General features: G+C 34.5%; 7 protein-coding genes across 12 annotated transcripts in view; 5 read left to right on the top strand and 2 right to left on the bottom strand.

Moving 5' to 3' along the window:
- LOC112697404 (probable inactive receptor kinase At4g23740) overlaps positions 1-2,702 on the top strand; it is a 4,509-nt gene extending 1,807 nt beyond the window's left edge. For 2 of the 5 annotated variants that reach the window (XM_072197543.1, XM_025750562.3), the window contains 3 exons: positions 105-146; positions 452-1,643; positions 1,735-2,702. In XM_072197543.1, the coding sequence (XP_072053644.1) occupies positions 455-1,643; positions 1,735-2,390 (1,845 nt within the window). In that variant the 5' untranslated portion in view covers positions 105-146; positions 452-454 and the 3' untranslated portion in view covers positions 2,391-2,702. Of the gene's footprint in view, positions 1-104; positions 147-447; positions 1,644-1,734 lie in introns of all 5 variants that reach the window. The other 3 variants (XM_072197542.1, XM_025750559.2, XM_072197544.1) reach the window with 2 other exon arrangements.
- A 10,632-nt stretch (positions 2,703-13,334) lies between these two features.
- Positions 13,335-16,808, bottom strand: LOC112697403 (uncharacterized). 2 transcript variants are annotated; one of them, XR_003151212.3, is made up of 5 exons: positions 16,418-16,805; positions 16,014-16,332; positions 14,481-14,547; positions 13,684-13,742; positions 13,335-13,594 (listed from the first exon to the last, which is right to left on the bottom strand). XR_003151212.3 is itself a non-coding variant. In XM_025750558.3 (4 exons), exons 1-4 carry the CDS (start codon positions 16,614-16,616, stop codon positions 13,563-13,565), a joined length of 609 nt encoding a protein of 202 aa, XP_025606343.1. In that variant the 5' UTR covers positions 16,617-16,808; the 3' UTR covers positions 13,335-13,562. The 2 variants fall into 2 exon arrangements, 1 of the variants encoding a protein (XP_025606343.1); XM_025750558.3 differs by lacking the exon at positions 14,481-14,547 and having other exon boundaries at positions 16,418-16,808.
- A 16,582-nt stretch (positions 16,809-33,390) lies between these two features.
- Positions 33,391-34,341, top strand: LOC112698291 (ethylene-responsive transcription factor CRF1-like). The gene has a single exon (XM_025751599.3). The coding sequence runs from the start codon at positions 33,391-33,393 to the stop codon at positions 34,339-34,341; it is 951 nt and encodes a 316-aa protein (XP_025607384.3).
- An 868-nt stretch (positions 34,342-35,209) lies between these two features.
- Positions 35,210-39,183, bottom strand: LOC112697402 (plastid division protein PDV1). Its single transcript, XM_072197541.1, has 3 exons — positions 39,091-39,183; positions 38,476-38,880; positions 35,210-36,299 (listed from the first exon to the last, which is right to left on the bottom strand). The coding sequence occupies exons 2-3, from the start codon at positions 38,809-38,811 to the stop codon at positions 35,796-35,798; spliced, it is 840 nt and encodes a 279-aa protein (XP_072053642.1). The 5' UTR covers positions 38,812-38,880; positions 39,091-39,183; the 3' UTR covers positions 35,210-35,795.
- Positions 39,184-40,391: 1,208 nt separating this feature from the next.
- LOC112697401 (uncharacterized) lies at positions 40,392-41,343 on the top strand. The gene has a single exon (XM_025750555.3). It carries the CDS (start codon positions 40,447-40,449, stop codon positions 41,167-41,169), a length of 723 nt encoding a protein of 240 aa, XP_025606340.1. The 5' UTR covers positions 40,392-40,446; the 3' UTR covers positions 41,170-41,343.
- A 4,297-nt stretch (positions 41,344-45,640) lies between these two features.
- On the top strand, positions 45,641-48,084 carry LOC112697400 (stearoyl-[acyl-carrier-protein] 9-desaturase 6, chloroplastic). The gene is made up of 2 exons (XM_025750554.2): positions 45,641-46,438; positions 47,369-48,084. Exons 1-2 carry the CDS (start codon positions 45,854-45,856, stop codon positions 47,936-47,938), a joined length of 1,155 nt encoding a protein of 384 aa, XP_025606339.1. The 5' UTR covers positions 45,641-45,853; the 3' UTR covers positions 47,939-48,084.
- A 6,995-nt stretch (positions 48,085-55,079) lies between these two features.
- Positions 55,080-55,514, top strand: LOC140173746 (uncharacterized). Its single transcript, XM_072198319.1, has one exon. It carries the CDS (start codon positions 55,080-55,082, stop codon positions 55,512-55,514), a length of 435 nt encoding a protein of 144 aa, XP_072054420.1.
- Positions 55,515-71,894: the final 16,380 nt, after the last annotated feature.

Here is a 71,894-nt window from a genome sequence, read left to right as displayed (position 1 = left end):
TTCTTGTTTCAACAATGTTACTAACTATTTCAACAAAAGTGATGAATCAACTATTTAGTTTCTATGTTTTGGTTCACGTCTTTTTTCTGTTTCTAACTTTTTAGGGAATCAAACACAGTAGGTGACCAGAAAAAGGGGCTAATAAGGTGAATTTCCTTCTCAATCAGTGGCTGCTTATTTTGACCCCAAAAGATACTTTGATCTTATAATTGTATAATATATAGTTTTAGCCTTTTCGGTCCAAATACAATAAGAAATTAACAATCTTTTTTCTTTTTTTTTTCCCTCTCAATTGTCCTTTTTACTGCTTTGTAGAAACATCATTGCTACTGATTAATTTTTCAAATCATTGCTTTGCTCTCTGCATTGAAAAACAAGTGTGAAGAATCTTTACTTTACACAAGCTTCCATCTAAGTGTTGGTGTTTTCCTTTTCCATCTTTTGAAGCCAGAAAATGAGCATGAAGCTGAGCCTCTTCATATTTGCTTTCATGATCATTGGAGCAATGTTCTTTGGTGCTGAGGCTGAACTATTGGAAGATGAACAAGCTTTGCTTGATTTCTTTCACAAAATTGATCACTCAAAGCATCTCAATTGGGGTTACAAGACTTCTCTATGCAAGAGCTGGACAGGAGTAACCTGTGACTCTCACCAATCACGAGTCGTCGGCCTCAGGCTACCGCGAGCCGGATTAATTGGTCCCATACCATCCAACACTCTCAGTCGCCTCTCGGCGCTTCAGACTCTGAATCTTGAATCAAATAGCATAACTGGTCCATTGCCATTGGATTTTTCAGTTTGGAAAAATCTTACCATAGCAGATTTTTCCAACAATTCTTTCATTGGAAGCATCCCTTCCTCAATTTCAAAGTTGACTCATCTCAATTCTTTAGATTTGTCCAACAACTCTCTTTCGGGTGAAATTCCTGACCTCAAAGTTCCTAGCTTGAAAGAGCTGAATTTGGCCAACAATAACCTTAGTGGAATTGTGCCAAAATCCCTTCAGAGATTTCCGAGTTGGGTCTTTTCCGGTAACAAGCTTAATCTTGATCTTACTCTTAATCACACCTCTGAATATGCATCTGCTAATTCTCCTCTTCAACAACCGAATAATTCTCACCCAACAAGGAAAAACAAAAGGCTCAGTGAACCTGCATTGCTTGGTATCATAATAGCTGTTAGTCTGGTGGGATTTGCAGCCATCGCGAGTTTCGCAATTGTGTTGTGTTATAAGAAAGGTAATGGTGGTGGAGGTGGACAGTCAGTTATGAAGTCCCATAAAACAGAATTCTCGTCGAAGACAGAAGCTTCTTTGAGCAGAGACAGGAACAAAATAATCTTCTTTGAAGGCTGCAATCTTGCATTTGACCTGGAGGACTTGTTGAGAGCTTCTGCTGAGGTTCTTGGAAAGGGCACATTTGGAACTGTGTATAAGGCTGCAATAGAAGATGCAACGACGGTGGCGGTGAAGAGGTTGAAAGAGGTAACTGTCGGAAAACGCGAGTTCGAACAGCAGATGGAGGTGGTGGGGAGAATTAGGCATGACAACTTGGCTGCTCTAAGAGCATATTATTACTCAAAGGAGGAGAAACTTATGGTATATGATTATTATGAACAGGGCAGTGTTTCTTCAATGTTACATGGTATGTTTTAAGTTATTTGCATATTTTTCCAAATTCATTTCCCTCTTTTAAGTTATTTTTTTTTGAATTCATTGAAAAACGAATGGTGTAGGCAAAAGAGGGGAAGGCAGGGTTTTGTTAGATTGGGAAAGTCGGCTAAGGATTGCGATGGGCACAGCAAGAGGCATTGCTCATATCCATGCTCAAAACGGAGGGAAACTAATCCACGGTAACATTAAGTCCTCAAATATCTTCCTCAACTCCCAGGGATATGGTTGTATATCGGACACCGGCCTCGCCACATTAATTAGCCCAATACCACCAGCAGCACTAAGGGCAGCAGGATACCGTGCACCAGAAGTAACCGACACGCGGAAGGCGACGGTTGCAGCTGATGTCTACAGTTTCGGAGTCCTCCTTCTAGAGCTCCTAACAAGAAGGTCTCCAATGCACGCCACTGGAGGAGAGGAAGTAGTCCACTTAGTTAGGTGGGTGAACTCTGTTGTTAGAGAGGAGTGGACTGCAGAAGTCTTTGATGTGGAATTACTAAAGTACCCTAACATAGAGGAGGAAATGGTTGAGATGCTACAATTGGGATTGGCATGTGTTGCTAGGGTTCCAGATAAGAGACCAACAATGGTGGAAGTGGTGAAAGTGGTGGAGGAAATTCGATTACATAGTGGGAATAGACCGTCCTCGGAATCTAGGTCAGAGGGTTCTTCTACACCAAATAGAGGACATGCTTCCACATCAATTATTACAGAGTGAGATTCTTCGGTGTAATTTTTCATTGATTTAAAATTTTGTTGTGTTACTGGTTAGCACGGGCAATGATTTTGGATATATATTATTGGTTGCGAAGTTGGTAAGCTACTAGAGTTAGGAATGCCAAGTCAAGTTGGGTCCCCCAGTTTGGTAATTTACTATTTTTGTAGTGATTCATTTGGTTGTCTTCTAGTTTAGCAGTCCGAGGAGTGAGAAATAGCGAATTACTTTCTCGCTTCCTCGGCGGAATTGACGGGCGGGTATAACTCTATAAACTCCAAATGTTATAAAATTTAGTTTAGTTTAAACTCCAAACTTGCTCCACATTTTTTAATGTAGAATTGGAATTAAGGTATGTTTGGTTTGTAGTTTTAATTTTTTCTGAAAATTTTTGTGAATAAAAAATGATAAAAATAAAATGTGATTTTTTAGAGTTAGTGTTGTTCCGGCCAGGAACCGTGTTTCAAGGTATAGCTCGTCAACACTGGGAGATACTATCTTGTCCTTCTATTTCTTGGTCACTGTACTGTATATTTTTCAGAAATTTGATCCGGACGTAAGACCTACAAAAAAGATTCTAGCACTCAAATCAATACTAATTCACAAAATATCCAGTTAAGACTGAATTTTTTGTCCTTTTCTTGTATGGTTTTTTGTGTTGTGTTTTGTAGTTCTGATTAGTTCCTATTTATTATCACTGGTGGTAACCATCCTGTACGCTTAGTGGCTGAGATTCGCACATACCGTGAAGGTCCCCTTCAACGATTACTTGATGAGATTGGGTCGACTAATCGAAAATTAGTTCCAAAGTATATCGTCGTGTATCTAAGTTATTAGGGTAAAGATCATAGCTCCCAAACTTGACTTGCTATTGCGTAAGCAAGTTGAGCTTTATCAGAAAATGGATTTATGATGTTATACCTCGGATTTCAACTTGTCCTATTAGCCCCCAAACTCAACTCGACCATTTGGTTATGGTCAAGCTTGTGTATCATTTATTTGTTTATAGAATTCGAAGCATGTCGTCGTAAATATTCTGTGATGTAGTTATTGTTGCTTTACGGTTATTTCGAGGGAATCAGGACCATTTATTTTGGATAGTAAGTGAACAGTTTTTATTGATCGTAGGGTTGAAAAATTGTAGTGGATATCGTGTGATAGTGCATTTGTTTGTCTTTTATTACCTTCTTCATTTGTGCGTTGGAAAGACATATTTTACTTCAATGACTTTTACTCTAAAAGAAAATGACTTCAAAAGGTTAGTAACTTTTTCCTTACCTGTCACTGTTTGTGTTTTCTTCAATCTTGTCGATTGCTAGGGACAAGATTCTTGAAGTTAAAAAGGATGATATATATGAATGGGTGCATGCGGATGTAAAATTTCGTGTATCCCTTTATCCGAATGCGAAAGCCATGACTGAGCTTAATGCTACTAACCGGGTTAGGAGTGGTTCGTTAGTAGGTGTGGAATTCCTCCCTTGTAATAGTGAGGAGAGGGTGTGCGAGAAGAGGAGTGACTAAGCCTATTTTTACTTTTATAGTTGTGTGCTAACATAACAGAGCTTAATGCTAGGTTTCTGTTTTCATATTTCGAGTGCAAAGTATTGACCTTGTTGAATTGTGCTTTGTCACAGTTTCATCCAAACTCGTGGGTTTTTCTTCGAGCCTATGAGTGTCTTATGGAATATTTGGAAGTACTTTCTTCCCTCAATTTATTTTTTTCGTTATTTCAATCGAAAGGGGGTACAAAGGAGTCTTTAGATAAACCTTAGTAGTTATCCGGGTCATTCACTGTTCATGTTATATAAGTCTTCCTTTAAGAATTTCAAGGAAATGTTTGTGAATCAGAAATAGAATATCCCTTTTTCTTAGATGACGATAGGTGAGAAGTTTCCTCTTTATTGATGTCCAGAACCAATGCAGATATTGAATGCTATGATGAGAAGTAGTGAAGAGGATTTGATTCTAGATTTCTTGATATAGTGCTTTTCTGTTAGGAAATTGCTATCCATTTCTGACATGTTAAAATTGGAGACTAATAAGAAAGCTTTGGGGAAGTATATAGGTAAGATACTAGCATGTAGAATGCCTAGTTCATTTTAGAATATGTTGTTCATGTTGTGTATTTCTGTATTTGTAGATGGGAGGGTTCCGAGCTTATCTTTTGCGCGGATGAGGTCCTTTCTAGATCAGAAGAAGAAAGGTGAAAATGAGGTCTCTGTTGTCAGGAAGGGTGGGGATATTGGCGCAGAGGCTACACAATCTAGTGCGCGTCCCTTTAACGCGAAGAGAAAGAAACTCGATTCGGAAAGTCTCTTGAAGTTTTGTCCACGACAGATTTAGATATTGGTTCTGGTGTTCAGAAAGGGGGTGAAAAGACAGATACGACTTCATGGTTTTGTTGGTGGTGCGAATGCCGAATCTGTCTGGAGCGATCAATTTCCATTCACGACACTGGCTGACAAGGTCGCTCAGTGCCCTAATGATGTTGAGCTTTTGAAGGATATGGGAAAATTTGTTATGGGACAATATATGTAGGTAATAAGAAAGTCGTTGTATATTACTTTATTTTGTTTGTTATTATTGATTGTTTTTTTCTTTTCAGGTGATTGGCACGAGGATGCTCTGTATTGGTCGGACAACAGAGCTGCTAGGAACTGATGAGGAAAAGAAATAGAGAAAGTTTCAACCATGGAAAAGTCTTTGAAGGAAAGAGACGGGGTAATTATTGATGTTGCATAAAAAATGAAGAGCAAAGAAGAAGGGAAAAATTCGTGCTTTGCAAGGTCAGATTAAGGAAGTTGACAATGAGAAGGGAAAAATGACTTCTAGGATCCATGAGCTCGAAAACGAGGTTTTAGAGATATTCTCGACTGGGTTCGATTGTGTAATGAGTTAGGTGACGGTCTTTGCTCCCGACTTTGAAGTCGGCAATCTTGATGTTAACAAGATTGTAGTGGAAAAGCTTGTTGATGATGAGGCTGGGGGGAAGTTGAAGATAAGAATGTGGCAACTGCTGATAAAGACATTTGACTTGTTTACTTATTTTAGCTGTAGATACTGTTTGGATGAATTGATAGATAGTAGACATCCATGATATGTGATCTTGCTTATGTTTCAGTTGTTTTGATAAATGATGATTTGCTTTAGCTATATGCCTTAGTTTCAAGAATTTGTATGCTGGTTAGATATGTAGAAAAAAATATTGCATGTTTATTTGATTAAACCTTCGAATGTTGGAGGTGCGAATTAATCGGCCTCGTGAAAACCCTGATTTAGAAAAAACCTCGGTGGTAGGAAAAAGAGTATCTCTCGATTTCGTCTTATAGGTACAAACTAGCTATAATACGAACATAATGAAGATATGTTCCAAGTATTTGGTAGCTCGGTTCCTGTGACATTTTGCAAAGAGTATGCTCCTTTTCCATGTACTTTTGATATTTTGAAGGGTCCTTCCCAAGTTGCAGCAAATTGCCTTGTTCTGGTGGTTTTCAGACGTCTTCTAGTTTGCGTAGGTCAAGGTCACCTTATTGCAATGTTCGCGGTCATACCCTTTTATTGTGTTTTCCTTGTATTGTGGCTTGCATAGCTGCTTGTCTCAATTTGGCAAAGCCGTGTTCTTCATCTAATGTGTCTAACTTGGCGGACCGTGCTTGTGTGTTAGTTTCGTCATCCAAGAAGTCGATTCACAATGATCCTTGTGAAATTTTCACTGGTATCATCGAATCTCCCCCGTAGACTAGTTGAAATGGTGTTTCCTTTGTTGTGGAATGTGGTGTGGTGTTATAACTCCATAGAATTTAAGGTACTAGTTCGGCCCATTGCCCTTTGGCCTTTGCTAAGTTTTTTGTAAAGACTGCAAAATAATTTTGTTAGCAGCCTCGGCGAGTGACAAACCCCATTTTTAGGGTTTATCTTGTATTGATTTTAGGGGATTTTATCACCTTTCACCCACATTTATTCAATAAAATAGCATGGTTTTGTATATTCTCCTTTAATTGTGCTTAAGAGTGAAAACATGCTTTTTAGATCTTAAAATAGCTAAATGTAATTTACCTTGATTCCATTAGATGCCTTGATATGTTTGTTAAGTGATTTCAGATTTAGGAGGCAAAGATTGGATCAAGGGAATGAAGAAAAAGCATGTAAAGTTGGAGAACTCATGAAGAAATGATGGAACCAAAAAGCTGTCAAGCCTGACCTCTTCGCACTTAATTGACCATAACTTGAGCTACAGAGGTCCAAATGATGCGGTTCCAGTTGGGTTGGAAAGCTAACATCCGGGGCTTCAAAATGATATAAATTTTGCCACATGTTGCTTCGCGTTCAGGGGCGCGCACGCGCACTTTGCGCGCGCGCGCCGATTCTGTCCTTGCCCACTTTAATGAAATCGTCCCCAGCGGTTTTAGGAGCCTTGTGGGCCCAATCCAACTCATTTCTGATGCTATTTAAGTCAAGTATTGAAGGGGAATCAAGGGACTTTAGGTACTTTTGATCATTAGCTTAGTTTTAGGAGTTAGAGTTAGTTTTAGAGAGAGAAGCTCTCACTTCTCTCTAGGATTAGGAATTAGGGTTAGATTAGGATCTCATAGTTCTAGGTTTAATTCAAGTCTCCTTCTACTTCTACCTTCAAGTGGTGATTGCTACACTTTGGTTCTTCTTTCTATCCCTATCCTCTTGTTGTAATTTCTCTTATTTTGTTTCTAGGTTTGTAATTGAGATATTCTTGTTCTTTTGTTTTCTTTTAATAATGCAATTTGAGATAATTCATGTGATTGTGATGTTGTTGATTGTTGTTTTGTTAATTCTTTGTAATTGTTGGTTGTTGATTCCTTTTATTCTTACAAATAAAAATGCTTTCTTTCATTATCCTCCAAGTGTTTGATGAAATGCTTGAGAGGATGTTAGAGTAGGATTTTATGTTCTTGGCTTGAGAAGGTAACTTAGGATTTCTTGAGTCACTAGTGTCCAATTGATTGCTAGTTGATAGCCATTAACTCTAGCCTTCATTAATCCAATTAGTGGAAAGCTAGGACTTATGGACTAGGATTGATATAACTCACTTGACTTTCCTTTGTTAATTGATTTAAGGATGACTAAGTGGGATTAATCCTTGCAACTACCATACTTGTGGCTAGTGATAATGATGAAGACCCTTGACAACCAAATCTTGCCAAGACCATTTTGTTAATAAAGTTTTCTTACCATTTACTATTCATGTTTCTCCTCTAAAACCCCAAATATAACTCACAACCAATAACAAAACACTTTATTGTAAATCCTAGGGAGAACGACCCGAGGTTTAAATACTTCGGTTTATAGATTTTAGGGGTTTGTACTTGTGACAAACAAATTTTTGTATGAGAGGATTATTGTTGGTTTAGAGACTATACTTCGACGAGATTTCATTTGTAAAATTCTAAACCGTCAAAAATCCAATCGTCAGCGAGTCCATTAGTCTATGAGTGCTCTACCAAGGAGAAGTGATGTTTTATCTGTAGGTTTTCTAGAAAGGATGCTATCTTTCTATCAGTAAATTGCCTACCGTTATCAGTAATTATTTTCTTATTAGGTAATCCATATCTACATATAAGAAACTTCCAAATATAAGATTGTACTTTGTCTGAGGTTATTTTGGTAAGCGGTTGTGCCTCTATCCATTTTGTAAAATAATCAACTGCAATGAGTAAGAATTTTACCTGCCCCTGTGATACAGGGAACGATCCGAGGATATCAAGTCCCATTTATGAAAAGGGCATCCTGTTTCTGAGGTGTGCAGTAGCTCGGCATGATTGTGTATTGATGGTGTGCACTTTTGGCAATTGTCACATCGTCGAACTTTTTCCATGCAATCCTTCTTGAGAGAAGGCCAGTAGTATCTTGCTCTTAAAAGCTTCGCAGCTAAACTTTGTCCTCCTATGTGTGTCCCACAGATCCCTTCTTGAACTTTCGACACTGTTAAGTTATGCTGTTCAGCTCCGAGACATTTCAATAATGGCCTAGTGAATCCTTTTTTATATAGGTCGTCTCCAATGAAGGTAAAGTAGCTTTCTCTCTTTCGGAATAGCCTTGGGCTTTCTTCTGATATTGGTATTTGTCCAGTTTTTAAGTAATCTACGTATGGTGTTCTCCAATCTTCTTTTTGTGACAAACTCAAAACATGCATGCTATATATACTCAATTCCCTAAGGGTTAGATGTGATAAGTCTAGTGCTATATCTGGCTTTCTAGAGGTGGCTAGCTTGGATAGGATATCTGCTTTACTATTTTCTTCTCTAGGGACATGTATGATTTCAAAATGTTGAAAGTGTTGTCCAAATTTTTTGCTTTGTTCAAATATTATTCTAAACGAGGATCCCTTACCTAAAAATTGCCATTTACTTGCTTGGCGACCAGTAGTGAATCACAATAGACTTTAAGATGCCGAATATTGGTTTCTCTAGCGAGTCACAATCTGGCTAACAGAACTTCGTATTCAGATTGGTTAATGCTTGCTTGGAATAAAAATTTAATTGTTCGGTGAAAACCCCTTATTTGTCTTTGAGGATGACACCTGCTCCATAACCCTCCTCATTTGAAGCCCCATCTATGTACATTTCCAAGATAGAAAAAGTTTCGTCCATTATGGTGAACTCATCTAGTTAGCTATAAAATCTGCCAGAATTTGGGACTTAAGTGATCCTCTCGGTTAGTATGATATATCATACTCCGAGAGCTCTACCAACCATTTGATTAGTCATCCTACAAGGTTGGGCCGTGTGAGTATTTGGCGTAATGGCTTATTCGTCCAAATTATGATCTCATGGATCTGGAAATAGTGGCGGAGGCAGCGTGATGTAATTATCAGGGCAAATGCCAACTTCTCGATAGTTGGGTACCGAGCTCCTGCATTTTTAAAGATTTTGCTGACGAAGTATACTGAGAGTTGTTCAGTACCTGTTTCTGTTACAAGCATAGAGCTAATTGCATAAGCAGAAATTGAAAGGTATAAATAAAGTGGTTTACCGTGCGTCGGCTTATGTAGTATAAATGGTGAATCAAGGATATTCTTAAAATCCGCAAATGCTCATTCGCAGGCGTCCATCCATATGAAATCCTTAACCTTCCATAGAATATTAAAGAAGTGATAGGACTTTGCTGCTACTGTGGGTAAGAATTGTGGTAGAGCTGCTAGCCGTCTTGCTAGTTGTTGGACTTCTTTTTATTGTTGTCGGTGATTTCATTTGTAAGACAACTCAACACTTCTCGGGATTTGCCTTGATACCTCGTTATGTTAACATAAAATCGAGGAATTTGCATCCCTGAACCCCAAATGTGCATTTTTCGGGGTTTAACCTCATGTTGTATTTTCTTAGTTGCTGGAAGATTTATAGGAGGTTGGATTGATGTGCGTCTTTAGATTATGATTTGATGACCATGTCGTCGATGCATACCTCCATGTTTCTGCCAATTTGAATTTGAAAAACTTTATTCATCAATCTCTGGTATATTACAATTGCATTCTTAAGGCTGAAAGGTATTACTTTGTAACAAAAATTACCGTGATCAATTATAAATGTAGTTTTGTCTTGATCTGTGGGGTGTATTAGTATCTAATTATAGCCTAAATAGGCATCCATAAAACTTAAAACTTTAAAACCTGAGGTGTTGTCCACTAGTTTATCAATGCATGGCAGCGGGTATAAGTCATTCGGGCAAGCTTTGTTCAAATTTGTAAAATCCACAAATTTCTTTGACTGCTGCTTCTTTTCTTTCACTTCTGTGATTACGCTTCTTTTGTCATACTAGGCGAGCTCTCGGATCCAAAGGGAGTTTGTGGCACATGACGTTTGGATCGATCCCGGGCATATCCACGGGTATCCATGCAAATAAATATGCATTTGCTTGTAGTAGGGTGATGAGCTTTTGCGTTTCTTCTGCAGTCAAAGCATATCCAATGTTAGTATACTGTGATTCGTTGTCAGTTAGGCTTACCTGGCAGAAGTCGTCCGTTGGCGTTGGTTGACTATCTCTGTCATGCCGAGGATCAAGATCGGTTAGGGTTGGTATATTGTCGGCATTGTAAACCAAGTTGACTCGCTGAATAGGATCTGACGCTAGTGATCAGGCTGTTAGCCCTGCATTGTAGCATTGCCTTGCTACCTTATGATCCGAATGCACAGTTGCGATTATATCATCTTGTACATGGAACTTAACACACAAGTGAATTGTAGAGACAATAGCACTGAAAGAGTTTAGTGATGATCGCCCTAATATGATATTATAAGGGGCTAACACAATCAACCATTAGATATTGAATATCTAAGGTTTTCGAATATAGGCATTCCCCTAAAGTTTTTCTTAACCAAACATAACCTGTTACTGGAACTCTCTATCCAGAGAAATCGACTAGCTCTCCGGATGAAGCCTGCAACTCTCGTTCAGTTGCATCTTATGGAAAGTTGATAAGAATAATACATCACCACTGCTTCTGGGATTTATAAGGACTTTTCGAACTGTTTCCTCCCCTATAGTTATAGATATTACCACAGGGTCATCCAGGTTTGGACTCTGGGATTGAAAGTCTGATGCGTTGAAGGTGATTTGCAGAATGGGACATATTGGTTCTTGTGATGCTGACCCCTCTCCTGCTAGAGTTAGCATCATCTTGTATCTTTTCTTTCTAGCCGAACTAGTGATTCCTCCACACACAAAGCCCCCTAAGATATAGTTAATGACTTTTCTTATCGTGAGAGGTTGACTCGGGGTGGACAATCTCGCATTGTCCTTTGAAGCTGAGGTTAGGTTCAGTTGTTCCTCCGTTGTTGGTAGGCTTGTTGTATCTCTTTGGATTCGGCTATTGATATATTTGTCTAGCAATCCTTGTCGCGCTAGTCATTCTAAGAGGTCCTTTGCTACCACATATTCGTCGGTTGTGTGTCAGAATTTCTGGTGAAATGCGCAGTGTTTGCTTCTATCAACAAACGTTTGGACCTAGTAGGTTCCTGCCTTGCTAGGAGGTTTGATGATTTTAGCATGTAAGATCTCCATTATTATATCCTCCCTTTTTGTGTTGAACTGTATGTAGGAGTCGAACTTTGGTTTCAACTTGATTGGTCTTTTGCTATCTTGAATATGGCTTATTTTACTTTATTTATCATCGTCCTTGTGGGGTAGTGGTTTCTCTGCTCTCTTGGCTTCTCGTAGTTCCTCGATCTCAATTTGATTTGTTGCCTTATCCCGAAATTCGGCCAGCATTTTCGGTATTGTTATCGCTATCGCCTCTTGAAACTTTCCAGGATGAAGCCCGCGTTTCAAAGCGTGTAAATGGACTTCGGGATTAAGGTCGGGAATTTCCATTGTAGCCTTTGCAAATCTCGTCATATAATCCTTCAAGATCTCATGTTGCCCTTGCTTAATTGTGCTGAGGTAATTTGAGTCTCGTATGTAGATTTTTGATGGCGCAAAGTTGTTCACAAATAAATTGGCAAATTTTTCGAAGCTTGAAATTAAACATGCAGGAAAATTCGAAAACCAAAGTAAAGCAGCTCCGTCCAAAAAGATGGAAAAAGATTGACATAAGATACGGTCAGAGGGACCGTTTAAGAACATCATAGATTCAAACTTAGTGACGTGTATGTTGGGATCACCAATCCCTTCATAAGGTTTCAATGTTGTTGGAAGCATGAAGTTCATCGGCATTTGAACATTCATTATTTCTTCAAAAAAAAGGATTTGTTCTCCGTTCTCCGATCTTGAGAGATGTCCCTCCTATCTTCATGTTTGATTTGGAGTGGTGTTCTTCGTTAGGATTTCTATCGTTAACATTCTTGCGTTCCTCATTCTCTTTGTCGTTATTTGGCTTAGTTGCCAAGAGGTCGGCCATCTTTTGAACCTCTGCCTGTAGGGCAGCGTTCATGGCTAAAAGTTCAGCATTAGTTGGAGCTAAGGTGGTGGTGGAGCTATAGAATTGTCTGTCATGATCTAGAACCCTGCGGAGAAAAGAAAAAAACAACAAAATGTGGCGTTACTTTTAAAGTCGGGCCCACGGTGGGTGCAAAATGTTCTGGCCAGGAACTGTGCTCCAAGGTATAGCTCGTCAACACCGGGAGATGCTATCGCCCTTCTATTTCCTGGGTTACTGTGTTGTATATTCCTTCGAAACTTGACCCAAGCGTAGGACCTGCAAAATGGACTCTGACACTCAAATATTATCACTAGTAGTAACCGTCCTGTATACTTAGTTAGTGGTCGAGATTCGCGCATACCATGAAGGTCTCCCTCAACAATTACTTGATGAGATTGGGTCGACTATTCGGAAATCAGTTTCGAGGTATATAGAAGCAATATTAAAAATTAGAAGCAATAATAAAAAATATTAAAAGTCTTGAAAATAAAAATATTAAAAAATAGAAGCAATAATTAAGAAAAAATCTCGCATTGTTTTTATATCTCTGAGCGCATTACTGATTTATAGGAGATTTTTCCATCCAATATATTTTTGTGATGTTTGATTTTTTTAGGAGTTGGAATTACATAATTGATTATGAGCTCAAAATTATAATATGACTACTTTCTTTCTTCTTTACAAAAACCTTACCCTTGAAAGTTGAAACAACCATAGTCATTGCACCTTCACCTACAGCTAAGCATCCATTATAACTTCAAAGATTGCTGGTACAGTTCATAAAACTTTTAAAAGGGAATATTCCTTCGGACCCACACTTTAAAATAGCCTAAGGGTATATGGCGAAGTGGCATATTTATACTTTACGACGAAGTATGGTTATAAATCATTGACAATGTGACATTGGTAATATTATTTAACTTGAAACAAAATGCGAACATCATCTATCATAAAGCAATATTATTCTACTTTACGAGTGAATCTCTCCATCAAGCTTTATGCCTAGGAACAGAGGTTTTCCACATATGGGAAAAACACTAGCTCATCAAATGGAAAGTAAGTTCCACAATAAATCATCATATCATATTAGCTACAAAAATAAACACAACGGATACAACACAGAATATGGTTTCAAGTTGAAAACTCAGATCACATATACCTTTCACTCATTATATTCTTTTACACATCAAAATTAAGGTGGATCTCAACCTTGACACAAATATCTAATGGCACAACACTCAATCGTACATCTATATTACAGACCGCAAAGTGGAAATACGAACCTCAGTTCACTTCCTCAAAATTCTTGTTTTGACACCCCCTGAAAATGAGAAAGAATCTGAGAAAATGAGACACGGTATTATGAACCATTGAATAACAAAAATGGGAAGATTTTTATTTGTACTGTACCTTGAACTTGCTCAAATTGAATTTCCTTCACCAAATCTGATGCTGCATTATACTCGAACCTACAAATAACTTTATATTATTTGAGACATGCCAAGTTTATGTAATGTGACTGATTTGCGAGCAGTAAATGGTCATGGATATGATGAAGAATGATTACAGAGTTTTACAGAAATTCAGAGATGAACAAGAACTGAGTTGGAGAAGGGAGAGTTCAGAGATGAGAAAAAAATAATCTCAGACAGAAGAGAACTCACTCACAATGCACAACAGTACCTAACCGAGGCATTAAAGAGTATTGTAACACCACCATTAAAAATAAGAGGATTCACTATTTACCCTTTTTAAGTGTGGGTGCATGTATGCAACTTTAGAGTAACCTGCATTGTAAAGAATTCCAGTGTTTGACCAGTATGTTATAATTTATTTAAAAGCCCATAGATTTTATATACATGATAACATGACCTAGCTCTCTAGCTCCATGAGATGAGGGAAAAATTTGAAAAAACTTCATTCTGCAAACTATGGCCGGTCTCAACAATTTCCACCTTTCCAGTGCTGCACCAAGGAAGTGTTCTTTCAGGAATGATACGCTTAGTTACATGTATCAGTTAGGCAGTAGTTGGGCATACACAGCTATAAGAGAGTAGGCAGTCTTGTAATTGCGTGATTGGGAGTTTTGGAAAGTTGATGGAACCGTTGAATCACTCTTCACCATTGTGAGGATTTAGGTTTGTTGGCCACATTGACTGAGAGTTTGACAGCAATATAGTATTCTTGTAAATAAGTGGCCCATTTACCTTAAGAAAATCCAATTGAGGACCTCAAGCTCCGAGAATGGTCTTTAATGGTGAAAGCCCAACGACCCTGGTACCAAGAAGTTAACAGAATTTCGTTACAACCATAACACTTTGCTGACAGAACCTACCAAACAAATTTGTTAGTTACTGAAATTGTAACTGATTTCTGCCACCTCATCCATCTATATAAGGAAGGCCCTGACTTCCTAGAACAGTATGCAGTCATTCTATACCTTCCTAAAAAAACTGATTCTCTAGCATTATTGACTTGAGTGTCAAAGGGTCTTTTGCAAGTAGCCATCTCGCTGTTGGGCCACCAGAGATCTGCATCATGATCATGAGATACTTTCTCAAAGTTCTTCACCACCACCCTAACGGTTCAACTCGGAACTCGTGTGAGCAATAACTCTTTCTCAGGATACAACCTTTTTGGTTGATTATGAGGAACATAAATCATAGGAGGTAAAAGACAACCAACACCAGAAACACAAAAAAGAATACTGCATTGCTGAGGAATTCTTGGCCAATGTAGTAAAGATAAAAGAAACCTAAATTCTCTACAAGGATAAGGGATAGTTTGAGATCTCCTCAACTCTCCCAAATGACTGAAACTAAATCAATCCTCAATTACTAGACTACCTTTTCTCCCTATGTTAAGCATTAAGCAGCTCAAGTACCAAGCAGCTGCCACTCTCCAAGTCCATTCCCAAACGAATGTCTAACTCATTCACACCCTTAGCCCCCTTCAAATAAGGGAAGGGATCCTCTCCTGTGGCAAACTGGATAGTGTCCAGTGTAAAATCTAAACCTTTCAAGACATTAAAATTCGATCAACGTCAAAAAGAAAACCAAATTTTAAAACGCTTTAATTTTGGTCCTCTCATTCTCAGTTAAGCAAATAGGCTTCAAACTTGGTAACTATTACTTCTTCTTCATCTTTTTTATTTTTTATTTTTTATTCACATTATGCAAGGCATCACACTATCCTAATAATGATAGAACAAACTGAACATGAGAAATTTATGACAAACTGAGGTAGGTATAGAACACAGGACTACTAAAATCAAATTAACATTTATAATAGAGAGTACTATTTCATCCAAGTAACCACACAAATGAAATTAAAAGTGGTTTGGCCAAACATTTATGGAATGAGAATTGAGAAGAAAGTGTACTATTTTAAACTAAGAATTGCAGGTGAAATCTGCGGCACAACTCTTTGACATTAGTCATAAATATATACTTGACCTCTAAATTTAGACCCTATTTCATGTGCTAATCAACTATTTTCATTTTTCACCCTTAATTGCCATTCTTTTTTTTTGGGTCTAGAATTTAGCATGAAATTGAACTTAACCAATTTCTTAAAAAATATTCTAGGTCGAATAACTCCCTCTCTTCTCCTACATTTTCCTCTAATGTGCCAAAAATCTTGAAAATAAATTGCTATAAAATTTGAATATTGCTAAAAAGAAATGTATAAGCAGCAAAGAGTGAGATCAAATTCATATTGATGAATGAATCTCAAGTTACCTATTGGAAAAAGCAACCTCAAGCTCAAAATCAGATGCATTCTTAGAAGCCTCAACCATGACAGTAACAATCTCAGTCTTTCTAGTGCTGGCCATGAGCAAATCGTACTCCGTAGGAATAATAATTGCAAAAAAATTATCACTCAGCTCACTTAGACAAATCTTCTCAACCGCCGCAAGCGATACCCGTCGTTTAAGGGCATCGATCTCAGGGTCAACAAGGTAAATTGCCAAATCAGTAATCATCAAAACGCACCGTTTCATCTTCCCTGAACCAGTTACCCTCAACACTTTATCCGCAAACAGAACTCTCTTGTCCCCTGCAACCATGCATCAATCAATAAGAATGAATAATTCAATTTTTTTTGCTGTTAGGAATTTTCATAAATTTCCTTTTTGTTTGACCTTGTTTCTGCAGAATCTTGAGGAGAAAAGGGTGAGAAGGGACGTCGATATAGTCACCGAGGTATTCTCTGAAAAGAGAGGCCTTGCGTCGGACCTTGATTCCCATGAATGGTTCTTGGTCGTCGGAGATATTGCTGTTTGAGGGTCTCATTCGGAGCCTTCCCTCAGCTTCGCCGTTGTCTTCGTCGGCGTTGGACATCGGAACTCAGAGCGAATTGTTGGGGTTTGGGGATGCTTCACATGTGAATGATGCTTCATGCGGACCCCATCTACTTTGTTTCTTGCCAATTCCGTATCCAACCAGAAATAATTTGACTCAAGTCTCAACTCTCAAGTCACGACACGAGTGTCTCAGGACATACTAGGGGTGTTTGCGGGAAATTTTATTCCTTTTTTACTTGATCCAATTTTAATTGGATTGTATTGGATTTGATTTGTAATTTTGTAAATTAAAAAATTAAATATATATAATAAATTTTAATATTAAATTTTAAATAATTAATAATAATATAATAAATTTTAATAATATTTTAAAAAATTAATAATAATATAATAATAAAAATAAAAATAATAAATTAATAAAAATAAATAAATAAATTTTATTTTAAATATAAAATATTTATTAAATAATAATATATGAATAATATAAAAATATATGTTAATGAGTAGTTTGTAAAAGTAGTTTCAAAAATTTAATTCGATCCATACGATTGTAAAAAATAAATTTAATTAAATTTAAATTAATATAATTTTAGTAAATTTTCGGTTTAGATCGAATTGAATAAATAATTTAATTTAAATTTCAACACTTCTTTCCTAGATTAGACCCAACAACAATTGATTCGGCTTTAAACCATAACTTACTAAAAGTTATAAAATTTGTATATAATAAATTAAACTAATAATAATTTTTAATAAATACAAATAACAATAATTTTATTTAATAAAATAATTTTTAAAATTAAAAAATTAATTATAGAGTTAAGAATATAATTAACTTAAATGATGATGACAAATATTGATTTATTGAATTAAATATTTAATCAATTTTTTTAGTTTTTCACGGTATCTCCAAATTCGGTAAGTTAAGGACTAATCCGTCGCAGTATTGAGCTCCATTTAAGGGTTTGTCGCTAGCCAATGGGTTACTGTATGCACAAGACAGGATTCGAACTCCCGACACTTGCTTAAGCGAATTAGTAAACTAACCACTAGACCAACCCAACTTGGTTAACATCCAATCAATTTTGACTGCCTTTGTTAGTAGTGCAGGCCAAAATTAAAGTAGCAGCAAGTCAAAAAATAGAGCAAAAAAAATAAAGATTTTCGATGGGTTTTTTAATTCTCAAATCCCAAAGAAATGAAGAAAAGGAATCAATTGGGTTGAATGGAAAGCCAAGCCCAAGTTAATCCATCCAAGTTGAAGCCAACCAAAGTCAATATTCACAAGGTTCTCTTCGGTCAGACCCATGAAGAAAGAGAGAAAATTTCTTCCTAGTTCATTCACCACATAAAAAAGAAAGAGAAAGGTAAAACACAAAAAGCAAATGTCAAATCACCCTAATCAAAGCAAGCTAAGCTAAGTCAGAGTTTAAATGTGATTTATCTCTATTTGTATGCAATTTATTTTCTTCACTCTTTCAAATTTCTACAACTCCAATTTGGGATAAATGGAGAAAGTGATTTCTAATAATCACTGCTGTAAATTAAAGGCTCAAAATGTTCCTTGGAGACAAAGCACTATCTCAAGGGTTCGGATTTGAGTTTACTACTGAAAAAAATTTTTTTTTGCTACTTTCACTACAAGACACACAGGAAATAGCGCGATTTTTTCGGGGATTTAGGTTAACCGCTGCAAAACGACATACCAGCGGTTTAGTAACCGTTGCAGTTTAGGGCATGAAAATTTGATTTTGTGACGGTTTTAATGAATCGCTGGCACAACTGCCGCAAAATAGAATTGCAGCGATTTAGAACCACCGCGATTTGGTTAACAATTTTTTTTTAATTGCAACTATTAACAAACCGCTGCAAATTTGAAAACAGTTTTAATAAAAAAAAAGTATATTGCAGGGGTTTATAACCCCTACAATTTTTACAATTATATTAAAAAAAATTTTTGGCTTCATAAATCTACTCAATTATGTTGCTTCTATATATAGACAAACACAAAAATAAGAGCAACTTAAAAAATGAAGTGAAACATTTCCTTCACAATACAAGCATATTATAAACCGCAACTTAATAGTTACAAAATCACATAATCTATAATTTATACCACATTACTTTTCACAAAAGAATAATTATAAAACTCAGAACAAGCTTCATCTAAAATGTTGTCATGCCAAATAAATCATGAGAATTTCTAAAGGCTAGAGCATTCTTATGGCTCTAAGATTTGGCAAAAGGCTAGAGATTTAAAACCTTGAGAGAATGATCAAGTCTCCCTATCAGAGCCAACAATAGTGTTGTTTTGTCATTTTTTGGAAGGCCAAGCAATAAGGTCATCCCGAAAGAGAATCAAGCATTGAAAATAAATCACTAGTATAATCATATTATGAATTATGTTACTGAATACTGATCATCAAATCTTAGATAAAAACAAACAATAAACAAGTATTCAAGTAATCATAAAATAAAATATATGCAATTGAAAACAAGCTTAAATTTCTTTACAATCATGATGTCGAAAAGTGAAATCGAATATCATACCTGTTGTTAAGTAACCAACACAGCAAATCCATCTATCAGATAGTGGTAGCTATAGAGCTTTAGATATTTCTCTCCTTTTAACACTTTCTTCAACAAAGAATCATGAACTTGAGCAACGTAAGAGCCATGTCTCTTATTTGTCTTTGTAGCATTGCCATATTTTGAAAAATACAAAAAAGGAAAACAAGAAAAATTGAAAGACCGCATGCATCAAATTAATGCAACATATAAGAAGGATGATGTAAAGTAACGACAATTGAGTGAGAATACAATCAATTAAATATAATGATACATTGGAATCTGTTTTCTATTATTTGTAGATCATAGCAAAAAATTATAAAGCTTCCATAAGAAGGGTCAATGATTTGAGACACACCAAAAAGAGAAAAAAAACTTTTTTTCACCTTTAATTAAAATTAGAGAAAATGAAAGGTACCTTGATTTGTGAAACTGAATTCTTCCAGAAGAAGCACCACCGCCACCACCACCATTTTTTACTTGGAAGTCATTACTACCCATTTCTATCAACTCGCCATAGTAATGATAAGCAGGAGAATTTCTTAGAGAAACAATGTAAACAGCACTACTTGAATCATCAAAATCATCTTCACACAAACAATAAGGCACAACCAACAGAAAACAAAATAACAGCGTTAAATGCTTCAAATCAAAGCTCCCCATCTCAGTTCTAACTCAACAAAGTTCACAAACTAAAAACCCCAGATTAAACGACGGTGAGAGGAGGACGTCTGGGTAGGCACACGACTCAAAGACGGCACAGACGTGCACGGGAAGCAGAGAACAAGGGTGGGTTACGCACATTGTGAATGACGTATTAGGGGTTTTACGCACTGTAGAGTAGAGGGAAACGGTCTACGGCGGTGAGAGGAGGTTGGGTCGGTAGTCACGCGACTCCATGGTGACAGCGGTGCATGGTGGAGCAGAGAACAGGGGTTCGCCGCTTCCACTCTCCTTTCACGGGTTCCTCTCTTTCAGATTTTGGGTAATCTGAACTGATTTTAGGTAAAATCACTATATTCGGTTAGGGTTAGCAGCAGGGCTTCATGGAATTGACGCTAATCGAAGTTGATTATGTGTCACATTGAAGAGATCGGATGTCAATCGCAACTATCTTGACAAATTACAGCAAACGAGAAACCGCAAGTAATTTGTCGTCGCTATCTTCCGTATTTTCTGTAGTGTTTGAGATCTTTGGTCAAGCAAAAAGACCAGCTTTAAAATTCTTAAGTTGGGAGTTAATTGAAGAAAGCAAGATGACAAGTTTAGGAGAACACAGTTTAAAGAGTTGACTTAGAAGAAATCCAGAAGGGTGACCCTACAAGAGGTACAAAAAGAAAAAAAATTGTTTCTGAGTTAAGAAAGGAGAGAGAACCCGAATAGAAAGTTGTATGTGAAATCTCACTACTGAATTTGAAATCTTGGAAGTATTGCACCTACACTAAAGGGAGCACTCTGCCAAGATGAAGAATGAAGTATTGAATTCTGTTGTTGGGTTCAGTTCATAGTGTTTAAGTTATTATGCATCAATCTCCTTCATGTTTTACAGTTTTGTATTTTAATTTCAATGTATATCTTTCTGTAATTGTCTTTGAGAGGTAAAAGACTGAGAGAAAGACATTAAGAAAAAGCCTATGAGTGAAAAAGGCTAAGTAAAACACTTGAAAGAAAAGTCAAGAGTAGATTCTGATTTACTTTGGTTGTAATTTTTTATCTTGTGTCAAGTACCTGTGAGGTACCCTTGCTAGTTGGGTAAGCACTTAGTGTAAAGAGTTTAGGTATTAGCATAACCAAGTCAAGTTTAGGAAGAAACTTGGGAGTCCAAATAGGATTATGTGAATCCTATGAAATTAGTGTATGTAATACTTTGACTATAGTGAAAATTTCACCACTAATGTGGTGGAGACTGGATGTAGGTTGCATTGTACAAGACAACTGAATCAAGATACATGACTGTGTCAACTTCTTCCTTTTTCTCTCTGTTATGTTTTCTGATATTATGAGACAAAAGAAAATTCTCTCTTAAATTTTTCATTGCACAATTCAAACAGAAATCAAGTTTAAGTTGAGTAACAAAGGATTTGTTTATTAAAATAAAAGAAAGCCACAGATTCAACCCATTTTTCTAAATCTTCTGTAACCTTCATTAATAAATATAGATATAAGAATAAATTTAAATATATATTAATATTAATATATAAAATTATATTAATTTTTTAACAATTACAAATTAATCTTGAAAAGTCTTTTTTTAGTTGCTTTTAAAATCATTCTTAGCTTTGGAAAGCTATTAAGCATAAATATATAATTTCTTTTAATTTATCTATCACATAATTTTCAAAAAATTTTATCAAATTAAATCTAAATAAATTAATTTTTTGTCATTAAATTTATATCACATCCTCGTTAAAAAAATGTCATTGTTAATGAATATTGTGATTCTTGTTATATACATGTTTATCACCTTGTATAGTATGTATAATATGTTTCTTTCAAATTTGTTTTTAAATTTTAATGTTTTTAAATTCTTCGAAAGCAAGCAAGTCCTGAGGGGTAATAGAGGTTTATTCAATAGCAATGTTTCTGCAAGGGTATACCAAATGCAGCATTGGAAAATTAATTTACCAGGAATCGGGTGTCTATCACAAAGGTATATAAATATTTCACGCTAGAGACCAATTAGATCAGCACCGATTATTGCATTTTATTCAAGGGCTAAGTCTTGCATAATTGAACAAGAGTTATGAAGCTCTATATATTAATGAATTATCAAGAAAGAATGCAACCATTTTCGTGCATATTTGAAGACCATAAAAACATTTGTTTTTTTTTGTTTTTGAGTGTGTTTTTACTTGTTTTTTGTCTAAATTCAAGCTTATTTTGATAGATATAAAAGGCAAAGAGAGTAGTGCATACAAAAGCCATTTAACCTTGATCGAGAGTTTTTATATCAAAAATATAATGGATTAGAGTGCACTTAGTTCCTCTTAACTAGGTTGGGTTAGCACCTTGATAAACCGCTATTTTACGGTTTATTTTGTATTGAATTGAGCGAATTTTATCTATTATTCTCACACTTATTCATATAATTCGCATGTTTTATATTTCCCTTCCTAATTTTGTACTATGATTGAAAACATGTTTCTTTGGTCTTAAATTCGTTAGTTTTAATCCTCTCTTATTACCATTCGATACCGTGATATGTGTGTTAAGTGATTTCAGGTTTTCTAGGGTAGAAATGACTTAGAGAATTGAAAAGAAGCATGCAAAAGTGGAAGGAATACAAGAAAATGAAGATTTGAGAAGCTGATGCCGACGCGCACGCATAGACGATGCGTGCGCGTGATCGTGCCATACTTCAAGCGACGCGTACCGTGACCAATGCATCTTCAAAGCGACGCATGCGTGGACAACGCGTACGTGTGACAAGCATCACGTGCTGCAATTTACAGAAAACGCTGGGGGCGATTTCTGGGCTGCTTTAGACCCAGTTTCAGCCCCGAAAATATTGATTAGAGGCTGCAGAGTGGAGCTGGAAGGGGGATTCATTCATTCAACATTCATTCATACAATTTTAGGTTTTAGATGTAGTTTTCTAGAGAGTCTCTCTAGGTTTTAGGGTTTTTAGTATTGTTCCTTCTCATATTCAGATTTCTACCTTGCTTTAATTTAGTTTTCTTCTACTTTTATTGGTTCTAGTACCTTAGTTTATCTACTTCTCTTGTTGATCTCTTTATGTTGCGAATTTAGTTTATGAATTCTTTTTGTTTCCTTTAATCCATACTAATGCAATTTATGTTTTCATGTTTATGATTGTTTTCTTTACTTTGTTGTTATTGTTTTCTCTTGCAATTGTTAGTCTTAGATTTTGCTATCTCTTGTTAATTCTCTATATTTTTATTTTATATCTTCCAAGTATTTAATAAAATATTTAGTTAGATTTTAATTTAAATTTTTATGTTCTTGACTTGGATTGATTATTTAGAGACTCTTGAGTTATCAAAAGTCTTTTGTTGATTGGTGATTAAAGATTGTCGGTTAGCTTGAACTTCACCAAAGCTAGTCTCTCTCTATGAGTTGACTAGGACTTGTGGACTCAAGTTGATTGTATGCACTTGACCTTCCTCCATTGGTTAGAGGTTAACTGAGTGAAGGCAATTACATTTACCATCACAATTTACAATGATAATAAGGATAGGACTTCTAATCCTCTTTTCCTGCTAGGAGCTTTTGTAGTTATTACTTTATTTTCTTGCCATTTTATTTTCTTGTCTCTTAATTCAAAAACCCCAAAAACGTCTTCCCATAACCAATAGTAAGTACACTTTCCTGCAATTTCTTGAGAGACGACCCGAGTTTTAAATATTTCGGTTAATTTTATTGGGTTTGTATTTATGACAAACAATTTAAATATTGATTGAGATTTAATTGTCGGTTTAGAACTATACTTGCAACGCGAAATTTTTGTGAAAATCTTTACCGACATTTTTCCTCCGTCACACCTACGTGATTTATTAAATTTAAAATAGCTTGGATGGTTATAAGAGTGTGAACCTTTTAGAATTGGTATTTGTAATCGATCTTAATTATAGTAAAAATTTTACCATTGTTATGGTAGAGACTAGACGTAAGTCACATTACACTTCGTAACTAAACCAGAATATATCATAGTGTTACTCTTCTTTCCCAAAATCTACAACCTGTATTTTTGTTTTATTCTCCTATCGCGAGACAAGACAAAAACAAAAATAATCTCCTATTTATCAAATTTACTGCATATTCTAAAAAAATATTTATCACTTGTATTTTCTTTATTTAATTCCCTTCTTAACTCACTTATAAACCTTTAAATATTATCTGATTTATAAATTAAAAAAAAAATAAAATGCTGACTTTGTCATTCCTTGCAAATATGATTCTTCGTATATTGTCAATCATAGCTATGTGATGTAATAGTATTACTGTGGTCTAGATATTATATTAACAAGTAGAATAAAATTTTATATCCTAGTTATAACACTTACTAAGTGCAGCCAAATATTTTGAATTAACATGCACAGGTTTTATTGTCGTTGCTTTTCTTTTTCTTCTTCTTCTAAATTCGAGTAAGCAGATTTTTTTTTATTTTTTTTCTTTTTTTCTAATACTATGTCTTCTTTTTCTTTTTTTTTTTTGTTATCTTTTTTTTTATCATCATCATCAACAACACCAACATTTTACTAATATCTATATTGGTTCTGATTTTCTCTGATTCCATCATTAAATAATTTTGGTTTATTTCTTAATTTATTTGAGGTTTATTTGGATCCAGAAACAAATTTGATGTATTTTTGTTGATTATTGAATCTTTTTGATTACTTGTTCAAATTTGACTAATTTCGGTTCATTTGTAAATTAATTGAGATTCACTTGATGTTGCTGATAAGTATTGACCAAATTTTTTATTCCTTAAGTAATTTTGGTTCATTTCTTAGTTTAATTGAGGTTAATTTGGATTCAGAAATAAAATTAATGTGTTTTTATTGATGGTTGATTTTTTTTTACTACTTGTTCAAATTTGAACTAATTTGATTCATTTGTTTGTTAATTGAGATTCAGTTGATACTGCTGATAAGTATTGACCAAATTTTTTATTTCTTAAGTAATTTTGATTTATTTCTTAGTTTAATTGAGGTTCATTTGGATCCAGATATGAATTCGATATATTTTTATTCATGATTGAGTCTTTTTAACTATTTGTTCGAATCTGAACTGATTTCGGTTCATTTGTGTGTTAATTGAGGTTCACTTGATGCTGCTGATAAGTATTGAACAATTTTTTATTCTTTAAGTAATTTCGGTTCATTTCTTATTTTAATTGAGATTCATTTGGATCCAGAAATGAATTCTATATTTTTTATTGGTGATTAAGTCTTTTTGACTGCTTGGTCAAATTTGAACTAATTTCGGCTCATTTTTTTGTTAATTGAGGTTCACTTTATGCTACTGATAAGTATTAGCCAAATTTTTTAGCAAAGAAGAATGAAATTATTCATTATCACTTTATTCAATTGCATTAGATTTTATTCCATTCCATTTAATTTGTCTTGAAAGTCATTCCAATATTTGAGACAAATTGTTCATCGACAACACACCTGGACTACAAATGAACCGAAATATTATTATAACAATACCATTGTGTAATAACAAATGAACCCAAAATTGTGTATTCTATAAACATAGAAACTCCTATAATTTCAGTGCATTTCTAAGTTAACTGTGCCGCAATTACTATGTAATTTCGATGCATTTGATCTCGTTGTCCTACACAATTCAAAACTCTTCTTCCTCACCTTCCTCATTTTTTGCTTCTTCTTTTTCGTCTTTTTTTCTTCATCTTCTCCTTCTTATTTTATTTTCTCAAAATTCTTCTTGATTTACTCTCTTGAGAGGAATAAAACCATCAAAAAGAGAAGAAAATATCAAACAAAAAAAAAGAATAAATGACTGTAATTATAAGACTAAGAACTTTTGAAAACTTTTATTATAAACTAATTTCAAATTCACTTATTTATTTATAGTTTTAATTTCAGAAATTACTTTATTAAAGATAATTAAGGTAAATTTTGATTAATTGTATTTGAAATAAATTAAAATTCTTATCAAATTTTATAATTACTGAGTTATTTTCTATATTTAAATTATAATGTTAGAAAATAATAAGAATTTTATATGATTTAATTTAAATAATTGATATTTTTATAATTCAATACTTTAAGTTTTAGAAATAAAAGAAATTAATTATATTCTCTTATATTTTCAATTAGAGTATTTAATTGAAAGTAAATTAATATTTTAATACAACAAATAATATTTTAAAGTAATTTTTAGAGATTATATTAAATTTCAAACAAATATTCTATTCCCCAATTTTATAAAATCACCTTACTCTAATTAAACTCAAAACCCTGATTTCATACACAAACCCTAACTTTTACTAACACTCAACTCACCAAAGACCCTAGCCACCAACCCCTCACCCACGGCTCACCATCACACACACACCAACACACACACACAAGCAAACACAATGCGCACGCACACTGAAACAGAAAGAAAGAAGAAAGGGAAGATGGAAGGGACAAAGGAAGGAAGGAAAAGAGGGGAGAAGGGAAGGCGGCGCGGTGGGCGTCACTGCCACCGTCACCGCCGCTGTTGACGGAGAAGAGAGGAGATTCAGGAAAGAGAGAGGGAGCGCCGGTGGAGGAAGGAGACCACTGCCAAAGCTGCCGTCATTCATGTTCGAGCTCGTCGCCATCATCGCGTCGCCTACGCCGTCACCACCGTCCGTCGCACCGCCACCACGCCACGTCATCATCGAAAGCAGAGCCGCGAGGAGAGAAGGCTCGCGAGTGAGAGAGAGGGTTGGGAGCCTGGAACTACTGCGCCTTTGTCGCCGTTCCTCATCATTTCTGTCGTCATCGTGGCCGAACCTTTGCAGCCGAAAAACACCGTTGCAGCCACTGAGATCCACCAGCGGTAAGGGTTTTGATTTTGGTTTACACACTTTTGAGTTTTCAGGAACCTTATTGTCACTGCATATTGTTACAATCGCTGTCGCCGAAGTTCTGGTCGCCGCTGCCGCTTGAGGTGGATGCCAAGGCTGCTGCCAAATCGGTTCAGTGACTGCTGCTGTTTCGTTTTCTTATTACAGTAAATATTTATGTCTCGAAAACTCCTGCGTTAGTATTCTGTTATGTTTGATTAAAGACTCTGAGGTTTAGTAACGTAGGTTCGAGTTCTGATTGTTGCATGTCGCATTTAAGTTGCTATGGTTGCTGTGAGAGTGGTTAGGGACTGAGGTTACAGTTGCCGTTGATTTTGGATTGAGAGAAAAGAGTTCTGTTGACACATTTGGTTTATGGTTTTGACTTGTTGAGGTAGGAGTTTTTTCCAAAAAAACTCAATTTTATAATTTGGAATTGTTATAAATTGATGCTGATGTGAAAAATATACTTTTCAGTGATTGTATAGGTTTTATGTATTGTCTGGCTGTTTTGGATGAATATAATTATTTGTTTGATTCGAATTTCTATTTGGTTTTGTTAAACGGACAGTTGCTGAATTATCTTTAAAGTTTTTGGAAATGATTTGATTCATTGAAAATGATCTGATTTTGAATTGGTTTTCTTGAGATATTAGGATGATATAAACTATTGGAATCGGCTTGATTTTGAACTGATTTGGCCTTGAACCTGTTGGAAATGGTTGTGGAAAGACTTAGTTGGGATTCGAAAAGGGTGACAAATTCCATGTTTTAGGAGTGATGTTGCTAAAATTTCTATAAAATCTGAGACTTTGTTTGAACTGTTATTTTAAAAATTAAGAATTTAAGAATTATATTATTTTACTTGAATTATTTAAGAAAATAATGAATTATGTTTTGAATAAATTATTTAAAGAAAATTGGACTTTAATTGAATAATTTCGTTTGTGACGTTTTGGAAGAAGTTAGAGAATTGGTTTTAAGAGTGAACCTGAAAGTGATTTTGATTTAAATAGCTTGGTTTCGTTTTAAGTGATTTGGTTTTGAATTGGGTTTGGGACTTGTGATTTACATTATTCGGTTTTAAATTAAATTCTATTTTTACTTACTCAAATCAAGAAGTTATAATTTTAAGGATTTTCAATAAATTTTAAGGAATTGAGATAGGTTGTTCTCTCCCAAAGTTTTGAGATTCTGCTGTGAAATTTTATTACCAAATCCTAATTTAGAATGAATAATTTTGATGACTTTTGGAAAAGATTTACAATTGATATGATTTTGAAGTTGTTCGGAGTTTTGGAAAATGTTACCAAAGAAATGGTTTTTGGTTTTAAAGGAAATTGATTTGAGAATTTAGAAATTGATGATGAGTTTTGGAACTTGGAAAGGGACGATGGACTTGTTGGATATTGAAAGTGTGCCAGGCACTATATCCTTGGAACGATAGTGTGCAGGGCACTATATCCTTGGGTTGAATTATGATGGATAACCTTTTCTGTCGTAAGAGTATTCCAGGCACTATATCCTTGGGTTACGCATGCGAGTGTGCCGGACACTATATCCACGGGTCAATAGTGTGCAGGCCACTATATCCCTAGCATGGCAGAAAAGCTACATCCGAAAGGATGTGTCAGATTGGTATTTATGGACCGACAAGTGATATCACGAGTCAATAGGATAAACATTCATCATATGTATCTATGTGACATTGTTTGGGTGTGCAAATTGTAATTGGTTTGTATATGTGAATAATTCTGTTTAACTGCTAATTGCTATACTTGATGTAACTGTTTTAATTGTGTTTGAACCTTCTTACTTGTGTCTGTTATTGAAATTGATTGGATTGTAGTGAATTGGATATTGATGGAGTTGTTTGGGCTAGGGCCGTGATTGATTATGTGATGGGTCGAAGGCTGTGATTGGTTTGTGTTTTTGGTTTAGTAAAGTATGAAAATCAAACTGGTTCAGCATAGACTTAATGAACCTACGGTTGGAACAACTTGGTCATTCATACTATGTAGGAAAACTTTTAATATTTGATACAAAAGGAAAGGGTTTTGGATTTTGAAGAATTAACGGATTTCTCTTTTAAAAAGGATTTGAAAAAATACATAAGGCGAACAACGATTATTGTACTCTGAAAACAGTTTCATTTTACATATCTTATTATAGCAATTCTCTAATAGTATAGTGAGAACTAGCGAGGACGATGTTCTCACTCCCTACATGTGTTTCCTTTTCAAGATATGGGCGAAGAAGTCACGAAATAGAGTTTATTTCATTTCTGTTTATATGATCTATTGTATTATTTTAGATATTATGTTTTTTCTCCCCTTTATCTTTACACATTTTGTAAGAGGGATAGAATTTGTATTATGTAATGCTTGTAAGTCAATATATATATATATATATATATATATATATATATATATATATATATATATATATTCTTGTTAAGTGTTTTATATGGTTTGTAAATATGTATTTATATTTTCAACTAAAAGTCTTTTGAAAGGTTATACGGTTTTAAGTTTTAAATAGGCTCCTATTTTAGTATTAAATACGTTTAGAATCGTTGTAATATCAAGCTATCAAAGTGGTGCATTCAAAAGCATGATATTCTGGTAGTCAGAATGCTATAGCAACAATATGAAAAAGAGAAAGAGAAAAAGAAACAAAAATAAAACGCAACAATATGAAAAAGAGAAAGAGAAAAAGAAACAAAAATAAAACGCAGCAATAATATCACCAATAAAAAAAGAAGGAAGCGCATAAAAAACAAATGCAAAACAAAATAAGATTTCATTTGCATTAGTAAAATGCGTGTATATACGCTATGTATAATAAATTTTTTTATTAAATTTAAACTAACTTAATTAAAATTAATTATAAAAATACTTAAATGTATAACAACTCTTTATTACTTTTAAGGATATCAAATCTTTATAATTTCACACTTAGCGAATTTTGTAGACCTCCATAACATGGATAGTTTCTTTCTTATATTTAAGCTTATTAGTGGGTAATTTTCACATACTTTATTAGGAAATTAGATCTAAACCATACAGTTTTATTAAGAAATGGATAAACCATCTAAATTCTAAAAATATTATGCCGATTCAATTAATACGGAAGAAATCCATAGTCGATCCACAGAACTTGACAGGTTCAAATCCACACTTAGAATGAGTATTAAATCTTAACTAAATTTGGAGGATATCAAGGGTAGTTAGTAATTGGCATTGTGTTTAGCAAGCATGACTCACATAAACAAACTATATTAATGGTTTAATTAATTAATAATTTTTATATTTTTACTAAATTTATAATTAAATTTATATATTTTTTTAATTGAATTTTTATATTATTTTTTATTTTATAATTAAATTTTTATTAATATAAAAATATTAAAGTTAAAAAATATTTTCTTACAAATTAAAGGTATTTACAACTAAAAATCTAATTAAATTTTTGACTTTATATTTTTAAAAAAAATATTTTATTAATTTTAATATTTTTAATACAAAAATAATCTAATTATAAAATTAAAAAACAGTATAAAAATCCAATTAAAAAAATAAAAAAATATAAAATTATTATTGTAAGTTTAGTAAAAAATTAATTAAATCTATATTAATTTTTTGTTCTATATTATTCTACTTTTATATCTTTTATTTCTTCAGAAACTTTTATACCAGTCAAGGAAGTGTCATGTGTTAATGCCTTTAATATTGTGTTTAGTTGGTGTCTCAATTTAATAGAGACATAGATATAAATACACAAAAGTATATAAACACAAGAGTACATAGAATACATTGATCTTTTATGTTTTGTTTGGTAAATTAGATTAAACAGAATAGACAATTTATATTTATAATAACATGTCAATTTTATCTTTATTATTTTAACAGCATCACCATTTTTTACCTTTCTTAATCTTCCTTTAGAATTATAAAAAATCACCAACATCTTTAAACTAAATTTAAAAGCAACAAAATCCACATTCAAACTAAATTTAACATGTAAACATTCCAAATAAAAAATAATAGAAAGACAAAATCTGGATATCCGATATATGGTTTAGAGTGGTAGAGTACCACTTAGAGTGAAAATGCAAATCTTATATCGGATCTAGAGAAACACATAGCTGGCTTAATCATATTTGGTTAGTCCGTTAATTTTCGTGAGATCGATCCTCACTCAAGAAATTGAATAAAAAATAGTATAATTCCCTTCTATTCAAATTTTGGATTAATCTTTATTTATGTGTATTTAACTATTTATTCGTTTTGTGAATTAGATTGCATTTCTTGTTGATTTGAAATCTAATTGGTGGTTCTGAACGAAATTTTGGTGGTTAAGCTTGCCGAAATAATTCAAGTCGTTTCAAGAGCAGGGCTCATAACGTACTCTCGTATGTTTTCTTTATTTTTTTTTAAACAAAAGAGCTCAACACATTACAGTGGAGCAAACAACATCAAACAATAAAAAAAAAAACAGACAAATCGAAAAAAATAACACATAAACAAGACAAATCAAGCAAACAGCTCCACTTTTGGAAGGTGTAATTGTTTACATCCTCCTATAGTCTTTCCTCCTGTAGCACCTGTACAAAGGAGTTAGTGAAAAAAAATACCTAATCTATCATATTTTCACACAACTCTATCATCTCTATTATTCACTAGCCTCATAGGCCTCAAAGCCTCATGTAGTTTGACTTAGAAATTTTAACTCATCCATTGGAAGTTCCAAATTCACTCTAACCTATCCCAAAATCCACAATTCTCAATAACTGATCCACATTGATTTGAAATAGAGAAGAGTCTGGTAAACCGATCTTTCAAGGATCACAACGTAACGACACGTCCTCCCAAAACCTAGTGCGTCGTTCGTCACCAATCTCCATGGATAGGCCTGTAATCATCTTATTCCTTGTATGTTGCTCTTTAATTTGTACCTGGCATACATTCTTTCATGTCAGGCCTCCTCTAGTAGGTAGCACTTGAGTGGACAGTAACACATCCGGATTCAGACCACCTTTTTCCATAACGGTCACTCTTCCTTAGGAGCCTGCACCAATTCTCATCTCACCAATTCTCATCTCACCAAAGTCATATCATTTCTCCCATCCTCCTTACTCCAAAGGAACCATATCTGTAAAGAAATCAATTTCTCAACAATAGCCTTCGCCATCTTATATAAACTCAAATAGTACACTAGTAAGCTATTTAAAACTGATTTTATAAGCACCAACTTTTCAGCTTTGTTTAACACCTTAGTTTTCAAGGCTTAGTTTCTCCTCCTTCTTGTCGATGATAGGTTTTCAGGTCTTTACCAACCTCGAATTTGTTCCTAAAAGAATTCTTAGGTATTTAATTGGGAAGGGACATTCTTTACAACCCAACAAGTTACACAGACGTTGTACCCACTGCTCTTCACAATTGATTGGAATCAAACTGGACTTATCAAAATAAATACTAAACCCTAGTATTAACTCAAAACAACGCAGAAGCCGCTTGTAATTCTTCATAATCTCCTCTCTACCCTGTCTCGCCCAACCACCAACGGTAATATACGTCCGTTTCTCACTGTCTCTCCAACCATTTTATGCAGAACATTATAACCAGCACAATAAAAAAAAAAAGAGAAAACGGATTACTTTGTCTCAAACCCCTTTCCATTTTAAATAGATTAAATGGCGAACTATTTATCAATACCTACATAAAAGCTTTGCTCAAAACAAATGAACGCCAATGGTGTTATTCTTGATACTTTTATCCTTAACATGATAATCAAAGCTTATTCCAAGTATTTGGAGCTTGATGAGGCTATTAGAACCAAAGTGTTTGAATCATAACTACTTAGACCAAACTCATCGTTCAGTCTATAGTTTTCATGAAAAGAAAAGAATTTTGTGCTATTTTCTCTTTTTTAACTTTTATTAAAGTACTCGTTTTTTTTTTTTTCAAAAATTTTTATACTTCGTAACATATCCGTATGGAGTACGTATTCATGCAACTTAAATGAACATAAAATTCGATCTTTCTAATTTTGACTTTGTGATCCTATAATTGAGGGATTTAGATGCTTCCATCTACTCAGCAATTAGAGCTATTGTTACTCGATTCTTACTCTTACTTGTTCAACATTTATTAATTCTCGTCACTTTCTTCTCTAAATAGTAAATCTCACACAAAATACCCCTTAAAACTCGCACTGCAACAAGAATCTGCATCTGCATCTTTTATTCATTCTCTAATTCCATTTCTACATATATATTTTCTTTCATTTTTACCTTTCATTCAAGTGTTATATAAAAGGAGTTTCAACTAAAGTCTCTTCAACTAGAGCATTCAAAATACTGTTTGAATCATCCATTAGTTTCAGTTTTTTCTTTTTTTTTTTAAATCCCAATGTGGTTGTGATTTTCTTTTTGATTCTCATCATCTCATCATGTTCAAAGGTATTTTCTTTCTCTTTGTTGGTTTTGTTAAGCATTAAGCATTGATAACATCTGTTTTAAATACTATTTTATTATATTAATTCTAGTTTTTTTTTTCTCCTTTCATTTTAGTACCTTCTATTTAATACTTTTCATTTCTGATGCTCTGATTTCTCTGGAAAAAATTTTTTTCTCTCCCTTGATAAATCAGTTAATATAATTTTGATAAGCAATACACGTACTCTTCAAATGACAAAATAAAAACAAATAAAAGTTATGGAACAAGGCATCTCAATAAAACAAACTAGACATCGTAGTGTCACCAACAAGTTTATGAAACAAAAGAAAAATTTTGATCTTGTCCATCTCAATGATCCCATTTCCAGAAAGCCTAAAGTAATTCGTATATTTCTAACTGATCAAGATGCTACTGACTCTTCCGGTGACGAAGAAGAAGAGTTCTTCCCTCGCCAAAGGGTGAGGCATTACATCAACCAAATTAATATTCACCCACCCTGCGAAACCGTTACCAATTCCCGAAAGAGGCTTGCCGGAATATCCTCCCCTTCATGCCGGCGACCAGTGAAGACCACTGTGGCCGCCGCCACCACCCCAACCACAACCACCACCAATAACAACAACAATGGCAGAAAGTACCGTGGTGTAAGACAAAGGCCATGGGGTAAATGGGCGGCCGAGATTCGAGATCCAAACCGGCACATCCGAGTTTGGCTAGGAACTTTTGACACTGCCGAAGAAGCTGCCAGGGAGTATGATAATGCCGCGATCAAGTTTCGCGGTCCGAAAGCTCTAACCAACTTTCCGATATCACCACCATCACAAGAAAAGAATGTAGACATCTACGACTCATCATGCGAAGATGAGTGCCTCGTCAACATGTCTTCATCACCTACTTCGGTTCTCCATTCCACAAGTCCCAAAACAGGAAAACCACAGAAGCACCACAAAGAAAACGATGGGGAGTGTGAGGGGGAGACGAGTTTCTTTGATGATGAGACGTTGGGGAATGACATGTTCAACTTTGCAACTTTGCATGATGAGTGTGTGGCTACAATGTTTGATGATGAAACTACTTCTGCACGGGTCTTTGTTAGTGAAAGTTTCAAGTTTGGTGACCACATTGAGCTTGGTAATGCAAGTTTGTACCAGGTTGACGATTATTTTGAAGAAATTTTGCTAGGCTCGGATCCTCTTGTGGTGCTGTGAGAGTGAATCAGATTCCAAGACACAGATTTGGTACTTTAATAATTACATGCATGGTGCTGTCTTTGGTATGCAAATTACTAACTAGGTTTTGTTTTATGACATAAATAAGAATAAGAAATAGGTGGTTGTATTTATTTTTTTTAATGGTAGCTTTATCTACGTTGTTTATTTGTTTATTTTAAAAACTCAATTATATGTAGATTGCTAGCTAAATGGAGAAGAGGAGTTGAATGGAATTTTGTTATGATCTTACTCATGTTGCTTAAGAACTTATAGTTGTTGGCAGTACTGCAAGAATAAAATCGTTGTGAATTAGAAGGTGGAAGAATCAAATCGTCGTGAATTAGAATGTGGAGAAGTTATATTAAAGTGAAGTTGATAATTGAAAATTTAATTATTAATTTTATAGGAAGACAAAATTGTATATAAATTTTTATCTAACGGAAAATGTCTAATCTCGGTGATGTTTACGTATCAATTGTACAAGAAGCAATCAAACTGGTCAAAATTGGTTAAATGGTTTGAATTAACGGTTTAGACGATTAATCTTAAAAAAAATATTGATATAAAAAACTCTAAAAAGATAATTTTCTTTTAAGAAAGTATATTGTATATATAAACATATTGTATATATACTAAATTCGGATTGAATTTTAATAAAATATCTAAATCTTCAAAACCAGTTTCACATATCTGAATCACCCGTCTCTGGTGGTTGAGAACGTATTATGTATACTATTATTTTCAAGAGAAAATATATTTAAATAAAAAACGGTGCTCTTTCTGTCCGAGAAGCTGCATATATATTACACGTGTAACAGGAAAATACATAACAAGGCAACTCATATTGCAGTGATCACTATCCCAATTCCCAACCATAACACATAATAGATTTCCTTAAAGGCAGCAGCATCGAAGCTACAATGCACAATGCGAGGTAGTAGTATTCACTATTAACATTAACTAAGGGAACGAAGCCCGAATAAGAAAATGTAGATTCCTGAATTCTCACTTTACATCGAAACGCATCTACCAAACAGATACAAACTATAACTAGCTAGCAGGAAAATGGATCACAACTTGACTTCCACCATAATGAAAACATATTAGCCAAAATATTTGAAGCACCATCATCACACCAAGGAACTCATTTAAAAGAAAATGACCTATACCTTGCACATCAATTCTCGACTAAACAAACTTTTCGGTGCAAGAAGCCTAAGAACAAAGACAGGTTGCAAGATTTAAGTAGTAATCTCAAGGAAGCAGGTTTACCTCCTCTTTGGCCTACCCTCCTCCCCAGTCCCCACAGACCCACACTGCTCCAACAAAGACAGAAAAACCAATAAAAAAAAAAAGGATTAAAAAAAAAGGGAAGAGAAAAAACCATTCGTAAACTAAAACCATCACGCACTACTAATTTCTCCAAAAGATTAGAATGCTTTTCTTTAATCCTAGCCCCTGGCCAACAATACATCCAAATTACAGGAAGAGGATTCGGATGATGAACCCTCAGTTGTTGTTCTGAAAGTTCTATTGCTGTGAACTCCATCTTCGTGCCTGAACGGATGGTCATGATAACTAATCTGATGCAAATGAAGCAACGCAATCATGCTAACAGCAACCAAAGCAGCATTGCCCACTATTCCACCCATATGATCCAATCCAAAAGATTTCTTCACAAAATTAAAACTTGAGACAAAAACATTGTAAAAGAAATTAGAATTCTTCCCTTTCTCAGTCACAAAGTTCTCAGAACAGTTTGGTTGTCCACAAAGAATTTCAGGTGAAACAAGCCGACCTGCATCATGTACATCTCCAATAAAAGCTTGAGCTTCTTTGATAACTTCATATTTTTTACCATGATGTTCTGCCAGTCTCATTGCAAGAACAATTCTACTTTGTTCTAATCGGGCAATTGCTGCATCTCTCTCAACACGCTGCTGCGTTTGAATGGTCTAAAACATTCAGATTGAAATTCAGGTTAAGAACAAATCGAGCAAAATTTAGCCACATCAAAGGGTGATAGTAATAACCATGATCTAACATTTAACTGATTAGTAAAAGTATTCTTATTTTTCAGTAGAAACTAAAGGAGAGATGGCATATATTGATTATTATGTATTTACATCTTTGTTGACGGTTAAGTTCATTCAGAAAAGACAAACAATAAATGAACTAAACACACTTAAGAGGACCAGAAAAGGAACCACTGAACCAATCACATGCTTATAGGCAATCAAATTTGTTATCTGTGGAGCTCTGGCAGAACAAGCATGATATTCACCCAGGTTCATTATTTGTGTTAGTAACAGGATCATAATATAACTATATTCAAAGAATGTGGGTGGCTATTTGTGGTTTACGTTGAAAGCAAGACTCCAAATTGCCTTAACAATCCATCCAAGATCACAAACATAGTTGAATCACCACAAAGTTATTCAGCAACTATTTTACATAATAATTTTCATTTTCTTTTTCCAACCACAACTCAATATATTGTGGAGAAGATGAGGATTCACCGTGCACCATACATGACAAAATAAAACATAGAAACACTCGTGTTATCTAATTTTCTATTTGCAGAGTTACTTGACACCTATTATTTTAACAGTTTTTACCAAATGAAAAATAAATAAATAAATAAATAATTGTGAGCAAAAGAGAAGAATTCACACCATATAATTGTACTCCATTTCCCAACATTTGGGCAGTGGAGAAGTAAAGTTCTTAGAAGCGAAAAAAAAAAATACGGCATAAATTATAAAATGGTCGAAAGAAAGATTGATAATAAACATTAACAGGAACAAGACAGGAAATTGAAAGAAGCAAATAACAGTTGCCAGTGGCACCAACTTGAGTCACTAGTCAGGAGTTAACAGAAAACTTATGGCCTGGTTGTTTTACATTGGTCAATGGAAAAGAGAAAATTATTTTCACCAGATACTTTCTCTGGATGTACTACTTTCATTTACACCTCTCGAGTCTCGAAGGTTACACTGAATGGGCACTTAATACAGTGCAAGGTCCACAGTTGACCATCTTGAAAGTTGGCTTGTAGAGTGGATATTGACACTCAAATTGACAAACAAAACCTTATGAAATTGAAAGTCGTACTATCAAAAAGAGAGTGACAATGTCCAGTGTCCACTTCCACCAAAAAGACAACACATAAACAATACCGCTGAAATACATCAATGCAAGTGTTCACTTTTGACATTTTTCAATAACTTAAATGGGTCTTATAAATAAAATTCAATTACACGCTTCTATCTTCCTTCGGTTTCCATGGGTGGTTAAGCTTGGAGTCAGTTCATTTGTTCTATTGTCCAGTACACAACCAAAATGTTTCAATATACATTTATACACCCAGCATATTCAAACATAGATTTAAACTGTCAGCATCATATTTCAAAAATTATATAGTATGACATACTCAAGTTGTGGTGCCAGGATATTTCAAATTCACCTCACAGCATTAGTATATCACTTCAAGTGTTCCAATAATCCTACACACATTTGCACTTATCTCCTAAATAATCACGCGTTGTTCGGTGCATCACGTGTTCTCTATAATTGGAGAATACTAAACCTAAATCTTTAAAGTCAGCAAAGTATTGTTCATAGAAAATCGTTGGCCATGTCTACATGTTATTTCACTAAATGTGTAGAACCGAGGAGGCAATAACCTAGGCTCCATTTGATTGGTGTCTCAGAAACACAAATACACAGACACAGAAGAACACAAATATATTTGGTCGCAATGCAACAGAGATAGACGCACACGATAAGAATGGAATACACTATCTCAGTGGAATTTCAGTGTCCATGACTCAGTGTCCTATCACCTTGTCCCTCTTTCCAAATGCATTGTAAGGTAATTGAGACAAAATTCCAAGAGAAACTGTGGTTTAGCTTCCAATTTGTCATAAGTTATTCTAGTCTAATTAGGAGTGAACCAAAACCCTAGAAGTGCAGCAAAACACAACCACAAAAAAACATGACCGCATTGTAACACATCAATTCATGTCAAATTTTGCCGAATCACGAAAAACAAAACGAAATTGCTCAAAGAAGAAATTAAAATCAAAATAAACAAAAATAAAAGGAAGGCAAAGAGAAAAGCGAACTCACATGAAGGAACTCGAGTTGGTCTTCGAGGTTCTCGAGCGCAGTCCTTATAGCGTTAAGGCTCTTGGCTTCGTGAAGGGCGGAATCATCGTCTTCGGGACGGAAGTCCTTGACGAAGACGAAACCGACGCGGTCTTCGGCGGTGGCGGAATCATCGGCGGCGGTGGCGGAGGCGGAGAGGTTACCGGTGCGAATGTTGTGAGAGTTCTTAAGGGATTTGACGGAGCTGAGAAAGTGAGACCTGGAAATGGAGTGAATAGCGTCGCTGAGCTTGTCGTGAAGGTCCCAGATTTTCTCTAGAATCGCTTCGATTTCCTCGATCTCCATGTTCCATTTCATTTCATCGGTCGAGCCACAAGCAATTGTCAGTAGCAGAAAATTTAAAAAGAAGAAAAAAAAAGGTAATAACTAGAAGGCAACTACTCCTATGAAGATGCCAAAAACATCTTTTTATGATGATCTTTGTTTAAAAAGTGTAACTTATTTGTTTAGCAACACTTTAAATAAAGATAACACTTTTACTTTAAATAAAATCAAACCCTACAATCTATCATCTAATGGTCAAAATGAAATATCTTCATATAATGACAATCATAAAATCTTCATTGGAGTAGCCACCTAACTAGAATACTTCGCGACAACGAAAAGAATTTCAGTCTAAAGTTTTGGTATTATTGATGGACTGCTAAAATTTAGCCTTCGCCCGGTCTCTGGTAATAATTTAGGGGCATAGTTATAAAACGGAATTTCATAATTTCAATAATTATAATTACACATTTATTATATTTAATATTATTTATTTATTCTAACAGTAGTTAATAAGAAAGCTACCTAGAAAAAGATATTAAAAACGTTTTTTAATAATTTTTTAAAAATTAAAATTTGACATATATAATTAATTAAATTATATTATTTTTATTAAAATTAAACTAGACAAATCAGTTTAACAAAAAAATAATAAATTAAATTTTAAATCGATATAAATTAATATTTTTTTATAAAAAATTACAATAATATTCCTATTATAAAACATAACTAAAATATCTCTATTATATATATATATATATATATATATATATATATATATATTGAAAATTTTAAATTCTAACCCTATAACGATAAATAAAAAAAATACTATAATTTAGAATTCTCAAAATTAATATATATAATAAGAATATTTTAATCATTTTATATTATAAGAATATTGTAATTATTTTTTATAAAAAAATAATATTAATTTAGACGAATTCAAAATTTAATTTACTATTTTTCAGTCAAATTAATTTGTCTGACTTAATTTTAACAAAAATAATATAATTTAAGTGATTATATGTATTGAATTTTAATTATTAAAAACTATTTTTAAAAAAAAATGTTTTCTGTGTCTTTATGAGAACATCCCCGGTTAATAAATACAAAATATAGTAAATTATAATTAAAGAATACAAAATAAAATAATTTTAAACTATTTTAAATTAATTTATTATGTTCTAAATATTTTTTATTTAAAAAATCCCCTAGTTTCCGTTATACATTTTGTCATTCCCTCTCCATAAAAAACTAATGAGAAAGTGATACTAATAAAGAGAGTTTAATTAGTAGAACTAGAATTCTAAGTGAGCTAAGTAAACTCTTTTGAAGAGCCAAACATGGCTTTGTCATACAACAAGTTCTCCTTCTCACTTGCACCACAGGTTTTTGAAGTTTTTCCTCATCCAATGCAATGTAAATGAAGAAACAAGGTAGAAGAAGCTACAAACCCAAAATAAGCAAGGAAATGAGGTCCAATGAGAAGTGTTTTCCACTTCAAACAACCATTCACAAACTTAGCACGCGAGTCAAGTTACTAAAACTTGCATAATTTCTCACTCAATAGATCAACACTACAAAAGGCCACCCAAGCCAGATCACACCACACACATTTTTCAATCATAATCAGTAACCACATATTACACATATAGAATAAGATCCATTATGGCATCTTTGAATCCCAACAACTTCAATTACCCATTCTACCCTTCTCCACCACCTTCTCACCCTTTCAACCCACCACCACCATCCTTTAAGCCTCCACCACCTCCTTCCCACTCCTTCACCCCTCCACCACCACCCTCTCATCTGTTTTCTCCTCCTCCTCCACCTCCACGTGGACATCCACCACTACCACCTCCGCCGTCTCATCCATTTAGTCCTCCACCACCACATTTGCTCCCACCACCGCCGCCGCATCATCCAATTGTTCCACCACCCCCTCATGTTCGCCCGCCCCCATCCCCGGTCCCGCCACCGCCTACTCCCAACCACCCAACCGTCATTATCGTCGTGATTGTCTCCATGGGCGGCCTTTTGTGTCTTTCAATGCTCGCATTCGCGCTGTTTTGCTGGGTTCAGAAGCGGAAGAAGAAAACTGAAGAAACCGACATCATTCACATCGATGAGCATAAAAAGATTAAGGAAACCATTGTTCCTGGCCCTTTTGGAACGCAGACAGTAGTGATATCAGTTGAAGATGATGTTCATATCGACGAAGAAATCAAGAAGAAAACAGAGGAAGGTGGTCATCATCATCACGGTTTGCATGTTGAACCATCTTCGTCATCAACTGATCAAGGAACTTCAAGAAGCGCTGATGATGAGGTGGGAATATCTAAACTACTTCATCACCATCAACAAAAGCACGATAATGATAATGCATGATGAGAACAGGAACAAGCCGTGATTGAAATATTTATATGCATGCGTACGTGTATATTCCCCCGGCCCCCATTATTGAATTGTCTTCGTCCCAACAATAATTCCTCTAATATCTTATTAATTCACCAAAATTACTTCAACGAATAAATATTTTAATTTGAATCATGTTTCTTTTAACTTATGGCGTTATATAGTATGCACCCTTCTTTTGTTAAATTCCTCTCTTCTTTTGCTGGGTAAATAATTGTCCATCTCAAAATATAAAAAAGAACATATGTTACAAAGAAACAAATAAAACCAAAAATCCAAACGCCAAGAATGTAAGAGGAGGATAAGTAAATAAGTAAATAAGTAAATAAGTAAGTAAGTAAGAAGAAGACCATGACCAGAAATTCAAACATTAGTGTAAGAGGAGTATAAATAAGTAAGAAGAGTCCAATAAACGATGCGTAAATTTGAAATTCTTTATAACAAATTGGTTGAATTTAGTTAGATATTTTATTTGATTTAAGAGTTTTTTTTCCGTTTCTTTATAACAAAAAAAGTTTAATAAATGAAGAGTTGGTAAAGAAAATTTTATGCAATCAATTTATTTTATCTAAACTCAAAAGATTTTTAGTCATTTTTAAATCTATATGCATAATTAAAACAAAACACTTATTTAAAATAAGAGGAAGTAATACTAAAACTAGATATTGACCGGTAATTGTAGAGGATTGTTAATTTTTTTTATTAATTATTATTTTCAATAAGAGTATATTTTGGATAAAAGGTTTATTAAATGATTTTGTTCTAAACAATTTATTGTAAATGATTTTGTTATAGAAGTTGTTTCATTTATTGCGTATGCAACAAAACCGATTTAAAAAATATATATTCGGTTAGCTCACTAGTCCTTAAGCAAGTGTCGGAAGTTCGAATTTCACCTTGTGCATGCAGCAATTTATTGGTCAGCGACAAACCCTTAAATAGAGTTCATTACCGCGACGGATTAGTCATTGGCCTGTCGAGTTGGGAAATACCATGAGAAACCAAAAAATATATATATATTCATCCCACTTAGAGTAACATCCATAAACTGTTACTTATGTGGAAAATAATTTTCAAATTTGTCGGTAAAAAAACATAAAATTGTTAAGAAAAATTGTAGCTTTTTGAAATTTTTTTCGGGAAAAAAATTTGCAAAGGTTTACTTACAAAGTTACAAATTACAATCCCAATCTATTGACAAATTTAATTAAAAAATCAATGGTGAAGAACAAGGTGCCAAGTTGAATCATGTAACAAGAAAAAATAAAAAACATAATTGATTAAACTAATTAATTGCATCTCATACATTAAAACAGAAAGATATCATCAATAACTAAATGACATTGTTGCACTGAGATATCTATTAACAACACAATTTATCTGTAAGAGGCATTCTTTAAACTTTATTTAATTTTTAGACAAATGAAACTTAATTTTAGGGTTCAAACTTATTAAGGAGTAGGGTGGTAATGGCGCAGATAGGGTTGGATTTTTTTTTTTATCTGATTCTGTTTTGTTCTATAATAATCGATATAAAATTTATTTTCGTTTTTATCCATGAGTAGTAAAATTTTAAATTCTAACCCACTTCTGCGAATACCTATTCCATCCTTATCTATTTCTATAATAATTATTAAAATTTAATAAATAAAATTAAATTTTAAAATTTATATAACCATCGTAACATACATAATATAAATTAAAATAAAAATTTAAATATGATACAATATTATTAATTATTTTACTAATTATTTTATATATATTATATATTAAAATTATATATATTATATATATATCGGGACGGGTATTACTTACGGATTTTGCTAGATAAACAGTGATTTTAGTGAACAATGAATTTTAGAATTGATTCAATAAAGTAAAAAAAATATTCTATTCCCAAATTACCTCTTAAACTCTAACATTATGATAACCATCCGTACAGCTAATAAATTAAATATCTGATATATTCATTGTTTACCTAACTATATTTTTTTATTACCTAAATCTGACCCCGCCGAAGTAAAAACCCGCCCCAAGCGGATAGGGATAGAATGGATATCCACATGTTCGAGTAGTGTTTTCATCCCTATCAAGAAGAGATCTAAATTCATTTATCTTGCCATCTTATAGGCACATCACTTTGCAATAAATCAAGACTGAATTCAAAGATCTAAATAAATTTAAGGGTTAAGTAGAATTTTGGTCTTTAAAGTATAGTTTGAAAATTTTTTCGTCTCAAATATTTTTTTACATACAAAATCGTCCATAAAATTTAACTTAATTTTAAAATCATCCTTGCTTTAGGGTTTGTTTGGATGTTGGAAAAAAAATGGAAGGAAATAAAATAAGAGGAAAGAAAATGGAAAGAAAAGTTGAGTTATTTGTGTGTTGTTTGGATGAATAGAAAATAGATGGAAAGAAAATAGAGAAAAAATTTTCTTTTGTTTGGATGGAAAGAAAAGTGAAAAGAAAGAAAATTATAATGGTATAAAATTACGTTAATACCCTTATCATAAAATAAAGTATAAATATTTTTATTTATTCATATTTTATTATATTTTATAAATATTATAAAATATTGTAATTTTATATATTTAATTTAAATTATTTATCTAATATATATAATATTTAAATGGGAAAGTATGAGGAGCCAATGAAATATTTATACAATGTATACAATGGAGGTTTATGGAGTATTAGAGATATAATCATTAGTGTTACATTTTTTCATCAGCTGAAACTTTTGGGATGAGTGATATCATGACATGGTATTAAAGCGTTAGATCCGAAAGATCAAAAGTTCGATCCTTGGTGAACCCAAAAATTAAACTAATTTTTCGAGAAGATGTTTATTATCCCTTGTACTCGGATGATTATTCTAAATAGTATAGGGGATGTTCATTTCATAACTCAATATATACATTGTACAAATAGTCCATTGTCTCTCTAGCGGGATCCTATTTAAATATAAATTTCTATTATAATAATATAGTAAAACTAAATTTATATTAATATTTGTTAATAATAATATAACTAAGGGTAGTATTGGAAATACAAAAATATAACACTTTTCTTCTAGTTTTCTTGCTTGTGATGAAAAGAAAATTTTTTCTTTTTATCCATTTTTTTTTCACTCATTTTCTATCAAACCAAACATAGTGTTAGGGACCAAAATCATACGAAGGTGACAACAGAAGCAGAAACAGAGGTAGATATGGATCGTGGACAACTTATTATTCTTCTTCTTCCCTTTTTTTTTCTTCTCCTCCTTCTTTGCAAGAGCATAAACACTCTTTTTTTATTTTATAATTTTTTGTTTATGAGTAATTTGGTTCAAAATTTTAATATTTAAGTAAAAAAAATAATTTTAAAATTTGACTTTAAACTTTGGAAAGGATTATATATACAAAAAAAGATTATAAACAAACAAAATTTTTTACCTTAAAGACTACTTAACTCTAAATTTAATCTAAATGGAACCATTAATTAAAAAATCAAATATGAATATATAAGGATATTTCCAAAGCTAATGTTTTTGCAACTTGGCAGCATCCAAAGCCTTGGTCATTGCAGAAGTACATTTGGATAATTTATACTAAGCTATCTGCAATAATTATGTTTGAAGAAAGCTAAATAATCGCATATTTGCATGTAATACAATTTCCTCCATTAGGAGTGATCTTTATACTCTATCAATGTAATTAAAAGTATAGTAAAATAAAAATAATCTATTTCATTTAATTATCACTAAGTATGATTTTATAGAACTTTCAAGGAGAACTATAATGTAAAAGGCTAACAAAAAAATAAAAAATCTATAGTAGTGATTCTGGTAGAAAAAGACATTATTCGGCTCAATGTCAACAACTCAGCATATCAAATATCCAAGTGTGAATCTGTGATGAAGTTTATTAAATGTCATCATACAAACTTTGTTGGAGTGTCCTTAGAATTCCAACTCATCTTATTTTGATGGTTTCTTTAAACATGTGTCACACATTGGAATAATGATTTTTTTTATTAAATAGAAAATCATTTCAACGCAGTACTCAAACTCAACAAGTGAAAAAACCAAGTCATTAGATACTAAATTAAAAATATAAACTAAATTTCACTAAGATTAAGGTATTTAGGTGTATTGTAATTGATTTGAAAAAAAAAATCTAGAAAAAAGGTCTTTATTAATGTCTCGTGGTAAGCTAATAAAAAACAAAATTTAAATTTTAATTAAAAAAACTTAGTAATTAACAATACAAGGAGATTTATAAGGCCCCTAAAAATCCACAGGAATCATTAATCAATCCTTTCTCTCCAACTATTCTACCAAAACCACAGCACCCCCTGTTTTACAAACCCCACCAATTTCTATTGGCACTTTCAATGCAACTTACTAAACAAATAATTTGTCTTCAATGTCGATAATACCCTCCCTTGTGGGACCAGCACTTCCTCTAATTATGGACAACATTTTCTAAACCAAAAATAACCAACCAAATCTAATCAGTAATCACAATTTATTTTTCCAATGTGCAAGGATTCATTTACCCACAGAAATATCACAAAAGAAATGTTCATTACTGCACATTTCTCCTACAAATATTTATGACCTTGCTCACTCTAACACCATTTCCATCCTCAAGCAAGAGAAAAAAAAAACATGCAAATGCAAATAAGTTCCTTGCGCACTCAAACTTTCTGGCATTCACCCGCTCAAAAGTATGGCCGCCACATCATGGCATTGCCAAGAGCGGCCGCCATTGCGGCACCGCCTCCCTTGAAATCCAAGAAAACCCACTCCATGGCACCAGAAAAGATCGAGATTTTCAAGTCACTGGAAAACTGGGCCTCAGAATGTGTGCTACCGATGCTGAAGCCAGTAGAACAATGTTGGCAGCCACAGAATTTGGTGCCAGACTCATCGCAACCCTTAGATGAATTCACCGATGAGGTGAAGAATCTCCGGCAGCGCACTGCGGAGATTCCGGATGATTACTTTGTTGTGTTGGTGGGTGATATGATCACGGAGGATGCTCTACCTACTTATCAGAGCATGATTAACAACCTAGATGGGGTTGGGGACGAGATCGAGTCAAGCCCAAACCCGTGGGCCGTGTGGACTCGAGCTTGGACGGCTGAAGAGAATAGACATGGGGATTTGCTCAGAACTTATTTGTATCTTTCGGGTCGGGTTGATATGTTGATGATCGAAAAAACAGTGCAATACCTCATTGGAGCTGGCATGGTATAAGTCTTTTAATTTCAATTAAATTTAATTATTATCTGATATTTGAGGTTCTGAGATGTGATTTACTATAAAATCTCAGTAACTTTCATTTAATAGTGTTTAATTTACGGTACAAAATTCATGTTAAGTTCTAATTTTAATAAGTATTATTTTCCATAAATATAAGTTGCTAATTCTACAAAAGCTTGTATATTTAAAATTGTGTGACTAGTTTCATTTTGAACTTTATTAATAACATAGTGCTTTTATTGTCTATTTTAGTGTATATTTTATTGAAAGATATAAAAAAAAATTTAAACAAATGAAAAATTTTAAACGGTTGGAATCATTAGATAAAATTTGAATAAAATATTAATAAATTAATGTTTTATTCAAAATTGAAGCTCTAGTATTCAATATGCATATCTAATTAACTTTTTTTTAATCAACTAGAGCGTTTTTAGAATTTTAGCTCTCACTTTGCAAAAAAAAATATATACGATTTTTACAATGGCAAAATCAAAATTACAATTTTAGTGTTGTACTTAAACACTTGTCAAGACAAATAATTGTGGAAAGTCATGTACGGTTAACTTTAGGTGAAGTTACTGATAAATAAAAATTTAGTTAAATCATAAAAATTTAGTTAAATTAATCAAATTATTTTACTGTTCTAATTTAATTTTGGTGAAGTTGACTCAATCTGAATTTTTACCAAAATAATTACATGAAAGATAAAGTCTTATGCGTTGTAATTTATTCAAAAGCAAAACTTATTGTAGTTCACCATTAATGTTTAAAAAATGAGTTAAATGTATATTATTAGATTATTAAACTAAAAAAATTAGATTAAATATAGTTAAAATCCAATATTTTTTATTTAATTTATCAAAAAATAAAATTATTTATTGATATTATTCAAAAATTGATTATGTTTGAATTTGACAGGATCCAGGAACCGAAAACAATCCTTATTTGGGGTTTGTGTACACCTCATTTCAAGAACGAGCCACCTTCGTGTCACATGGAAACACAGCCCGGCTAGCAAAGGAGGGTGGTGATTCTGTGCTGGCTCGCATATGTGGGACCATAGCTGCAGATGAAAAGCGCCACGAAAACGCATATCAAAAGATTGTTGAGAAGCTTCTAGAAGTGGATCCCAGTGATGCAGTTGTTGCAATAGGAGACATGATGCAGAAAAAGATCACAATGCCAGCACACTTGATGTACGATGGGAGTGACCCTAAGTTGTTCGAGCACTTCTCCGCCGTGGCGCAGCGATTGGGCGTGTACACGGCCAATGATTATGCTGATATCTTGGAGTTCCTTGTTGGACGGTGGAGATTGGAGAAGCTAGAAGGATTGACGGCTGAGGGAAAACGAGCACAAGATTATGTGTGTGGGTTATCTCAGAGGATCAGGAGGCTGCAAGAGCGTGCTGATGAGCGAGCACGCAACATGAAGAAGTCGCATAGCGTGAAGTTCAGCTGGATCTTTAACAAGGAAGTGCTTTTGTGAGTTGAGAGTTTAGACATGAAAATTATGTACTAGGCTTTGCTTGCATCACAAGAAACCTTGGTTGGTAGAGAAATATGTGATATGGTGGTGTTGGTAGGTGGCACTTATGCATGCTAATAAGAATGAACATAGCTTTGTTTGCAAAATTGTTTTCAACATAGTTCTTTCTCGTAATTTACGATGTACGTCGACACGGAACATGATATGGGATATGTGTCATATATATATATATATATATATATATATATAAAATATAAAATATTTTTTAATAATATTTTGATATTTATTGATATTAAAATATAAATTAATTTTTTAATTTTATTTTAATTATATTTTAATAAATAATAATATATACTATTTTTAAATTTATTTTAAAATTATATATTAAGAATAAAATTGAATATCTTAATTTTAAAATTGTATATTAAGAATAAAATTGAATATGTTAATACGTGAAGGTATTTAAATGTGTTTAAGTGTATTCGAAGAAAAAAATTTTATTTTTTATTAATATACAATTGAATGTCCTAGGCAGACACCATAAGTCAGTGAAGTGTGTTTCATAGCTGGTAATGGATAAAATTATGTGAGACTTTGGGTGTGCATTGCATTGATAGGAATTAAATTGGGAATAATAATAATAATAATAATAATAATAATAATAATAATAATAATAATAATAATAATAATAATAATAATAATAATAGATTTTGTTTGTAAAAAATACAAATAATTAAATTTTTGTTTATAATTTCGTAAATATCTTTAATTTTTTTCTTTTTTTTTTTTTCATATTTCTTCCGTAACTATCGCCATCCGCACTTTTCTTGCATCTCCCTTTCTTTTTTTTCCCTCTTCACCTCCGTTGCTGCCACCTTTGCTGTCTATCACTGCTCCCATACCTCCTAGATGGAATTAAAGGTTCTAAGCCACATACATGCCTTCTTCTCAGAAGAGCTATTTCCATTTACATAAACCAAGCCACAAAATCAACATCCAAATAGTTGAATAGTATCACCCCAATTGGTCTTCTATAATCGGCGTCAATCACCCCTACACCAACGTTAATCAAATGCTTCAATGCAAGTCTCAATTGGAGAGCTATAGAGAAATAAACCCCTCCAAAATTAGCACCAAAAACAAATTTAAAACCATAACCCGAACAAAAATAAAAACGAGGACGAGTTCACTCTACCACATTAATCCTAATCTTTGGGAATCAGGGCCTCTCTTTCGATGAGGACGAGTTCACTCTTTATCGCACTACTTGCTGACGTAGATCTGATGGGGTTGACGATGATGGCCACCGAAGAGAACCTCAGTCGGAGCTCTAATTGATTCTTGCTCTGGTTGAAGCTTTGCGACGAGACGGATGCATCTGCTCGATTACGTTGGGGATGAGGCTCCTCTGATGGTGTTTCTGGTTGCTGCGATTGTGGGATGATGAGAGATTAGGTTTTGAACGCTCGATGGGACTAGGGATTAGATTAGTTGATGTGGCCAGCGTTGGTAACTGTGGCTTCTCTTTGCTGCAAAATGTGCGGTGTATGCGGCTGGGGCACAAATGCGACTCTAGAAGCGATGATGATCAGAGTAGGCAAGGAGAACGGCGTTACACTACATGTGTTGCTCCAGGCTTTTCTTTCTCGAGCATTTCTGCTGTCTTGAGAGGGAGAGGTAGCTGGAGAGATCATAACCGGTGAAGAGAGGAGAAGTCCTAGAGAGAAGAATGGCATAAAAGCTTCTTTACACGGAGGAGAAAAGTGAGGTGGTGGTTATGGAATAAAAAGAAAGAATGATGAGAAAATGAGACGAGTATTTACGGAATTATGAATACAAATTTAATCATTGGTATTTTTTACGAACAAAATCTATCCTATATGCATATATCTTTAGTTTCAATTTTTTATGGTTAGTTTTATAGAGTTTGAATCTTTCATGGTCAGAAATGGTTATTTCTAATAATAATATATAAAAGTTAACTAATTTTAGTTAGTTGAATGGTCAACTCACTTGTTCACTTAAGTAAGTGACATGGATTCAAATTTCACCTTATGCATGTGGCAACTCATTGGCCAACAACAGATCGTTAAATGGAGTTCAGATTTATAACGAATTAGTCTTTATCATGTGGAGTGGAGAAATACTGTAGACAATGCTAATAAAACTTGAGTGTTTTTTTAATATGTAAACTTTTTTTATTTTAACTCTTGACAAATAGTTTATGTCTACTGTGATAACAAAAAAAAAAATTTAAAAAAATCTTTGACTCTCTCGTGTTATATATACGAGTCAATAAAATCTTAGAAGAAGGAAGTGCTGAAAAAGTTTATTATTTTTCATTCATTCAGGTTCTCAGATTTTTTTATTTATTTATTGTATAACTATAACTTCTGAATAATTATACAATTCTTTGTAAATTGTACTAATATAAGTTTATTCTTTTATATCATACACTAGGTGATCAAACACTTAAATCTGATTAGTTTTCACTTTCGATAAAATCTTAGTACGAGGATCTTAGATCTTGTATTTGTATTTTATACATATTATCGTTGTAATCTGATTCATTAGTTATTAAATTTAACTTGTGCAATTTTTCAACAATTAATCAGTTTAAAATACATTATTGTATTATGTTTGGTTTAACTTCGATCAAACTTTAAACTATTAAACCTCTAATTCTATCAGTTCAATTATCCATTCAGTTTTAAAAACCAAAACATTTTGTATCATGTGTTTCTTTTTTTACAAATTCAAATCCACAATTACTAAGCATGTGGGAACTTTGAGCAATCATGGAGTTTTGTGTATAATTAGATTATGTTTGAACCTCAAAAGAAAATCACTACCAGCAAAAAGTTCTACCAGAAACACAAATCAAACCAATAGGGGGATCAACAAAATACATACACATAATCTAGTGTTATCTTGCCAACTTTGGACATTAAAGTATTTTTGCCTTTTTATTAATATTTAAATAAATATTTTATAATTTTAAAATTAATTTTTAAAAAGATAATTTAAACCTTTTAAATTTAAATATAATTTTTTAGTTTTACTCTTTTTAAATTTAAATTAAATTTCTAATTCAAATTAAATAACTTTAATCTTAAAAAATATTTTAGTTTTTTAAAATTAATATCAAAAAATATGTTTGATTTTTCAATTTGTTAAACCTTTTATAATAGTCTTTTTTTTTTGTCGGTGAATTGGACAACCCCAATCTTAAGTATACAATACACCCACACGCTCCTCACACATATTATCACCTTTTTTTCCTCAATTGCTTTCTCTAGGGTTTGAACCTTTAACCTTTGATATGGGGAGGGGGAGAGATGCCATTAAAACCAAGGCTCATTGACAATGTTATAATAGTTTAATATGAGTAATATTAATCCAAAAATATAATGAGCTTTTAAAATGGTCCAAATTAAAATAATAATCTTGATCCAAACAAATTTTAAATAAAAAGAACACAAAATAAATATAAGTGTTAACTTTTGTTTTAACTCTTTAAAGATAAATATGAGTGTGAACTTGGTTTACATTAAGAGGTGATCTAGGACAAAAGCATAATATTGGGTTGAAAATTTATATGTCATATCTAAAATAAGGTGGTCAATTGTAAAAAACGTAAATTAGTTATGTGGCCTAATAAAAAACGAATAGTCAATTTGAGGATTATATGGTATATAGTAGGTTTAATTACTCTTTTGGTCTCTATAATTTCGTGAAATTTTTAAATTAGATTTCTATACTTTTTTCATTTTAATTGGGTCCTGTGCCAAATTTTTTTTCAATTAAGTCCCTTTTAGTAGTAATTGACTTAATTTTATAAGAATCCAACTAAAAAAAGAATTAGTAAAGAGACCTAAATAAAAAGAAAAAAAGTGTAGGGACCAAATTAAAAAAATAATTTGGTGTAAAAATTCAATTAAAAGAAAAAAAATATAGGAACCTAATTAAAAATTTTACAAAACTACAGGGACCAGTAAAATAATTAAACCTATATAGTATAGTACCCTTCAAACAATTAAATATTTTTAAAGAATTCTAACTAATTTTTAGAAAAAAAATACTCTCTGTGGCATAATAAACATTTAGTAGTTATGTCATTTTGTTTTATTAGCAAAGATAGATAGTAAAATTATAAATTTTTACTTGTAAAGTATTTAGAAGGAAAAAAAGTGATAAAGATATAAGCCTTTAGAACACAAACTAATTAATATAAAAAAATGAAGAAAAAAAAGTTGTTGTAGTACATGAAGAAAATAAGTTGTTATCATTTGAAAAGAATGAAAAACTTTTTGAAATATATTTATTGAATTATTATTTTTTATATATTATGTATTCTTTATGTATTTCTATTATAAAAAAATTAGTAAAAAAGTAATTTAGGTTATAAAAAAATTAGTAAAAAAGTAATTTAGGTAATAGTACGAAAGAAAGCTGGTGAAAATATATATATAAAATGCAACTATCACATTTATTGTTCTATTAATAGTAGCTAACACTCCTCTTACTGTTATTATAAACTATTAAGTACTCTTTGACATGAAAAATAGAAAACTTTATTTTCAACTCTAAAAGTATTAATTAGATTGGCTCCTTTAAAACATAAGAATCTTTTCACTATCTCATTGGCTTTATTGAAATAGCGATTGACTGTATTTTGAAAAAAAATTTTCTAATTTTTTGATGCATTTAAACAACGTCAACAGCAAAAAAAAATATTTTTGCTTTTTTATTAATATTTAAATAAATATTTTATAATTTGGAAGTATTTGTTACTTTTCTCTTCTCCGTAATTTTGGTTTCTCTTCTTTTTTTTTTCTTTAAGATTTTAAAGCATTGAATATAATGTAATATATAGATTATTTTTTTATTTGTTGTAATTTTTTTATAATAAGAATATATAAGGAGTACATAATATATAAAGGGTAATAATTTAATAAATACTTTTTAAAATTTTTTTTATTCTTTTCGATTGAGAACAACTTATTTTCTTCACGTATTACACCTACCTATTTTTCTTTTTTGTTTTTTTTTTACATTAATTAGTTTGTGTTTTAAAAGTTTATATCTTTAGCACATTTTTTCCTTCTAAATAATTTACAAGTAATAATTTATAATTTTACTATCTATCTTTGCTAATAAAACAAAATGACATACTTACTAAATGTTTATTATGCCATAGAGAGTATTTTTTCTAAAAGTTTGTTGAAATTCTTTGAAAATACTTAATTGTTAGAAAGGCACTATACTATATATCATATAATCTTCAAATTGACCATTCATTCATTCATTTTTTTATTAGGCCACAGAGCTAATTTATGTTTTTTACAATTGGCCTTATTTTAGATATGACATAAAGGTTTTCAACCCAATATTATACTTTTGTTCTAGATAACCTCTTGATGTAAACTAAGTTCACACTTATATTTATTTTTAGAGAGTTAAACAAAAGTTAATACTTATATTTATTTTTTGTTCTTTTTATTTAAAATTTATTTGGATCAAGATTATTATTTTAATTTGGGCTATTTTAAAAGCTCATTATATTTTTGGATTAATATTACTCATATTAAACTATTATAATATTTAAAAAAAAAGACTATTATAACATTATTATAAAAGGTTTAAAAAAGCAAACATATTTTTTGTTATTAATTCTAAAAGACTAAATTAATTTTTAAGATTAAAGTTATTTAATTTGAATTAAAAATTTAACTTAAATTTAAAAAGAGTAAAACTAAAAAATTATATTTAAATTTAAAAAGTTAAAATTATCATTTTTAAAGATTAATTTTAAAATTATAAAATATTTATTTAAATATTAATAAGAAGGCAAAAATATGTTGTTTGCTATTGTCGTTGTTTAAATGCATAAAAAAAATTAGAAAATATTTTTTTCAATACGGTTCATCGCTATTTCAATAAAGCTAATGAGATAGTGAAAATATTTTCATATTATAAAAGAACCAATTTAATGAATATTTTGAGTTAAAAATAACGTTTTCTGTGTCAAAGAATACTTAATAGTATATGTTCATACCCTGACCCAATGATAAGGCCCAGAACCCAACGAAAGGCCCAATCCAAAGGATTGAGCCTCGCCCTATACTGACCTTCTCCCTACGAAGTCGGTTCTCACCATGACTTACCCCAAAAAAGTCGGGGACGAAGATTAGCTGGCAGATAAACCTCATTCAAATGAGTAACTGCCCCTAAAATCTTTCTACCCACTTCCAGAAGTCATATCGTAACCTCCCTAAGATAAAGGGACGGTTATACACCCTGAAAAGTGGAACTACTCCAACGGTGGTTATTGGTTCACCACTATAAATACACTGACATCCCTCAGGTATCTCTAAGTCCCAATACTCTCTAGACCTGCTTGCACCCTTGCTGACTTGAGCGTCGGAGTGTCTTTGCAGGTACCACCCCCATTCACTCGTACTCACAAGTCGGACGGAAGCCCAGAAGCACGATTCTCTTCGAAGGTTTCTCTCCACTAATGATTGGGCCAACCTAACGAGTCAAGCCCATTACCTCCGGTTACCCAACGTAACATTGGCGCCGTTGCCGGGGAGCCGAGAGATCAACTAGTAATGGCGGACAACTCACCAGAAGATGGACATACAGCGTCTGATTTCGAGCAAGAAAATCCAGATACCGGAAACAATGACGCAGACCTGACCCTTCATCAAGGAACCAACGACCAGCATAAAGAAGGCACCTCTGGGCTCAAAAACCCAAAGGCAAATTCCTTGAAAGGATGAGAGTCCGGAAAAGAAGGGCTACCCCATGCAACCGAGCTAATGGGGCTGGTCCACGGCCACCAAGGTCGTCTGGAGCAACTGGAACAGGAACTAGAACGACAACGAGAGGCAGAGCAAAACCTCAGGGAGGAAATAGAACGACGAAAAGAGTTGGAAGAAAAACTCACAAAGCTTGAATCCTCCCTTAAAGGCCGAAACTCCTGCGGCAACCGAGAAGAGTCGCCCTTGGGAGGAGAGGACCCGTTCAGCGAGGACATAATGAGGGCGAAGGTTCCAAGAAACTTCAAAGCCCTGATATGAACCTCTATGACGGGACCACAGACCCAAAGTATCATTTAAGCAATTTCAAAAGTCAGATGTATCTGGCTGATGCTTCTGATGCAACACGTTGCAAGGCTTTTCCGACCACCCTGTCAAAAGCGGTGATGAAGTGGTTCGATAGCCTCCCTCCAAGGTCGGTTACCAGCTTTGAGGACCTCTCAAGAAAATTTCTGATGCGATTCTCCATCCAGAAGGATAAAGTAAAACACGCACCGAGCCTCTTGGGAGTTAAACAGGAGGTCGGGGAACCTCTACGTGATTACATGGAAAGGTTCAACAAAGCGTGTTTGGAAATTCAAGATCTGCCCACAGAGGGAGTTATCATGGGATTAGTAAATGGACTTAGGGAAGGACCCTTCTCACAGTCCATATCAAAAAGGCACCCGACCTCTTTCAATGATGTACAGGAGAGAGCGGAAAAGTACATCAACATGGAGGAAAATGCCAAACTGAGAGAGTCGAGTTGGTGATGACATGTCACCATGTCATGTTTTTCTATGCTTTTTCATACAAGAAATAGATGATTTGTGCTTAAATATTGAATGCTTTTGTGCTTAAATGGTATATTTTCTTGATCTTTTAATTTTATAAATCTTGTAGGAAATAAGAAGAAAAAGAAGCAAAGAAGCACAAAATAAGCTAAAAAGGAAAAAAAAAAGAGCTTTGGAAAACACTTTGAAGTTGGAGCACACTTTGGATGCTTAGGCCACGCTTTTAAAAGCGTGGCCCATGACCAAATTAAAGAAAAAAAGGCAATCAGCATACAATGCTGCGCTCACTTAGTGAGCTGAGCATTGCCCTGATGCAATTTCAACTTGGAAGCAAAATTTTGGCTAAGTTAAAATCTGGGCGCTCACAGCATGACCATGCCTCCTTCCAAGGGCTATAACTTGAGCTACAGATGTCCGATTGATGTGCTTCCAGTTGCGTTGGAAAACTGACATTCAGAGCTTTCCAACAATGTATGGAAAACTATATTTGGTATGAAATTGAGGCACGAGTGAAATGCATCTTTAAGGGCCAAAAACAAGCAAAAATAGACCAAAGTGCAACCACCAAGATTCAAAGAGGGAGCCTCACTCCAAGGCAAAGAGGCGCTTCTAATAGCGCTCACTTGGACAGCACAGCGCTCACTTGGTGAGCATTGTCGTGCTTTCTTTAAGAAAATGCAAGAAAAATTGCTCCCCAAATGCTTCCACCAAGGCTTGAACACGGATACCTCACTAAGGAAGCAAGGATGTTGCGCTCAACTTGTGAGTTGAGCACTCCCCTGGTGCCTTCCCCAACAATGCACGCTACAAGAAACCCACACACAAGGCCTCAATGCTCAGCTCAACTTGTGAGCTGAGCATCCTCCTGAAAGCAAATTTTCACATGGGCCAAAAATTCAATAAAAATCTAATTTAATTCAATTCTTCTCCAAATTGAATCAAGGCCAACCAAACCCATTTCTCCTCAAATCCAAAGAAAGCAAAGGCCACATCATCACTCAAAGGCACAAGAATAAGCTAGATTAGGAATTTTATTTTGTGAATTTCAATTTCATTTTATTTTCATTTTGTAAAAAGTCTATATAAAGGCATCACTCTCGTTTCAGAGGGGGGAGGCTCCATTAGAAGGATTGGAGGCTAGCTCCACTAGGGAGTAGTAGGATTAGAGAGCTCTCTCTTTAGTTTTCATTTTCTATTTTTTTGAATTTTGGATTGAGTTTGGAAGGAATTCTGTTTTCATTCTCCATCTGCAACTTCTCTTGTTATTTTTCTGCATAATTCAAGAAATTACGATTTGAATCAAAGCTTTCAATTACTGCTTCCATCTTTCTTTATTCTTCAATCTGTTTGCTATTGAATCAAGGAAGGAATTGAGATCTAGACTTGTTTTCTAGTCTCTTTGATTTCCTGAGATCTTAAATTTTATTTTGCAATTGAGTTGAGCTCTTGGTTTTCCTTTTACTTTTACTGTTTCATTGAAATTGTCAAGTGTTCTTTGAGATTTGAGAATTGATTTTAGTCTTCTTGCTGGTTTATTTTTCTGCTACAATTTCCTTCTCTGCAATTTTTACTTTATGTTCTATTGCTCCCAATTTACTTTCCTGCACGTGTGTTCCTCTGCATTTTACATTTGAGCTACTATGATCTGAATTTAATTTTCCTGCACTTTAAATTTCCTGTCACTTGTTCTCAAGATCTCTTTGATTGCTTGTTTCATTGTCTCTTTAATTTCCAGCACCCAACCCCCTTTACATTTGATGCAATTTACATTTCTTGTCATTTAAATTTCTGCAACTTACATTTCTTGCTCTTTAAGTTACTTGTCAATTTACATTCTGCAACTTTAAATTCACTGCCATTTACTTTCTGTTGGCTACAATTTCACATAAATCACTTCAATGTTTGCTTGAGTAAGCTAATCACCCACTAAAGTTGCTTGATCCATCAATCCCTGTGGGATCGACCTCACTCTTGTGAGTTATTACTACTTGATGCGACCCGGTACACTTGTCGGTGAGTTTTGTGTTGGATCGTTTTTCACACATCAAATTTTTGGCGCCGTTGCCGGGGATTGATTAGATCAACAATGATTAAGTGGGTGAGAAGTCTAGATCAAGCATTTTTTTTGTTTTTGTTCTCTGTTTTAAATTGATAGCAAGGTGTTTAAGCTATTGCCTCACTAAGAAATTCTTTCTCTGTGACATGAATTTCAAATTTCATTGATGTTTACAAAATACAAATGGAGTTTAACTCATCTTATGGTCAAACAAAATTTTATGGGATATCACCCACCATCACCGATCTCTAATGGTGTTTGGGAATATCATCAAGAGAATACACATTCTGAGCACTCCAACTCATGGAGATTTGCTTCAGAGACACAAGATGAGCAAGAGAATCATATGGGATACTTTCCACCACCACAAAATGATTCAAGTCATTACTCTAATGGTGGCTGGGAGTATCACCAAGGAATGAAAGAGCATCCACCCTCACGTCCCAATTTCTCATTTGAAAGTTCTTCATCACTTGATTATGCCTCAACACAAAGTTTCCTCCAAAATCCATACAAGTCATCCCATCAATCACACAACTCATTCCACACCCCCCAACACAACTTCACTACAATACATCCATCTACGTCACCAAAATTACTCTCAACCTTTATCTTTTGAACCAGCAGATGAGGATTACCTTCAAGCCATTGAAATACATAGAAAACTCGTGGAAAGATACACACAACCCCAATCCTGGAAAGAAACCATCCTCAAGAAGATGAATGGGACCTTAGAGCAAACAAGGGGGAACTTAGAACCATCAAACAGTGAGGATGAAGACCAATTTGTGGGTGAGGAAGTGGAAAAGCAAGATGAGGAAGCCTCTGTGTCAAGTGAAAATTCAATGGAAAATGAGGAGAATGAGGCAATTGAACCTGAAGCTGCATATCCACAGAAGCCACTTGAGGTGACAAGTGGACATGAAAATTCACAACTCTTTCAAACTTCCCTGAAACAAAATGGCTCAACAATTGAATCCATGATTGAAAGATATGAAGAGGAGATGAAGAAATGTTGGGAAGATCAACAAACCTCCTCAATGAAAAAGCTATTAAGTCAAATGTTGGGTGCAAAGAAAGGAGTGGAGGAGCAAGAAAGTGAGGAAGTCATTCCAGAAAATTTATACTCAAGTGAAGCAGAGAAGTACATAGAAGAAAAGCTCATGGAACCACCAATTCAAAAAGCTCTGGATGAATACGAAACTCCAATAATCACACAGCAACCAAGTCTTGAATCCAAAGAAGTGAAGGCAACTAGCAAGAACACCAATTCTGTCCCTAATCCAGCAAGCAAGATCAATCAAGCCATTTGCAAAAGAAAGCTTGCTGAGGAAAGGCCAAGACAAGGGACAGTAGCTGAATCTTCTCCTCCCTTAAGGTCATTCCTCTTAACAAACTGGAAGAAGAGGAAGAAAGTGAAGAACAACATGTCAAGCTAATGACACTAAAAGAGCACTTGTTGGGAGGTAACCCAACCGTAGGTAACATTTCTTCTCAGCCTTGTTTTCTTTCTTTGCTTTGTTTAAATTCAATAAATTGGCATATGGTTACATTCTAAGTTTGGTGTTGCCTTGCAACAAATTATTTTCGATCTTTTTGGATGATTGCATCATATCAAAAATGAAAGTGACACACCAAGATTCTAAGTTTGGTGTGCCACTTATTTTCTATGCAATTCATTCAAGCAACACTACTTGTCTGCATAATCATAATGCCTCTGCAATTTTATTTTTCTCTTTTAATTTGACACTTTTTCATTCTACTTTCTTTAGTCATTTTTCTGTTTTAAAAATGCTTTCATTTCAGTTTGCTTATTTACTGTGTTTGTTAATACATTACCAAGAGAGCTTTATTCATGACAGATTCTTGGCTTGGTGATTATACTTAACAAATAATAGTTTCACCTGCTTAGTTTTAATTCAAATAAATTGACATATGATTGCATTCTAAGTTTGGTGTTGCTATGCAACAAAATTTGGTTCCAATTCTTACAAGATACTTGCATAGATTCCAAGTGAAAGTGTCACACTAAGTTTGGTGTGCCACTTATCTTTTATGCAATGTATTGTGCACACTTCCTTATATATGCAATCAAAAATGTCTCTGTCTCTTGTGCCTTGATTGTTATCTTTAATTTTGCTTGCTTAAAACACATGTGCTACTAACATTTCATTGTATAAGACATTCATGATCCATCTTAGCCCCATAGCCATTGTTCTAATTATTGCTTGAGGATGAGCAAGCATTTTGAGTTTGGCAAGGGAAAGAGGAAGAATAGAGGAAAAGGACAACAATAATGAAGATGAACTACAAGGTTGTAGAGTTCCTTTTCTTCTCATTTGTTTCCAGCACTCTAAATTGCATGATTGTCTTTATCTCTCTGTTTGCATGTGTAGTATGACTAAGCATAGCTTGAATTTTTGATTTGTAACATGTTGCTGTGGCATTATGACTACCAACTTGAGTTTTGTGAGTTTAAAAGCAATAAAGCATCATGATCATAAACAAACAAGGAATTAAAGAAGATTTTAGCATGTGCATACAAGTATTGGAAAGCTAGTATGATTAATTGTTGCTCAATTGCATTGGATTTTATTTAATTGAAGTTTTCATTTAGGACATTTTGTGAAATCTTTTGAAAATCATGAAAACCTTGAAGAAGCAAATACAATTAAAGCAAGAAAAGAAAAAGGGAAAGAATGAGAAAGCTGAAGGCTCTGAGTACCAATGGCAATTTATTTGCTAAGTACTTGTGGTGTTTATGTATCAAGTAAAATGCTTGAAAACAAAACACTTAGAAGTCAAGGCTAGGCTCAAGTGCAAAAGCACTCCCTCAAAGCTCAAGGCTCTGAGCATCAATGATTAGAGAGTCAAGAAAAGAAAAGAAAAATGAGCTTAATGAAGTCCTCTAATTAAATGCTTGTGGTGCTTATGTATCAAGTGGTAATACTTGAAAACAAAGCATTTAGAAGTCGTAGCTTTGTTATCAACTCATGGGGCAAAGCACCCAAAAGGAGAAGCTAATAAGAAAATCAAAAGCTTGTTTCAAGGAAGAAATATAAGAGAAAGATTTTATAAATTGAGCTAGATAGAAGCATCAATCATTTACATCTCTTTTGTGATTGTAGCATGCTTAGAAAACTAGCTAACCATGAACATTGAGTTGCTATTCTTCTTACCTTGGATTGTCAATCTTTAATGCATGATTCTTTTCAAGGAAGCTCGGCGGACATCCTTTTCAAACCCGCGTTTGGCAAGCTAGGGTTGGATGAGAGGGAGCTAAGAGCCTACCCCGACACCTTATACGGGCTAGGTGACACGCCAATAAAGCCACTGGGATTCTTACCCCTTCATACTACCTTTGGAAAGGGGAAAAAATCCAAAACTCTGAGTATAGACTTCATAGTCATCGACGTGGGGTCAGCATATAATGCACTAATCGGAAGAGCTACCCTAAATCGACTCGGAGCGGTGGTATCCACCCCCCATCTCTGCATGAAATTCCCGACAACAGCGGGGGTAGCAATGGTGCGGGGAGACCATAAATTGGCAAGAAAGTGCTACAATGAAAGCCTGAACCTGAGGGGAAAAGGCAAAGAGGTTCACACCATAGAGCTCGGCGGTGCAAGGGCCAAAGAAGAGTTGCGACCGCAGCCAGGAGGAAAAACTGAGGAAATACAGGTCGGCAAAGAGGAGGGAAAAAATACCAACATAGGAGCCAACCTAGAGGAAACCCTGAAGCAAGGGTTGACTAAGCTTCTAAGAGACAATTCTGACCTCTTTGCCTGGAAAGCCTCTGACATGCCTGGAATAGATCCCGAGCTTATGTCCCACAAGCTCTCGGTGTATCCAGGATCCCGACCTGTACAATAGCGAAGGCGCAAGCTCAGCCCAGAACGAGCCCTAGTGATGGAGGAGCAAGTGCAGGCACTCCTAGAAGCCGGCTTCATTAGAGAAGTTAAGTATCCAACGTGGCTAGCAAATGTAGTGCTAGTCAAGAAGTAAAATGGCCAATGGAGGATGTGCGCGACTATACCGACTTAAATAAGGCGTGTCCCAAGGACCCTTATCCACTCACAAGTATTGATACTCTAGTAGACTCTAGATCGGGGTATCAATACTTGTCGTTCATGGATGCCTACTCGGGATATAATCAAATCCCTATGTATGAGCTAGACCAAGAGAAAACATCGTTCATCACGCCCCGAGCAAATTTCTGCTACGTGGTCATGCCATTTGGATTAAAAAATGTAGGGGCCACATACCAAAGGCTGATGAACAAGGTGTTCGCCCCCCACCTCGGGAGCTTAATGGAAGTCTACGTAGACGACATGCTAGTAAAAACTAAGGAAGAAGTTGATCTCTTGACAGACCTCTCGCAAGTCTTCAACACCATAAGGTTACACGGGATGAGGCTAAATCCCGCAAAGTGTACCTTCGCAGTGGAGGCCGGAAAATTCCTAGGGTTTATGCTGACGCAAAGAGGGATTGAAGCAAATTCCGATAAGTGTCAAGCTATACTGGAAATGAAGAGCCCAACTTGCTTAAGGGAGGTTCAACAACTAAACGGCCGACTTGCATCCCTCTCCAAGTTCTTGGCAGGATCAGCATTAAAATCCCTTCCACTGTTCTCTTTATTAAGAAAGGGATGCCAATTTGAATGGACTTCAGAATGTGAAAAAGCGTTCCAGGAGTTCAAAAGGTTCTTGAGCCAACCTCCAATCCTAACCCGACCTCTAGTTGGGGAAGATCTCGTCCTATATCTGTCCGTAGTAGACAAAGCTGTCGCATCAGCCCTGATAAGGGAGGACGAGGTCGGACAACATCCAGTGTACTTCATCAGCAAAGTTCTACAAGGCCCCGAACTAAGGTACCACAAACTGGAGAAATTTGCTTACTCCTTGGTAATAGCCTCACGGAGGCTACGACCTTACTTTCAAGATCATACGATAAGAGTCCGAACGAACCAACCCATGAAGCAAATCCTCCAAAAGACGGATGTTGCAGGGAGAATGGTTCAATGGGCAATAGAGCTCTCCGAGTTCGACTTGAAGTATGAAACTCGAACAGCAATCAAAGCCCAATGCCTCACCGACTTCATAGCAGAATACGCGGGAGATCAAGAGGAAAAGCCAACTGCATGGGAACTCTATGTAGATGGATCCTCAAACAAGTCAGGAAGCGGTGCAGGCATAATACTGGCTGAAGAAAGGAGAACCCAAATAGAGGTATCCCTCAAATTTGAATTCCCAGCTTCAAATAATTAGGCAGAATATGAAGCCCTGATTGTAGGACTGAAGCTGGTAGAAGAAGTTGGTGCAACTAAAGTGATGATATATAGTGACTCTCAAGTGGTGACCTCCCAGATAAATGGAGAGTATCAGGCTAAAGACCCGAACATGAAAAGATACTTGGAAAGAACTCTGGAGTACCTCGGGCATTTTGCAGAAACCGAGGTTAAGCACATAACCCGAGATCTCAATAGCAGAGCAGACGCCCTCTCCAAGTTAGCAAGTACCAAGTCAGGAGGGAATAATAGAAGCTTGATCCAGGAAACTCTCCAAGAACCCTCTGTGGTAAAAGTAGAGGACAAACGAGATGTCCTTGAGGTAACTGGGCTAAATCTCGGATGGATGAATCCATTGGTCGAATACCTAAAATTCGACATCCTCCCCAAAGAGGAAAAAGAGATTAAGAAAATCCGGAGGGAAGCACAACATTACACTCTGGTGAAAAATATCCTTTATAAAAGAGGAATATCAACGCCATTGTTGAAGTGCGTACCGACCTCAAGGACCACTGAAGTACTAGGGGAGGCTCATAATGGGATATGCGGAAATCATCTCGGAGCCAGGTCGCTAGCTAGGAAAGTAATCCGAGCTGGATTCTACTGGCCGACCTTGCAGAAAGATGCCACAAAATTTGTGAAAAAGTGCCAACCATGCCAAATGCATGCAAATTTCCACGTGGCTCCCCCCGAGGAGCTCATTAGTATAACTTCTCCATGGCCCTTTGCAAAGTGGGGAATGGATTTGTTAGTCCTTTTCCCTAGGCGCCAGGATAAGTCAAATACTTAATCGTGGGAATAGATTACTTCACAAAGTGGATAGAATCAGAACCATTAGCCACCATCACAGCCCAAAGAAGTCGGAAGTTCCTCTACAAAAATATCATCACAAGGTATGGAATACCTTATTCCATTACTACAGATAACGGAACCCAGTTCACCGACTCCACCTTTAGAAACCTAGTGGCCAGTATGAAGATCAAACACCAGTTCACCTCGGTGGAACATCCCCAAGCAAATGGACAAGTCGAGGCAGCCAACAAAGTCATATTGGCAGGGCTAAAGAAAAGACTACAAGATGCAAAAGGAGCCTGGACAGAGGAGCTCCCCCAAGTATTGTGGGCTTACCGGACGACACCACAATCTGTCACTGGAGAAACATCCTTCCGACTTGTCTATGGTGTAGAAGCTATGATACCAGTGGAAATCAGTGAACAAAGCCCAAGGGTGATCCTCCATGATGAAATCGGGAACATACAGGGGCACAAAGAGGAACTTGATTTGCTCCCCAAAGTCCGAGAGCAAGCCCAGATAAGAGAAGTAGCACTGAAACAAAGGATGACTATCAGGTACAACAAAAAGGTCATTCGAAGGAGCTTCGCCGCAGACGATTTGGTCTTAATCAGAAATGACATAGGAGTCAACAAGTCTGGGGAAGGAAAGCTCGCTGCTAATTGGAAGGGACCATACAAGATTAGGGAAGTCCTAGAAAAAGGCTATTATAAGGTGACCGGCCTAAACGGAACCGAGTTATCAAGGTCGTGGCATGCTTGTAACATGAAAAGGTACTATAGTTAAATGTGAACTCTACTCCTTGATGTACTCTTTTCCCAATTTCACGATTTTTTCCCAAAAATCAAAGGGTTTTTTCTGAAGAAGGGTTTTTAACGAGGCATCACAGTAGAGACTAAGGGGGAATAGATTATTAAAAACCCTTAGTAGCAGTAAGGTACCTTCCCAAATAAATAAAGATCTTTTACAATATCTCTTATAAATTTCTTCTCGCCTGTTTTTCTTTCTACGAAACGCGTTGACTTAAGCTCAACAAAGCGTGAAAATCCCATGAACTGACCTAGATGGTCATCAGGATAAAACGACGAGGTATAAATCGGTGTAAAGAGGTTATAAAGGTTGTTCGTGAGAAACTCGGAGACACTCCGACTCATAAGTCGAAATGAAAAACCGAGTAGGAGAAAAAACGCATCGCAAAAATAACCTAAGTCATAGGAACTCAATGAATCAAAAAATTGAGTATAAGGAATACCAAAAAGAGATCGAAAAACCTATTAAAAAGCCAAAGCTAAAGACTGTCCTAAGCCCTTAAAACAAAAAGGCTCAAAGGGACAGATCGAAAAACCTATTAAAAATCCAAAGCTAAAGGCTGTCCTAAGCCCTTAAAACAAAAAGGCTCAAAGGGGCAGACGGCCTAGAAAAAGGTTTTCAAAAGATCAAAGGGGTTTTTCAAAAATGCCAAAATCAGAAAAGCATGCACACCAAAAGGTAACTAAAACCCTTATCCAAAAAAGGGTACTTTTTGTTAAACTTGAACCCTTATCCAAAAAGGGTATTTCTAAGTATTTTTTGTTTACGGCCTTAAGAGGCCAATGAAAATGTCAATCAAGTCACCACCACAAAATAAAAAGAGTTTAAAAAAGAGAGGACCCACAGGCCGGGCCCCATGTAGCCAACAAATTTTTAGAGAACATCACCACCAGAGTCGGGAAGAGCAGTCGGAGCGCCATCAGGACCAGGGAGAGAAGTGTCCATAGGAGACGGAGAGGAGGTTCTGTGAGACCTTGAGGAATTTGGAGCATCCTTTGGAAGAGGAGGGGACTCAATGATTCTCTGCCCCCGAGTTTTCAAATCTGACTCAGAGACAACCTCGGGAGCAGGAGGAGAAACCATGGCACCATCAATGACGACCTTGTCAGGATCCAAAGGAGAGAGATCCAGGTCGGGAGCAAGGACTCCGACCTGCTCCTTAAAAATCCTCCAGGCCTCCTCGGCTCCTTCAGCAATAGAGTCCTCCAACTCGGCGTAAGCATTCCGAGAATTCAACAAGTCCTTCCTCACCTCCACGAGGTCCTTGAACAAGCTCGAATAACTCTCCTGCGCCTTCTTCCTCAAGCCCTCCTCCATATTGCATTGGGCTTGTAACTTGCTCTCCTTCTCCCGAAGGCCACCCCTCTCCTCCTTCAACTTAGCGACCTCCTCCTTCAACTCCTTCTCCTGTTTCTGATATATGAGAAGCTTTTCCTCCAACTCTTCAACCCTCGAGGTTGAACCCAGAGAGCTAAGAGGAGTCTTCTCAAAAATATCAAGAAACTTGGTGCACACTGCCGCCGCCTTGACATTCTCCTGAGCCAGAATAGTGAGGTAGTTCCGGATAGAAACATCATCCATACCTATACGGGTATGGGGATAGATGTATTTTCGGATAAATGCAGGAGCATCCACCTTAGCCTCACCTTCAAAAGAAGAGCTAGACTCTAAAGTCTTACTCTTCTTCTTCTCTGGCTCAGGAGAAGGTCGGGGGGGAGGGGGCGGCTGAGAAGAAGCCGAGGAGAAAATGACGATGGGTTGAAAAGGAGTCCCCAAACTTCGGGAAGAAGGGGGAGGAGGAGGAAGAGGAGAGCTAGTTACCCTTGCGCCGCCAACCCTGGCACGGGACCTCGCCTTGGCCTCCTGGACTCTTTGGTAAGATTCACTGGAATTCTTCTTTGCCATCTCTGTAAAAAAACAATTAGTAGTCAAAAAAGTCATAAGAACAAGTCGGAAGAAACAAAGTCGGAAAACATAAACAAAGTAAAGGCTACCTAATTGTGTCTGGACAAAGGTCGGAGCCCCCTGGAGAAATTTCTTAGTATCTAGATATGGGGCCCTCCCCCACACTTCTCGGAGGAACCCCACAATGGCTGCCTCCACCTCATCCAAGTCATCCAAACCATATTTCTCACAGGGGGAGGTCTCTAGCCAGTACAGAGGAAAGCGAGGGGAAGAACTCTCGTCTAAGAAGAAGGGGTGGTGACCCTCTACGGCTTGTACTTTGAAGAAATAATTTTTGAAGTCATGAAATGATTCATCAAAAAGGGTGAAAATTCTCCGACCTTGTATAGCTCGGAAAGACACCCATTGTTGCTTGTTGTTTTGCCCACTAAAGGGCTTAGTCATATGAAAGAGAAAAAAGAAAATTCTCAAGGACGTCGGGAAGTCTAAAGCGTGGCTAATAAACTGGTAGATTTTTAGAAAACCCCAGGAATTGGGGTGAAGTTGGGTAGGAGCAACTCGGTAGTGACGTAAGACAGCAATTTCGAAGTCAGAAAATGGAAGAAAAACACCCAAACGGGTAACCATGCTCTCATACATGTAGAAGAAATGAGGAGCCGCCTCAGTAGCCCTCCCGAAGCAAACTCGATCTTCCGGACCCGGGACCACCAATTCATACTTTGCGTCATCCTCCTCAGAAGTACAAATTCTGTGGTGAGTGCGAAGGTTGGTAATAAATTTGGTATCAACCAAAGGTTCCTCTCCTAAAACAGTGACATCAACCCACTGAGCAAGAATTTCTATGGAAGACATTTTTATTTTCCTAAAAAGGATTAGCAAAACCTACAAAGGAAAAAAGAAAAAGATCAAGAACAGGGTCTCTAAGGGGGCATGGAATCAAACGGAAGCCTACAGAGTAAACTCCTCTCTCTAAAAAAGTAAAAGCATGCAAACAGAAACATTTCATAAAAGAGAAGAGGAGAAAGGACTAACCTTTGTCTGGAAACAAGGTAGAGGAAGATGAAAGCCTTCAAACAAAGAATGCCCCACGAACAGATGAGAAGAAAATTTGGAAAAATCGCAGAAATGAAACAACGAAAGAGAGGGAAAGTATTTATAAACACGTTAGGGGCATAATGGTAAAAACAGAAGCGGTCATTAAATGAGTGCACCGTTACCAAGGTAATCAATCCCTATGCGAGCCTCTAACGGACGCGACGTTTGATTAGACGTAACTGTGAAAATAAAAAACCACGAAAAGTCACGTCGGATCACGTCGGTTCCCTCACAAGTCGGCTACGACCCCGAGTAGAATACTCGAACCCAAGTCTTAAAAGAATTTGGGCTCGAGTAGGGGCACTGTTCATACCCTGGCCCAATGATAAGGCCCAGAACCCAACGAAAGGCCAAATCCAAAGGATTGAGCCTCGCCCTATACCGACCTTCTCCCTACGAAGTCGGTTCTCACCACGACTTACCCCAAAGAAGTGGGGGACGAAGATTAACTGGCAGATAAACACTCATTCAAATGAGTAACTGCCCCTAAAATCTCTCTACCCACTTCTAGAAGCCATATCGTAACCTCCCTAAGATAAAGGGACGATTATACACCCTGAAAAGTGGAACTACTCCAACGGTGGTTATTGGTTCACCACTATAAATACACTGACATCCCTCAGGTATCTCTAAGTCCCAATACTCTCTAGACCTGTTTGCACCCTTGCTGACTTGAGCATCGGAGTGTCTTTGCAGGTACCACCCCCATTCACTCGTACTCACAAGTCAGACGGAAGCCCGAAGCACGATTCTCTTCGAAAGTTTCTCTCCACTAACGATTGGACCAACCTAACGAGTCAAGCCCATTACCTCCAGTTACCCAACGTAACAGTAATAATAATAATAATAATAATAATAATAATAATAATAATAATAATAATAATAATAATAATAATAATAATAAGAGGAGTGCTAGCTGTTATTGATAGTACAATAAATATAATAGTTGGATATTACATTTTCAACTACCACTACTATTTATTTAGACTTTTCTAATCAGTTGAATAGACAAAGAAAAGGAACATAAATGACAGATATTAAACAATAAAACACTAATGCCATCATTAGAGACATAAAAATTAGAGACAGAGCCTCATATAAGCAAAGGAGGGTGATAACCCCCAACCATCAAATGTCTCATGCAGATTATCTGTATTTTTCAATTTAATTTCTCATGATTTTTTAATTTTGGCCCCTTACAAAAAAACCAACCTAGAAACCTAACTCTCGCCTGATAAAAATTCCTTTAAATCGTGGAAATAAAAGTGATCAAATGAGTACGAATATAAATTTAAATTTCTACTAAAGGAAGATCACGATGCATCTTCAGAATTGTTGAGCAGCATCGTTTTAAAAAAAATAAAAAATAATTAAAAATATTAATAATATTAATATTTCAAACTTTTAGCATATAATTACTACATAAAAAAGATTGATAAAAGAGATTAAAATGGATATGTTTGATTAATTAATACTAAAAAAAATACATAAAAAATTTTAAATTAAATTATGATCCAATTAGATTGATTTAAATTTAAAAAAAATCCTACGTGTTCAAGAAAATACGGTAATTGTGCCTACTTTTAAAATTGAAAGATGAAAAGTTGATGTACGGTAAGATAACCGTTTGCCAATTGTTAGGAGAGATTGATAAAAATAGTGGGAAGAGAATTGAAACTATTATCTTCCACGTGAATAGTGTAAACAAGATAAGAGAGGAATATTTATTTTAGTAAATATTTTTTAAATTATTTATTTCAATAATTATTATATTTATTTAATTTATACAAATAAAAAATCTGTCAATAAAATCTTAGAAGAAGAAAGTGCTGAAAAAAGTTTATTATTTTTCAATTTTCATTCGTTCAGGTTCTCAGATTTTTTTTTTAATTGTATAACTATAACTTCTGAATAATTATACAATTCTTTGTAAATTGTAATATAAGTTTATTCTTTTATATCATACACTAGGTGATCAAACACTTAATCTAATTAGTTTTTACTTTCGATAAAATCTTAGTACGAGGGTTTTAGATCTTGTATTTGTATTTTATACATATTATCGTTGTAATCTGATTCACTAGTTATTAAATTTAACTTGTGCAATTGTTTAGCAATTAATCAGTTTAAAATACATTATTATATTATGTTTGGTTTAACTTCGATTAAACTTTAAACTATTAAACCTCTAATTCCATCGGTTCAATTATCCATTCAGTTTTAAAAACCAAAAGGTTTTGTATCATGTGTTCCTTTTTTTACAAATTCAAATCCACAATTACTAAGCATGTGGGAACTTTTCAGCAATCATAGAGTTTTGTGCATAATTAGATTACGTTTTTTTTTGTCAGATAGATTAGACAGTCCCTAATCCTAGACATTACCTATGTATTACACACCCACACAACACACTCACATACACTACATGAGTTCATTTAAAAGTTTATTTTTTTTCTTATAGGACTTGAACCCGGGTGCAGCTACTTGCGAGGCAGCAGATCCTGCCACTAGCACCAAGCCTCGGCTGCAATTAGATTAAGTTTGAACCTCAAAAGAAAATCACTACCAGCAAAAAGCTTTACCAGAATCACAAATCAAACCAATAGGGGGACCAACAAAATACATACACATAATCTTAGACATTATCTTGTCTTCCTTTCTGAGTCTCTAACTAAACGGCCCAACTCCTAGAATTGGGTCTAATATAACAATTACACTGGAACGTCTTTTTTGGGATTCGTTGGCCTACAAAATAAAATAAGGATTCTAGTAGGATTGTAGCCAAATTTACCACAAGGAATTTGTGCTACCATGCTGAAGGGATTGTTTTTCTTCAGGTGACGAAGAGGCGTGGCGTATCTTTGGAATTGACACGTATTGAGTTTGTCTAGACACGCGCGGGCACTTCTGAGGACTCAGAAGATAGCCGTGGGGACTCAGAAAATGCAGACTCTGTCGGTAGAAAATAATTTAATTAATTGGTCTTAATGATTCTTTAATGATGAAAATTAAGGTGTTGGGCTTTTTTTGCTTCTATGGACCTTTTGCTGCTTTAATATCCAAATTTTTGTATGATTCTGGCACTACCAAATAACGTCACCATGTCTAACCAACTTGGGTTGGTCGAGTGGTCAGCTCACTCGTCTATTTAAATAAGTGTCGGGAAGTTCGAATCTCACCTTGTGCATATAGTAATCTATTGGCCAGCGACAGACCCTTAAATAAAGCTCAAATCCGCAACGAATTAGTTATTGACCTATCGGGTTGGGAGATACCGTTGACAAAAAAAAAAAAACGTCACCATGTCTAGTTGTGGGTGATAGAAGATTGAGGTTTTTTTTTTAAAGTAAAATTAGTAGGATTTAAGATTTTAAAAATATAATAATAATAGAAGCTTTTTATATTTTTAAAGTATTTGATGCATTAAAAACGTAAAAAAAATTATAATAACTTTTATAAAATATTTTTTTATGATATATTTAACTTTTGCACTCAGGACAAATTAACAAAACCCAAATTATTAGTTGTTAAAATGAAAGATTTGTAATAGACCTTATTTTTCTGAACGCTAGTTGTGGATAACTGGATATAACTCTAATTCTTCATTACCATTAGAAAAAAACAAGAGACGTTAATTGTTGTTTTGACATAATGCCACATATACAAGAGAAGTTATAATTGTAAATTTAATTAATGAGGTTATTAAGAAGAACTAGTGTATGTTTCCGTGTCCTACACGGGATAATACATAAAATTATATAAAATTTTTTATTAAAATTTAAATAAAAATATATATAGTAATTATTATTATAAATATTTTACAATTTAAAAATATTAAAAATAATTAATATTTATTTTAATCAATTTAAATTTATTGAATGGTCATCTCATTTGTTCGCTTAAGCAAGTATTTGGAGTTCGAGTCTCGTTTTGTGTGTATCACAATCCATTAGTTAGTGACAGACCCTTAATAAATAGAACATCAATATGTGGTGGATTAATTCTCGACTTGCCAAGTTAGAAAATCCATAGAAAAAAATTGTATTTATCTTTAAAATAGATTAATTTTTCATTAATAGAAATACTTATGAATTTTTGTCTTTGTTAAAATTTACTTGGGACAATTTTATTTATTGCTATAGTATTCATTCTTGAAATCAAAACAATATGATCAACATTGTTACTTGTTAAAATTTCACATTTTATGAAATAATTTTTAAATTTTCAAAGTCATAAACTTATGTCATTACAAAAGTAATTAGATCGATTAATATTTTTTGGTAATATGGTGTATCGAAACACCATCGTTGAATATTAGTTAGTTTGAAAAGAAACCGATAACAACTTTTGTTATTCAATATATAATTTATTCTATTGAAAAATAAATTAATATTTTCTAAACTTGTAAATACAT

The sequence above is a fragment of the Arachis hypogaea genome, chromosome 6, assembly GCF_003086295.3.
Source record: "Arachis hypogaea cultivar Tifrunner chromosome 6, arahy.Tifrunner.gnm2.J5K5, whole genome shotgun sequence".
Classification (NCBI taxonomy): Eukaryota; Viridiplantae; Streptophyta; class Magnoliopsida; order Fabales; family Fabaceae; genus Arachis; species Arachis hypogaea.
The sequence above is the reverse complement of the archived record's forward strand: the minus strand, read 5'-3'. Positions and strand labels throughout refer to the sequence as shown.

Excerpts from the sequence above, each read along its gene's own strand:
- LOC112697403 (XM_025750558.3), bottom strand. The coding sequence starts at position 16,616 with ATGTCCAACGCCGACGAAGACAACGGCGAAGCTGAGGGAAGGCTCCGA. Across the intron at positions 16,333-16,417 it reads CAAGATTCTGCAGAAACAAG|GGGACAAGAGAGTTCTGTTT; the intron begins GTCAAACAAAAA and ends GCATGGTTGCAG. Across the intron at positions 13,743-16,013 it reads GAGGTTGCTTTTTCCAATAG|GTTCGAGTATAATGCAGCAT; the intron begins GTAACTTGAGAT and ends AGTTATTTGTAG.
- LOC112698291 (XM_025751599.3), top strand. The coding sequence starts at position 33,391 with ATGGAACAAGGCATCTCAATAAAACAAACTAGACATCGTAGTGTCACC.
- LOC112697402 (XM_072197541.1), bottom strand. The coding sequence starts at position 38,811 with ATGAAATGGAACATGGAGATCGAGGAAATCGAAGCGATTCTAGAGAAA. Across the intron at positions 36,300-38,475 it reads ACCAACTCGAGTTCCTTCAT|ACCATTCAAACGCAGCAGCG; the intron begins GTGAGTTCGCTT and ends TGAATGTTTTAG.
- LOC112697401 (XM_025750555.3), top strand. The coding sequence starts at position 40,447 with ATGGCATCTTTGAATCCCAACAACTTCAATTACCCATTCTACCCTTCT.
- LOC112697400 (XM_025750554.2), top strand. The coding sequence starts at position 45,854 with ATGCAAATGCAAATAAGTTCCTTGCGCACTCAAACTTTCTGGCATTCA. Across the intron at positions 46,439-47,368 it reads ACCTCATTGGAGCTGGCATG|GATCCAGGAACCGAAAACAA; the intron begins GTATAAGTCTTT and ends TGAATTTGACAG.
- LOC140173746 (XM_072198319.1), top strand. The coding sequence starts at position 55,080 with ATGTATCTGGCTGATGCTTCTGATGCAACACGTTGCAAGGCTTTTCCG.